The 72089-nt window shown below is 38.3% G+C and overlaps 1 protein-coding gene across 1 annotated transcript; it reads right to left on the bottom strand.

Moving 5' to 3' along the window:
- Positions 1 to 277: 277 nt before the first annotated feature.
- LOC140244635 (uncharacterized) lies at positions 278 to 44698 on the bottom strand. The gene is made up of 9 exons (XM_072324255.1): positions 44594 to 44698; positions 43419 to 43669; positions 33390 to 33655; positions 31148 to 32813; positions 29317 to 29611; positions 17098 to 17191; positions 16079 to 16303; positions 2097 to 2339; positions 278 to 324 (listed from the first exon to the last, which is right to left on the bottom strand). The coding sequence occupies exons 1-9, from the start codon at positions 44696 to 44698 to the stop codon at positions 278 to 280; spliced, it is 3192 nt and encodes a 1063-aa protein (XP_072180356.1).
- Positions 44699 to 72089: the final 27391 nt, after the last annotated feature.

The following is a 72089-nucleotide window of genomic DNA, read 5'->3' on the forward strand; positions in this document are numbered from 1 at the left end:
GGCATGGTTATGTATGGTTCAGTCCATTTTGTAGTCCTTTAACATGAAGTGAAAAGTCAAAATAGCACAAAATCCATGTACACTAGTGCTGGAGCTAGCTCCCCTTTCTCCAAGGCAAAAATTGTTAGAAATTCACTTGCGCAGATCCTTCAACAGGCACACACCGCTGAAATCAACATTTGAGCTTTGCGACAAAGTAGTACGACTCTGTCCTACCCTCCTCCTAGTGATCCTTCTCCAGTTCCGAAGCATATTACTTCTGGCTCCAGAAAGAGACTCACATCACGTGACAGCTGGACTTGTTCCAGTCGTAGAACTCACCGTCTGTGAAGACAAGGGGACAAAAAGAAAAGACAGAAAACATAAATCTTGTCAAACTACCGATGTTATCATTGCATATGGAAGTATCTATTACACTGAACCCAACTGTTCCAAATAATATGACAAGGCTTCATGTTTGAGGGTGGAGGTTTGCATGGTGGTGCCATTAACAACACCCGCTCCGGGCCCAATTCACCTGATACTTGGCCTGCCGCGCCCTTGACACGCGTCACTACTTCCCGCTACAACCTCTGCCAACTCACGCAACGCCCATGAACTACATTTGTACTCCTACCCTGTCTACACCAAGGTCCGCATCCCACACTACGACCCAGTTCACAACGACACCCCCTTCTACTGGCAACCATGCGCTACACCTACGTCCCCATCATGTCTACTTATACCCTAGCTGGCACTCCAAGCACCCCTTTACTCCTAAGGATGGACTCAGGCTGTCCGGAACGTTGAGCCTTCTCTCTCTGCTCTCCTTGCCCTCTTCTGATTCACAGTCCTTTTCAGGACTCACACATTTTCAAGAAAGAATACCTCTACATTCACTCACTCTCCATCTCACTTCTCCTTCTCACTTCTCCTTTTTCAATTATCTACTATCTCCTACTTCCAACAGTTCTTTTCAGGACTACCACATGGTGAATCGTGTCCTTTTTCAATTATCTACTATCTCCTACTTCCAACAGTTCTTTTCAGGACTACCACATGGTGAATCGTAAACCCAATCTTCATGATGACAAGGCTTGTCATAAATTGCCAAAAAAAAGTGCATAACTAAGCAATATTGCAATTGTATAGAAAGTTGGCATGTTTTCAGGTATTCACATTAAAAAAAATACATTAATATTATTGCCAAGATGCAAACTTATTATGTGATTTATTTTTGTAATGGGACTTTACACACATGTATGTATGTATGTATGTGTACATGCTGCTAACATGATAACAGTATTAATGCCTTTTAATTCATACTCAGGCAATGATTGAGTTGTTTTTAATCATCAGTAAACAGTTTTCTCATCTATATACACACACACAATCATACTTAATCCTTTGTTAACCCTCTGTACATATCACATATTTTGTGAGTATAAAATATTACATTTTAGGACTTGAAAGTCAATGCCATAAGTGGCTAAATTTGTGATTACTAGCCAGAGCAACAGAATGAAAATAAAGATCAGAATTATCCCTTTTCTTAACCCGTTGAGGACGAGTCGCGAGTATACTCAGGTAAGTGTCTGATGAGAAATGCGAGTTGTAGCAAAATCAGTCCGTCCTCAACGGGTCAACTTTGCATTTCATTTCATTGTGTGTCTCTCATAAGCACAACAATATTGTGTCAAGTTGTTAATGTTGGAAAGACCAGTCTACTTGCAAAATTTTATAAGATACAATCACTATGCAAAATATATGCCACTACATCATGTTCTTATAATGTATAAGCTAATATTTATCCAAGGGTTTCATTTTTGCGAATTTTGCAAATCACGGTAAGGCAGCAAGCTTAACACACAAAAATATTGTGAACGGCAGGCATTAGTGCACTTATGATAGCCTCAAAGTAAAAAAATCGTGAAAACAACATCTTGCGAAAATATCTGTGAACTCCTCATTCACGAAAATATATTGGTACACGAAAAGAACAGCTTGTACAGTACATCAAGGCTAGAAATTTTCTTATTCAAAATTAGAATGGATTCAACTGGGGATGGCAACTTTTAGTTCCAGTGATCCCTCACACACACCTAATTTCTCCTCACCGTCATCCCGAGACTTTTCAGGCGGTGTCTCGCGTTTCACCTCTCGCTCCTTCTTGGCTCTCTTCCGCTGCCGCTTCCTTTCCTTCTCCTCCTCGTCCGTGGTGGAGCCCTCGTCGGTGTGGTCCTCCATCTGGCCAAAGCGGATCCTGACCGGCGGCACTCCAGAGTACTCCGAGTAGTTGGACGACAGCGAGATGGTCTCGATCTGGACATTCATGTCCCCGTCGATGGCCATGCCCTGGCCTGTTGGAAGAAAGGGAAGAATAGAGAGAGAAAGCATGGTCAACTTCTGTGGTGTCCATAGTCTGTGGCTGCAGTCCTACCATACAATAGAAAATTTTATTGAGGGCCCTGGCCAGCAGAACCCCAAACTATATTTGAAACCAATTACTGTATATGCCGAATATTTTGTGAGGTTTTCATTTTTGCGAATTTTGTGAGTCAGGTGCTATTCGCAAAATTAAAGACACGCAAAAACATTGAATCTGATCGCGATGTGGATGTGACGTATGCGTGTACATTTCTTTGTTCAGTACAAGACTCCACGATCGCGAATTAAACCACTCGTGAAATTGTTGGGGAATTCCTGATTCACGAAAATTTAGACACTCGAAATATATGGTGTATACAGTAATTTGAGGAAACATGGCATCGCTATAACTTTAGTTTTTTTTTTGTTAAATTCAAACACTCAATCAAAGCTACAAGATACTAGATAGTCCTGGAATACTGCGACATTCCTTCACAATTTGCAGTCCATCAAAGTCGCCCAGTTGTATTAGCACAGACGTCACTTGTCACATCTCGCATTAACTTTGCTAATTCATGTAATTCTTCAGTAAAACCCGACTCTACCAACACGACCACTGTACAGTTAACCTTCAAGACATCAGCAGCGAGGATGAAATGCCCAGTGCACGCATTCATATGCATGCTACTGACAACATGCAATAAATGGATGGTGCTACTATGTCGTAAGACAATCATACAAACACACTTCATTTTTGTACATCACAAGTTGTAAAGATTCTGAACCTCATTATACCAGGATAGGAAAACCCTTGCCTTGGAAGCATTACGAGTAAAAAATGTCACCTGGTCTATCCCCACAATAACATGTTTTTTGCCATATTTCTGTATCAAGATGTTGCTTGTAAAATATGGGGGTGCAGGGAATAACAAATAGTAATTGCTGGGATTAGCACTTCTAGAAGCAACACAAGGTAAGGAGCATGCTGCTTGCATTACACAATGGCCCGAATTCACAGGCAAGGTGGTACAAATTAAACCATAGTTTAAACCATGGACAAAAACCATGGAGCGCCAAGTGTCGCATGGAATATTTTGTTACGAAATCAGTAATTTCGTCAATGAAATTATTATTTTGTAACAAAATGACAACATTTTGTAACTACATGAACATTTCGTTAACGAAACGGTCATTTTATCCATGAAATGACCAATTTCGTAACGAAATATTCTGTGCGACACTTGGTGCTCCATGTTTTTTTTGTCCATGGTTTAAACCATGGTTTCATTTGTACCACGTTCATGAATTTGGGCCAATGTGTCCTTCAGTGTTCCCACATTTGCATATTCAGTAGCTTAATATAGATAGTGTACAGGCTTCCATGTTCGTACAAAAGGAATACACCGTACCACATTAAAAGTTGCCACCACCATCACCAAAAAAAAAAAAAAAAAGAAGGAAAAATTGTTTTCACTGAAATCAATGTACTGGCAAGAACATCTCTGTGCCTGCTGGGGGATAGAATGCCAATGAATCACAGCATGTCTAAATTTGTGACAAGCTTTCTCTTAAATTGAACTATGATGTATTGCCTGTAGACTGGGCAATCTAAGACAAGGTTGTGTACTCACATTTTACCGAATTCATTCATCAAATAATAATTAATAATAATAATAATAATTGATATGATTTATATAGCGCCAAATCCACTCTGCAGAGTGCTCTAGGCGCGGAAGGAAGAGAAAGTGAAGGAGATAAAGGACATACAAATATCAAGTACATGTAATAAGTAGTCAAATTGAGGCTTTAAACAAGTGAGTTTTTAGACTGCTTTTAAAGGAGTCTGATGAAGAACAATTTCTTACGGCTGAAGGTAAGTTATTCCATAAGGTGGGAGCAGCATGGCCAAAGGCACGTGTGCCCCATATTGTAGTGAATCTTGGAATTATCAGAGAACCGGAGTTGGATGAGCGTAATGATCTAACAGGGATGTAATTATGGAGTAAGTCAATGTTATACTGAGGAGCAGCGCCCTGAATGCAATGAAAAGTCAAAAGTAAAATCTTAAAAATAATGCGATCTTTGACTGGTAACCAATGAAGTGATCTCAAAATAGGGGTGATGTGAGTGTGCTTCTTGGATAGTGTGATGATGCGTGCTGCCCCATTTTGAAGCCTCTGTAGCATGGAGAGCTGAGTTTGTGGTAAATTAAATAAGACAGAGTTTCCAAAATCGAGCCTAGAAGATATCAAGGCATGGACTAATTTTTCGGTAGAAGAGCGGTTCAAATATTTTCTAATGAAGCCGATATTACGAAGTTGGTATCTTACCGATCTACAAATGCTAGAAACTTGATGAGACATAGTCAAATGCTCAGTACAAATTGTTTGTTTTAAAGTAACTGTGATAATGTTTGATTGAGTACATCTTTTTCAGCAATGTCACATTCTACATATCTAAAACAATACTCCAGTGAAAATCTCACACCTCATGGAGAGGGAAATTCAGCTGTTTCTCACATTTTTTAAGAGATGCTAATATCATGGTTGAACCGATTGACCACTCACAATTACTGGTAGTAGTTGTTGTTTTTAATGGTGGTGAATAAATTCTTTCAGAGGCTTCAAGCCAATCTTTGCAGTAGAGTGAACTCCACGAGAAAACCAATCACATTGTAATTTTGAATTCATAATGCAGACTACTTTACAATGAAAGTAGCTCACAGCCACTGCAAGATTTTTTTTTTCACTCCGGTGAAAACAAAACCAAACCTGGCAACTGCTGCAGAGCAGACGATTAGTCTGACTAATCCATCATCATCTCCTTTGTTACAGATTTTAAAGAAAAATGGGGCGTATGCTCCATACGATATTCAAAGAAACAGACAAGCGGTTATGAGAGTACTTCTGCTCCCATTGTTGGGGTTTAATCACTCTACTGCAATTTTGTCCTTCTTCCAACTCCCCCTCTTTATTTAACCCGTTCCATGCGGGAACCTGATGGTCGGGGTGTATCAAGTCTATGGGGGTTTCAAAATTCAGTATGGAACGGGTTAAAAGAGGAAAAAAGATCCAGTTGAGTAGGCAGAGCTGGGTGATTTGTCACCCATCATTAGAGGATTTAAAGTGATCATGTCCCTCTTACAGGAAGTATGATCAGCTTTGAAAACATGTTGCGAGGGTGAGGTATTCTTCACTGCTCTCCGAATCACTCTACATCTGGCCACTGCTGGAGCTGCAAGGGGTGATTTTTTAACCTACACGGAACAAACGGAGACAAACGGAGGCATGCTTCCATCTTGGTAAAATTGAATTTTTAGTCATGTAAGCTGTAAAGTATACATGAAGTATGTGTTTAACAAATCTCTTTGTGCATTTTTTTTTTTCTCCAGCTGTCTTGTTCATGCATCAGAAAGTAATTTGGGAAGTACCAGAGCTTTGCATTGAGTGACTAATCTTTGGTGGCAACAGATTCTTATTAGCGGATTTCATCCTCCTCCACTCTGTATTCCATTTCTACAAGATACATGAGGCATTTTATATGGTGAGTATTCAGTTCACTTGTTAACCCGTTGAGGACAAGTCCCGAGTATACTCGGGCAACTGTCTATGGGAAATGCGTGTGTAGCATAATCAGTCTGTCCTAAACAGGTTAAAGGAGAATAAAATCCATATGTACATACTGTACATATTGAAGGGATGCAGCCAGTGGCGTACCGTGGGTCAAGACATTGGGGGGGCACCTCATGGCAGCAACATCAGAATTGCATAACGTAACAATTAAACGCGAGCGAGCAGAGCGAGCGAGCTTGAAAATTTTGACATTTGACAGTCCCCAAACTGCCGTTTGTAGCTATATGATAATATATCTATGTAGATATATATATATATATATATATATATATATTTGCTTTGGAAATAAAGGGGGTTGCACCGGGCGCAACTGCTGGCAGTTACTGGCAGTAACATCACGAAAATGGCATAACGATTAACTGCGAGCGAGCGAAGCGAGCGAGCTTGAAAATTTTGACATTTTACAGTCCCCAAACTGCCATTTATAGCTATATTTTTTCGCTTTGGAAATTCGGGGGGGGGGGGGGCGCACCGGGTGCAACTGCTGGCAATTACTGGCAGTAATATCAGGAGTATGGCATATAATGGTTAAATGCGAGCGAGCGAAGCGAGCGAGCTTGAAAATTTTGACATTTTATGTTCCCAAAACTGCCGTTTTTAGGTATATTTTTTCGCTTTGGAAATTAAGGGGAGGCGGCGCATCAGGTGCAACTGCTGGCAATTACTGACAGCAACATCAGGAGAATTGCATAGCGATTAAATGCGAGCGAGCGAAGCGAGCGAGCTTGAAAATTTTGACATTTTACAGTCTCAAAACTGCCGTTTGTAGCTATATTTTTTCGCTTTGGAAATTCAGGGGGGGGGGGGGGTGGGCGCACCGGGTGCAACTGCTGGCAATTACTGGCAGTAATATCAGGAGTATGGCATATAACGGTTAAATGCGAGCGAGCGAAGCTAGGAGCTTGAAAATTTTGACATTTTATGTTCCCAAAACTGCCGTTTTTAGGTACATTTTTTCGCTTTGGAAATTAAGGGGAGGGGACGCACCGGGCGCAACTGCTGGCAATTACTGACAGCAGCATCAGGAGAATTGCATAATGATTAAATGCGAGCGAGCGAAGCGAGCGAGCTTGAAAATTTTGACATTTTACAGTCCGCAAACTGCCATTTATAGCTATATTTTTTCGCTTTGGAAATTCAGGGGGGGGGGGGTCGGCGCACCTGGTGCAACTGCTGGCAATTACTGGCAGTAATATCAGGAGTAATGGCATATAACGGTTAATTGCGAGCGAGCGAAGCGAGTGAGCTTGAAAATTTTGACATTTTATGTTCCCAAAACTGCCGTTTTTAGGTGTATTTTTTCGCTTTGGAAATTAAGGGGAGGTGGCGCATCGGGTGCAACTGCTGGCAATTTAAATACTGACAGCAACATCAGGAGAATTGCATAAAGCGATTAAATGCGAGCGAGCGAAGCGAGCGAGCTTGAAAATTTTGACATTTTACAGTCTCAAAACTGCCGTTTGTAGCTATATTTTTATCGCTTTGGAAATTAAGGAGAGGGGGCCCACCGGGCGCAACTGCTGGCAATTACTGACAGCAACATCAGAAGAATTGCATAACGATTAAATGCAAGCGCGCGAAGCGAGCGAGCTTGAAAATTTTGACATTTTACACTCCCAAAACTGCCGTTTGTAGCTATATTTTTTTCGCTTTGGAAATTAAGGGGAGGGGGCGCACCGGGCGCAACTGCTGGCAATTACTTACAGCAACATCAGGAGAATTGCATAACGATTAAATGCGAGCGCGCGAAGCGAGCGAGCTTGAAAATTTTGACATTTTACACTCCCAAAACTGCCGTTTGTAGCTATATTTTTTTCGCTTTGGAAATTAAGGGGAGGGGGCGCACCGGGCGCAACTGCTGGCAATTACTTACAGCAACATCAGGAGAATTGCATAACGATTAAATGCGAGCGAGCGAGCTTGAAAATTTTGACATGTTGCAGTCCCCAAACTGCCGTTTGTAGCTTTATTTTTTTGCTTTGGAAATTAAGGGGAGGGGACGCACCGGGCGCAACTGCTGGCAATTACTGACAGCAGCATCAGGAGAATTGCATAACGATTAAATGCGAGCGAGCGAAGCGAGCTAGCTTGAAAATTTTGACATTTTACAGTCCAAAAACTGTCGTTTGTAGCTACATATATATTTTTTTTTTCGCTTTGGAGGGAGGGGGCGCCCAGTGCGCCCCCTGGATCCGCCAATGGTAGTCAAGGGTGTCGGTTTATGTTCATGATTGGGGGAGGTATGACCAGCGAGGGGGCGTCGAAGTGACCAAGCGGGAGAAGGATGTCCAAAATGTGCACTTTATATAGAGCATCCCCTAATTTGTTTGTGTTTGTGAGTGTGTGTGTTTCATATAGATGGAAAAGTTAGGAAATAGCCAAGGTCAGGTCAAGTCTTACTATTGCCAATGCAAGGCATTTTAATATAGACTAGTATGTAAAGCAACACTGCAAAATCAATGATCAAGCTTTGATAGCAAAATGTGTACAACCTATCAAACATCACATTGCGCAACATTGCAGCGACTCTTTTTGCCATTCCGATGTTCTGAGTACACTGCGCACATCCTGCTTGTATTCTAAATGCCAACCAGGAATCACACTGAATCACAATCTTTTGTCGTCTCCGGGCTTTTTGAACAATGTTTCACTATAGTACCTCTTTAATTACATGGTTAAAAGAAATCTTAGAAAAATATCTTTTTTCTTGATCATCCTTTCATGTCGATTTCAAAAGCAGTTTACTAACCCTTGAATTACCATTTTGGTAGGTTTTTTTTTTTTCTTTTTTTCTTCTTTTTTTTTTTCTTTTTTTGTTACCAGCGGATTGGGGGGGCACGTGCCCCCCATGCCCCCCCGTAGTTACGCCACTGGATGCAGCAATATCAGTAGAACACATCAGCGATATGTGAGGAAATTCGGCCAATCCTTTCAAGAGTTTTTAAGAAGTTACGGTGCAGAAGAAGTTTTGGTGCAGCCATTGCTGGATGAGAAGACTGCAACACTTTGTGACATCATGTATGGGCAATGATATAAAGAAGATAGAAAGAAAAATTCAACAATTTTCACTCATCCTCCACAAAAGAGCACTTGACTTTATACCTCTTTCATAAAGTAGGGGAAATAATATTATCAGTCACAAGTTGAGAAAATGTTTACTTTTCATAAAAAAATAAATTTGGTGGAATTCTCTTTTTTGTTTTTTCTTTTCTTTATGTTGTTATACATAAGTGATGTCAAAAACTACAGTGTAGTCTTCTCTTCCAGCGATGGCTGCACTGCAACTCCAAAAATTCATAGCTTTTCAATAGATTGTCCGATTTCCTCAAACTTGACTTTGTTCCACTTCTATTCCTGCATTCACTCAATCCACACGTATGTTTGAGTTTCTGTGTACCCATGTACAATGTATGTACACTATATGAATGCACACTGTATACGCTGAATATTTCACGAGGTTTTTATTTTTGCGAATTTTGTGAGTGAGGTGCTATTTGCGAATTTTGTGAGTCAGGTGCTATTTGCGAATTCAAAAAGGGGTATGCAAAAATATTAACTCTGATCCCGACATGAATGTGACGTGCACATACATGTATACAATTCTCCACTTATGAAATTGTCGGGAAACCCAATTCGTGAAAAAAAAAAAAATCCTACAATATGGCATATACAGTATATATCTATGCAGGTATGAAAATGTACATTGTACGTATTTGTGTATCTAATTCATGTATATAAAAATCTATTGATTTATTCATTATCTCTCTATCCATATGCCATAAATTTAGCAAGTCTAAATTTTCGGGAACAGGGACTTCCCGACAATTTCATGAGTCAGAGTGGTTGAATTCGCGATCATGCAGTACTGTACTGAACTGAGAAACGTCTACGCATGCGTCACATTCATATCGGGATCAGTCATATTTTTCGCCTGTCTTTAATTTCGTGAACAGCACCTGACTCGCGAAATTCACAAAACTAAAAACCTCGCGAAATATTTGGCGTATACAGTATTCAGTATATGCACAGTGCATAATAGAAGCCCAATGCACAGACTTACAGCGGGGTGTGGGCCACATGACAATGACTCTAATAGTGCCTTGTGGAACAATAGGAACTATTCACAATGGAGCACTTCCTGTATTGCCCTCTGCCAAAAAAATAAAACAGGTAGAGAGAATACCACTAATGGCTTGATGGGAAATAGAGCGTGTTCAGGACATCCCATTGATTCAAAGAGACAGGACACAGACTGTAGCACTGATTAATTGCATCTGGACGAGTCAAATCGCAGTAGGGGTGGTGACAGCCGGGAGTAGTTTGGCATGCACAGATAACATCCTTCCAGGGGGAACTAATTCAATTTACAGGGAGGGGAAGTCTTTAATTTCTCTCTGCTGTCTGAGCCTAATCATAGAACAAACTTTTTCTGGCATGTCACAACATGCATGACAAGTCCCTTTTCTCACTTTGAGATGCAGGTGATTTGTTGTTGTTAATTTTTTTTTTTTTTTTTCAGAGATACTGAGAAATATACAAAACAGATTTGTTATGCATAATATTGGCTTAACCTCAATGTTTACCAAATGAAAGTGCATCATTCGAAATGAGATGTCTATTTACATATCTGCATAAAAGTGGTGTTGTAGGGTCCATTTAACCCATTGAAGACGGATTGATTTTCCCATAACATGCATTTCCCATTTACCCCGGTCTGAGAATGCTTGGGACTACTCTTCAAGAGGTTAAGACTAACAGACAAATACGGCAAATCTTCCCGGAACTAACTTCAAATCCAAGAACACAAATGACCAGAATTTGACCTTCCATATTTTCCTTTTGTTGTTGTCGTATTTAAACAGAGCATTCTACAGGAAGAAAAACCTTGATATGTAGGATTGTCAACATATCAAAGAATAATAATAAAAAAAAAAAAAAACTAGCCAAAGTAAACAAAGCGTAAGAACCTGTCAACATGAGAGATGTGTGCAAATAGTAATGCTTTACTTTAGGCGTGAACTGATTTGCTTTGAGGCCTGCAACTACAATGGCATGATACACACTAGGCTGCTGTTCATTGGTGTTTGAAATAGATGAAAAAAAAAAACAACAACAAAACTCTTACCAAGTAGCATGAATATGTCCTTTGTTTTGATCTACTAATCTCACAGTTTCTCATTACAGTGTAGAGGTGCAAGAGAGGGAGCTGCAGTTTGAGTTTGAGTTTGAGTTTGAGTTTGGACTTATCCTAAATGACTACTGAGGAAACTATTCCTATTTGTGAACAACCATGGTCCTGCCACGAGAACATTCATGGAGATCTCAAGTCAGAAGGCTTGCTGTCTAAAAAACTACAAAGCCACAGGAGAACCAAAAGGTGTGAACTGTTGCAGAGTGATTGGTAAAAACTTTATACTGGGTGTATGGAAGCCACAAGATTGTACCAACAAAATATCGGTTTTAGCCTGACATTTAGCTAAGTACCACTCCACATTTGAGTTCGCTGTAAAATCAATCTAGCACTATGGTGTTTCTTAATATCATTAATTGTAAGTTTCATTAATATCACATCTGAAGAAAAAAAAAAACTATCAAGGAAATTGCAAGTTACCAAATGTTATGACAAAACTTAGATTTGTCGCATTCTACATCATGCAAATTGGATGGGGTAGTGATCTCTGAATCATTATCATCGTAGGCATAAATAAAAATGTTTGTGGGACTTAACAGCTTGCAGTGTTTACATCAAACAGTGGTGTTTGTTGCATTCACACAGGCATTTCAAATGAGGTGGCGAGTTCATTGCCTCTTTAGTCTCTTATCGACCAGCACACAAATTTCATCTAAATATCCATTTTGGAAGTTAAAATGAGTAAGAATAATATTCTGCATCCTCCGCATCTAGTTACTGCAGTGTTGTTACATATTAATCCAAGTTATGATGACACTCGACAGGGTAGGGGTTGTAAATGCTGAACTAGAAATGTCGCTTTGGCGACTGGTATGCCTCCGCCATAATGCATGATTTTCCCAATAGGTCTAGATAGTAATATGTACATGTGGACAATGTGTGATTACATTTTCCCAAAATTGGCAAAATATTGAAATGACAAGTTTGTCACAAATGTGTTGAATGTTCACCTTCCTTGACCTAGGTTTAATTGGATGAATAGGAGAGCATGTATCTAGGGATTTAAGGACTTTAACTCGACTTTGACCCATTCATACATTTAGGCATTGAGTAATTTTCAAGGTACAGGTGTGGAGAAAAAGTGCAATTTCTGAATTGAATAGTAAATTGTTACCATTTTCATCTGGCCCTTGACCCTAAAATTCATAAGATAATCACTTTCAGGTAGAACATGCATAATATGTACTAAGTTTCAAGATAACTTGAGCCACTTCCGAGATATGGAGGAAAAAGTTAGTTCAGCACTTTCACTTGATCTTTGACCTTTTGACCTTTGAGGCAAAAAAAAGAAGAAAAAAAAACTTTCCAGAGAATTTCTATTAGGTTACACATGTATGCATACACCAAGTGTAAAAAAAAATAACCCTGCTGGCATTGCATGATAGGAGGGAAATAGTAAATTACTTAATTGGGTAATACATGTATACACTAAGTTTCAAGAAAATATCTTCAGGTATTCAATAGATATGGTGGAAATAGTGAAATTTTATGTATTTGACCCCAACCTTTTGACCTTTGACCTTTGACCTCATGACCCAAACTTTCACCAGAGAATCTTAATTGGGTAATACATGTATACACTAAGTTTCAAGAAAATATCTTCAGGCATTCAATAGATATGGTGGAAATAGTGAAATTTTATGTATTTGACCTGACCTTTTGACCTTTGACCTTGAGCATGTGCACCCAAAAGTTGATAGGCACAACTTCACCCCCTAATACACATACATGCCACGTTTCATTAGGATACTTCAACAGGTTTGGATAGTTACCTTGTCCACAAAATTCATTACGGACGGACGGAAGGACGGACGGACAACCTGAAAACATAATGCCTCCGGCACCACTTCGTGGCGGAGGCATAACAAAAAGCACCCAAAACATGAGAATTAAAGCATCCTTATACGGTATGTGGGTATTGCCAGGTGATGGCATATATCTTTCCTCTAATCTGCAACAACACATTAAATGTGTTTGTGAGAACCTGTGATATGCTTCACAACTTCCAAACTTTAATATGTTTGATTTTAATGGACCTCCTTTCAATTCTGTTCGTATAATTCTTACTCTTCCAGCTGAGTCAGTCTGATTGATCTAGTGCAGTGACATTGCATTTTTTAGCTAATTGGCTTCAATAACAATTCACCGTCTCTGAGCCTTCAAAAGCATGGCAGTTAAAGGTGAATGAAACCCAACTACAGTGAAACCCCGTTATAACGAGGTCCGTGGGACCGGCGATATTACCTCGTTATAAGCGGTACCTCGTTATAACCGTACGCAAAAACAAAGAAAAACATAAGCACGACATCGGAATATACCCATCAATGAAAGAAACTTAAGAACATCCTTTGCGTTGTTATTACACAATTATGGATCATTATCATTGAGATAATAAAGGGAAATTATTTGTGAATTAGATGAAAAAGTAGGGGATGAAATGAGATACATGTAATTCTTTATTGTAATTCTTGTTTGTTAATTTTTCCTAACACCAGCGCAAATAGAGTAAAATACAGGCGTTGTTTACCATAACTTGCGAGGTATTTTTACGCTGTTGGTGCCCAGCGGGAATGCGATGATTTCATGAATCATTTCGGCTGTAATCTTGTACAATATTGATCGTTGCGCTCGAAGGGATTTAAAATGCGTTCTTTATTTTTCTTCCGAAAATCTCTTCGCGTTTTGTACATCCGTTCTTGAAAAATATGCGACAGGATTGAATGTGGAAGGTTACGTTGTGATCCTTTTTACGCAAATCTGTACCTCATAGATCATTCTGAAAGAAAGAAAAATCTTCATTGTGAAATGCAGTGTTAAAATTGTGATAATGAACAAACCCAGATCTATTCAAACTAATAAATACGTTTGTTTCTTTTTCTGATTTAGGTTAACATGCGTTATTCAACTATTTTTTACGCTACTGTCACCTGGCGAGATCGCGATAATTTCAGAGTAACATACATGCGTTGAGAGGTATTTTACGCTGTTTGAGCCCAGCGGGAATTCGATAATTTCATGAATCATTTCGGCTGTAATTTTATACAATGTATGATCGTTGCGTCCGACGGGATTAAAAATGTGTTCGTTATTTTCTTTCGAAAATCTCTTTGCGTTTTGTACATCCTTGAACTGTTAAATGCGTTTGTTTCTTTTTCCGAACACCGATTAAGTAGGTTAATATGCGTTATTCAACTATTTTTACGCTACTGTCCCCCGGCGAGATCGCGATGATTTCATTAATTATTTCGGCTTTAATCTTACACACTCATATTTAAATTATCATTTGTTAAATGATAATGAACAAATCCAGATCTATTCAAATTAATAAATACGCTTGTTTCTTTTTCTGAACACCGATTAAGGAGGTTAACACGCGTTATTCAACTATTTTTACGCTACTGTCACCCGACGAGATCGCGATGATTTCATTAATTATTTCGGCTTTAATCATACACACTCATATTTAAATTATCATTTGTTAAATGATAATGAACAAATCCAGATCTATTTAAATTAATAAATGCGTTTGTTTCTTTTTATGAACACCGATTAAGTAGGTTAACATGCGTTATTCAACTATTTTTACCCTACTGTCACCCGACGGGATCGCGATGATTTCATTAATTGTTTCGGCTTTAATCATCCACACTCATATTTGCTATGCAGCAAAAGAACTGGAAGTCGGAACTAAAAATGGAAAGGATATAATAATGAGTTGCACACGCATTCCAATTGTCCATTTTTGGCCACCAGTGTCGCTACATGAAAAAGTTTTTGAATGCGTTATCATTTTTTTCTTTCTCGTTGCGGTGTGGTCTGCCCTAATATTACGCACGCCTATCTCGCGGAAAAGAAAATCGAATGATTATGTTTAATGATTTAGTAGGAACATCGGAAGGCATTCCTGTGTCTTATCGCGTGATTTAGAAGAAAACATGGAAGGAACGGTTCTCTGCAAAACGGAAAAAGACGTGGATAGCTTGAATTCGGTTTTCAGTGTTTCGTTTGTCGCATGTTTGAAAGCGGCAATTTAGTCAAGAAATGGAACCTCGTTACATCCGATCAAATTGCTTATGTTTTTCTTTATCATGATGCACCGAAATTGTCCTCGTTATAACCGGAATCTCGTTATAACCGAACTCGTTATAACCGATTCGTTCTGCCATAGGTTTACACGCAAAGGAAAATGGGACCGACGCGATCACCTCGTTATAAGCAGTTCCTCGTTATAACCGAACTCGTTATAACGGGGTTTCACTGTATCATGTGGATTGAATGAATGCAGCAATATTAGCAGAACGCATTGACAAAAAATTAAAAAAGCTGTTGCAAAGTCACAAATTTCTAAAGTTATGGTGCAGCCATCGCTGGATGAGAAGACTGCTACAGTTTGTGAAGTCACATACTGTAAACATCAATATTTTTCCGTGATTAATTTCTTGCATTGAGCGGTTCAAAAAATAATTCACAGGTTGACTTCGGCACTGCCCCAATTGTTAACCCATTCTAAATGTGCAGAGAAAACTGTGAAGATATCTTCGTGAGTTTCAGAATTTGCACTCGCCAGAAGTAGCACAAAATACATCAAAAATAATGTACTGCATTTGTATGTAAAGTAGAAAGTAGAAAGTGAATTCCACATAATTTCATTTTTATGAAAAGTACACATTCCCTTGATACACCTGTACTAACATAGAGTTTATGTATTTGACATCACAAAGTATAGCAGTCTTCTTATATCCAGCAATGGCTGCACCAAAACTTTCAAAATTTGCAACTGTGGAACAGAGGAACAGAGCGTCTAATTTTCCTCAAACTTCGCTGATGTTTTCTTCTGCTATTGCTGCATTTCTTCAATTCACATGATTAAGGTTTGATTCTCCCTTAAAAAACAGCAGCTGAGTTCCACCTGTTTCAGGAATGGGGTCCCCCTCCGGTGAATCTCCCGGACCTGCACTCCTCCGGACTCCTGGGAGGTCATCCTCTCGGCCCACCGAAGCGTTGTCTGCCTCGTCCTGCCGCCGGCGGCTGGAGTCGGTCTGATCGCCACCATGCTGACCGGCTGGTTTCTCTTGCTTGCCCGAGGACACGGACGAAGAGCTGCTCTTGGAAGATGACCACGTTCTTCTCTTTCCTGAGGTGGACCACGTGGCCGGAAGATTGACAAGGTATCGTGTTAGGTGAAAAACTTTCAAAGACTTTTCCGCTATTAAAATCATTAAGAATCAATGTTCTTCACATTATCTCTGGCTGGCATCAACGACGAATATGTGTCTCATGACAAAATTAAACTGTCTTTGTTGAATAACTGAAACATTTATTAAATAGTAATGATAATCATAGCCATAATTATAACAATAAAAGTAATGATAATGATAACCATAGTGATAACACTATTGGCAATGATAACATTAATATCTAGACTATCATGAGAAAGTATAACAATTTGAAATTGTTCAAATTCATGAAATTCTTCCATCGAGATGTTTTCATTGCAACTAATTGACAAATTGTCCTACATCGACGTAAATAAGCACTGAATTGATCAGTGTTTAAGTAGTAGCCATGATGAAAAATCATGGGTGTACATACTCGAGCAGGATTCGAACCTACGACCTCCTGATCTCCGGACTGAGCTTCCGTCCGACAGCAAGCGTTGGTTCTAATCCTTATACTGTAGCATGCAGTGGGTACTGCATTTGAAATTATTTATACGTGGCACCCTTTCGCCACTAACATCGTCATGTTCAAAACCCTCAGAGATCCGCAAAGCTGTGGAGATGCTGCCAAATCAGTGCGATAAAAGTGCAAAGCAAAGGTGTGCCAAATCAATGCAATAATTGTATAGGATTCTTCACAGTATCTCACGCCACATGTAATCCTTGTGGACATGTGTGCCAACAAAACAATGGCAGAGTCTGTACTCACCTCCCGAAGAAGACGAGCTTGATGACACGGAGTCGTCCTCGTCACGATCTATCCAGCCGCTTATTTCACCCTGGTTTGATTTCTTGTCGGCTGCCTAATGAATCAAGTGAATTCAAGAACAGCTCTAAAGTACAGCTTAATCATATGTGCAAAAACAAAGCAAAACAATGCAATGCTAGGAGGTATAGGGAATGAGATTCCTGCACATAAACATTGCAGTTCCAGTTGCATGGAAAGGTCTTGCTAAAATGGCAAGAATTATATTTGCAGAATATCCTTTAATTATGGATCAAACATTGAGGTATAGCAACTATCCTAAATATCTGTCATAAAATTGGTGGCATGTCAGAGATTAGTGCAAAGTACTTTAATTTTTGCCCACATCCCCAAGTTATGGTGCAAATGTGCAACCTGCTAGAACACACGGGCAGAGAATGTATGCTGCGTTTACATCATGTTCCCGGCGGCCACGGCAGTCACGTTTCAGGCCACCATGGACAAAATGGGAAGGACATGAGACAACGTGGTGGGACGGGATAGGCAGACATGACGGGCAATGATTACCACGGATGCCGTGGATGCCATGGCAGTCCCCACGGTGCTAAATGAGAAATCTTGTTGGCCGTAATAAACAGAGTGAACAAAACAAAATGCAATAGCATGTAACAGGCCTTCAAAAAATTTGGAGGTGGTCAACAGTGGGATGTGATGGAAAATATTGTGTAGTCTAGCCTGACCAGGCGCCATATGAACAGCGTCTGATAGCTCTACATGCTCACTGGAGCTAGGACTGGAACAAATAAAACTACAATACAAAAGGAGGAAAAACTATGTTTTGAGCAAACAGGGCTGCCGTGGCTGCTAGGAACATAGTGTAAAATATGCAGCATTACAAGTGATGTTGGTTTATGTATGTACATATCATGATGTGGGATGTCACCTGGTGAATAAAAATCCTGCTTGAGTTTATGGGCTGCTAATGCCATGAGAGACTCAAAGAAATTGCAACTGATATACTTATAAGACAGCAGAGTCACTCACCCCATGACCGGTCAGTCATACATGCAACTCTCAATGAGCAGGAATGTGTTCGCAAGTAATATGGGTATAATACAAATAAGCCTGAAGAGCACATGGCTAAATGTGACCCGCTACCGCGAAAGGATCCGAAAGTCGTCGGAGGACAATTTTCTGAAAATGACATGACATTATTACCTTACTCTTCCACTTTGATTTAATACATGACACGACTCATAAAATTAGGTTACGGAGATATCCATGATTTTATTAGGGCACGTCGAGTGGTTTAGGAAATGAGTGTTTCAAGAAAACCGCCTTCAAAGTTTTCCTTTTGACGTGCTATCATGATCAAGTGGAGGCAAGACAGTTTTCACTGCTTGACAATAGAAGGTACGCTCCTAGCAACCTCCACAATGTTCATTCAAGCTTAGCGCCACTGGTCTATGCACAACCAATCAGTAACCAGGATGCCATGCACTGACCACTAAGATCACTCCCTCTTGCTAAGGGCGGAGTCTAGCTAAGGCACTAAATCCAATTCTTCAGACACGTTTCTGTTCTGTTAAAAGTCAGAAAATCATGGCCCAGAAAAACGCTAATTTTTTTGTCTTTCCTTTGATCATTTAGCTTCAAAATTTCGGAAGATGACAGACAATACATTAGACTACAAAATTATACCAAAAATAGAAATCCTATCATCTTGATCGATTTTGATGATCTCGTGTCAATCTTGATTTTCTCGGCTCAGCCCTCAGCAACTTTAGGATCTTTTGTTGTAGCAGGTCACAAATGAGACAATAGGAAGCTTTAGATTTTCGCGACGGGGACGTTAAGAGGAAAAAAACATGTTCTGCTCATGCGCAAAAACATGCATCAAGCCGATCTATTTTTAGCTCGCGTTGTGTAAGTTTTTCACTACGCGTTCTGGGCTATTTTTACGTCTGCTCAATTCATGACGTAGAGATATCCTGTTCAGCCGTTATGCTAATTAGATTGTGGCAGCCTTCTCGCAGACTTGGCTGTAACCTGTATCAGTATGCAGCAAGTCTGCGACAAAGATTCTTTCTGCAGCAACCTTGCCGCTTCCTTCCTGCTGCCTGAACTATTCTGTGGCAGATCTGCCACATACTGTTCCTGCCGCATACTAGTATGCGGCAGGTCTGCAGCAAAGTTTAGTTTTGCTGCATGCTCCGGCTTACTCTTGCTGCAGACTAAAGAGTCTGCAGCAGATCTGCGGGAAGTCTGCGGCAGATCTGCCGCATATTTTTCATTTTCTTATGGGGAGCTACTTCATGCATCAATCATATCATCGACCATTTATTTTTTATAGGTTGTGTCCCAGCGTAATCTAAAGTAACTTTTCTGCACGACGCAGGGGGAGAGGAGAACGTCCAACGCACTTGTCGTCGCAAACGTCTGCTCCACAAATCTAAAAGCTCCCTAGTGACTGTGAGGGTAACCCATACATTAAGACTGTGCTTTGTGTGCTGACTGGCAGGCATGCTGGATGGTATTGTTCTTGCAAATTGGCACAGATGTCTGGAAACTAATTGTCAATTATGGATAGAGATTACCTTATCCCCATAATCCCTATGATAGTTGATACCATGACATTAAAATAGACCTTAGGCACATTGGTACACCTGAGTAGCAGACCTACAATGCACCAGGTCTCACGCCCAGCTTGCATTTTCTCAAGGGCGCGGCAAGAAAAAACAAAAGACCGCAAAATACTGTAAAACGAGGAATGATTGCGTGAATTTTAATTTCGCAAATTTTGCGAAAGCCAAGTTTCGAGAACTCGCGAAAATTTCATGCTGCAAGTAAGGTCGTTGGTTCCCATTCGCGAAAATTTCATGCCGCGTAAATATCGTGTTTTACGGTGTAGGTAACATGTAATCCAGATATAAATTATACAATGTCCTGTTTGCATTTTATTCTCAGACAACCAGTTTATCAATAAAATCATAACACTGGGTGCACATCTGTAGTGCAATTTCATTAACCCGTTGAGGACGCACTAGTTTTGCTACAACACACATTTCACATATAGAGACCTGCCCAAGTATGCTCGGGACTTGTCTTCAACGGGTTAACAAAATTGCCTCACAGGCACGCACCAAATCTCATAATTTCATATCCCAAATTCAAAAATCTCCCTACCATGAGAGGGGGGTCCTGCCCCACTCCCACACCCTCCCCTATTGGGTCGCTTCACTCCATCACAGGGTCTCACTCCCAGCCATTTCACAAACCTGGCATCTCAGGAGTACGCATGATCATAGCTTTACAACTAGGTCATTGAGTGCTGATGAAAACCTTGGCTAAATTCCTGTAGTGTGGGGGTACAGTACCATAAAAAGATCTAATACAAGATTTAAGTTTTGCGAACATGTTCGAATTAATGAATTCTTTTGGCAGTTAGAAGGGACACGTAGCGGTGCAGGAATTTTGTCAAGTAGCAATCACAACACTCATCAAAAGATCAATTTAATGTAGAATGATTATTTTTGTTTGTTAGCAATGTCAGTCCTATTTTTGTATAGTGCTGACATGCTACTGAGTACTACCAAAAATTGAATTGTTAGCCTTCAAATTGATACATGTACCTGCTATGCACTATTTGTACAATTTTAAAAAAATCATATATTAAGCATTATAATCATGCAGATATGATTGTTTCCTGGTATTGGTCATGAATCTAGATACTTGTCAGGGGTGGATCAAGGAATTCCGTAAAGGGGGGGGGGGGAGGGTGTTTTTACAAAATTAAAGAGGGGGCACACATGCCCCTCCATTTTTTAGTTTTATTTCTTTTGTTTCAACAAAAAAATAAAGGGGGGTGCGCCCCTGGTGCACCCCCCTCATGGATCCGCCAGTGCTTGTAATACTGACGTGGAAGAATTACAAGTTAAAACTGGTGAACCAAAGATTAGAATTATAGGAGGCTTAAAGCTGGAGTGTGGAGTTACGATAGCCACATTCTGCATCAGAATGGTACCGTGATTACCACTCCCATCCTCATACACCATCCTCCAGGTTCGCCTTTTAGGGCTCACTGTCTGCGATTAGCTCATTGCAAAGACACACCTGATCAAAGAGCAAGTCAATCTTTTTGTTAGCACATTCAAGCTCCATCTTGCTATGCCTTTGAAAGGCCACATTGAAATGCAAACAGAGCTACTAGCTCCTGCTATGCTTTAATATAAGGCCACATTGAAATGCAAACAGAGCTCCTAACTCTTAACTAAGCACATGATGACTGCGATGAGAACCAAACGCAATCCCCAACCTCGATTCTCTGTTGGTCAACGGTGTAATCAAACACACGTCATTCATTTTTTCTCTTGAGAATAAGGAATTGAGTCAGCATTGATGCAGCTATTCATAGCAGGCTTGTATGCAGAGTACAGCATGCTCTCAACTACGTACCTTGCCATAAGTTCAATGGAAGTACAGGTGTGGCGGCATCTAACTTGCGGTACTGTACTGTGTGGCATGGTTTGGCTTCTTTCAGATTGCCTTCTCACATGGTAGGATGTCCGATTAACAAGGTGATCATTTCGTAGGTTGAGAATGATGATGAGGGCGTTAAGGTGCCTTGAACAATATGGCTTTAGTGGCAACGTAACGGCCTTATCATTGTCAATTGACAATTTGATCACTCTACGATACTTCCGATCTGGGTCCTGACACCTTGATTCTCTTTATAAAGCTTTAGATTCCTCTTTTGTTACAAGCGGGGTCTGGCACACATAGACCCTGTCACATTTATTCAATAATTAATGATTCCTGTGTCAAGTTCTTTTTATTTTTGTTTGACAAATCGCCCTTCATCAACGTTAATACACATCGACTATTCAGTGTTTTAGTGGTAGCCATGATGAAAATCATTTGCACACAAACTCAAATTGGACTTGAACTAACAACCTCCTGACTGCTAGACAGGCATCATTATATTCACTAGACTACCGAGCTTCCACCTGATAGCAGGAATGTCATGAATGCTGTGCTGGTGGGCGTGGACAGCGCAAGCTCTATTTGTACACGAATAACACGGAGTACTATTATCTATTTCCAAAACTATAGTTTTGTAGGTTTTCTTTGAGCTGCTACGTGTTGGGAAAATACATATTAACTGTAAGCTCCGAAAATGCATTTCTGTTGTGAAGTGATAATATCTCAGTCATGACAAAAAGGGGGAAATTAGGTACGATAACCACATCGATGCACTCTGCCCATGGCTGCTGCTCAGTAAATTCACATTTATACCGGAGGTGCATGAGTGAACCGCGAAAGTGTGAGTCCGCGTGTGGCGCACAGGTGAGTGAGATCTCCTCATTTATTTGCATGTAGTGTACAGCCAGTGTACAGACCTGACCACTAGCGACTAGTTGTGTGCATTTATATGCGATCCACTGAATTCTCCCTGCATGACGAGAAAGCCATTACATTATACATGGCTCCACCCCAAGACTGGTGATTCTGGCAGCCGACAACGTCATAATTTGTCTTAGAACTGAGATGAACATTCAGCCCTCTACAGACCTGTTCTTGATTCTGGTACTGGACATACCAGAGAACAGAGAGCATGTGCAGTTTGTTCAATTTGCATCCAATGCCTGAGCAGTCTGGTATGAGAACGTGCAAATCACATACAATGTACAAAATTGTACATCCTTATTAACAGACAAACACAATGACTGACTTATGTTTCATGAATCTCCTCCACATACTAAGCTTTGCTGCCAGATGCTAGCTAAAAGGACATTGCTTTCTATGGTCATGCTTCATGTATTTGTAATTTCTCAGCCTAATCAGTGTGCAATATTCAAACAGGATATGATGGAACAAACAGGTAATTTGTACTCACTGCACACAGTACTTGTACTTATTACTTGTGCTACTACCGGCACCAGTGCAAAAAGCTCTCGCACAACAATGCAGCAATTGTAACACAGATAGAGAGAGCGAGTGCAATTACGGAAATCTTAAGGCAGAGAATAAGGATATTTTGTGTCATTCTTCTGCAGAATATTACGTTATTACAATGGGAGGATGTTTAGCTCTAGGAGCCGAAATCTCATAATAAATATGCAGCTTTGATAATACAGATCTACGCTGACATGCATGCGTCAAGTTGGTACGAGATTGTAACAAACCGCTCACCACAGGCAATATCTCAATCTCAATATGACAAGTTTTGCCTTTACTATGGAACGCTAAACCAAATTGCTATTCAAAAATCTGATTAAGACTCTGAACAAGACATCATACGACTGCATGACTTGCTCACTTCTAGACAGTCTAGTCTGCCATTTCATGCATACACATAGGTCCTTGGCACAATCAATGTCAGGGGCGTGATTTGGCTCAGTCGGTGCCAAATGCAAAGCAAAAGCATTCCATTTTGTATAATGTTATTGATGGCAAAGGGGCAGTCAAATACATATCCACGTAGCTCGTGAGAAATTTCCAGCACAGACAGGAGGGCCACCGCTGGTAGGCTACAGGATGTCCCACAGATGTCCTACCGATCACCAGCCGGCCACCCAGCGATTTGTCAAAAATCCACCAGTGGCCGGTGGGAGATCGTCTAGTTCCCGGGGTGGGGTTAACATTCAGTGACTGCTTGGACTCTGCGCTGAGAAAATCCTCTTATTTTGGAAAGTTTTGATCTGCAATTGAGCGCTGACTGTCAGGAAATTGACAGGACATTGCTCAGGCATCGCTGGGGCTTTAAAGCTAACTTGACTTCTCCAAAAACCGTTGGGCGATGCCTAAATTCCAACGGCAACCGAGCAGGCAACAAATCGGCCGGACGCCACCCTGAGTTGTGACCATAGCCTAAGAGGCAAAAACCTGTAACTCAAAAGGGATATCACTCATGGCTCGCACATGTAAAAGAACCCACTTCATTCATTTATCACAAAAAGCAGGGTGCTAACCTGGTGAAATGATCCACCTACTTACACACACAAGAAAAGCAGGTGAATGATGGTGCCCCCTTGTTCTTTACGAGAGAAGTGAAAGGTTTTTTTTTTTTCTCTTCCGTGCATAGGGCACAGCTCTCTGCACATGGAACCGACGGCTTGAAATCTCCTCTGAAAGACTTAAGGCCGGGTCACACCATTCCGGGCAAGCTACGCGGGCTTGTGGCGAGGAGGTAGTTTCCAGCACGTAGAAGATTTTCAATGTTTGCAATTTTCATTCATGCCTTGTCATACCGTACGGGGGAACTTCTGCGGCTTGACTTGCGGGGAAACAAATTTACTCCCCGGAACTCTCCGCAGTTGGTCCGCACCTGACAGTATCTAGCGCGTAATTGCCCGGAGGTGCTCACGCAAGTCCGATTTAACCGCAGCCAAGTTTTGAGCATGACCAAAACTTTTTCCGGGTGAGTCGCGGGAATGCCCGTTGAGGTCCACGCAGAACGCCAGTAGGAGACCCTTAGCGGCAGTACTTCCCAGGCAATTCCCACGCAGGTACTTCGCAGTCCCGTATGCAGCCAAGATAATGAAATTCTGCGAGATTTCAGCCATTCCATTAGAGGAATTCCTTTACTGAGTTGTCAGCCCCCACATGACTGGTACAAAGGTCACACAGTATACTCGCAAGTATAACGCGTCCAGCAAGTAAGATACATGCGCTGACTCACACAAATCCTTTTCCGCCCTCAGGAATGTCCGGTATGCTAGAAAATCTCTACACGTAACAAGCCCGAGTAGCTTTCCTGGAAAGGTGTGACAGGGCCTAAACACGGTTGCGGGTAAAAAAATATGCGTGCGCACCTCCGGGCGACTACTTTTGAGATACATGCTAGGTACTGTCATGTGCGGATCATCTACGGGGACCTCCGGGTAGTCAAAATTGTTCTTTGCAAGTCGCACGCAAGGCTGGTGTGACATGGCCTTTAGCAATGAGGACAGACTGCCTTGCCAAAAGGGACTACTGACCGGCTGGGACTTGAACCTCTACGATGATAGCTCACAATCTTATCACCGTGGCCTCAACTGCATGGCCACGACAGCTCCTCTGTCTAGGGTAAATCAATGCTAGTAGCGACAGTAGTGGGTTGTTTGTTTTTTTTCTCTTCAAAATATCATTGTGGTATTGTTAAAAAGCATCGTTTGTTTAACGTGGCAATGAAGGGAGAACTGAAAACCTGTAAGCAAACAACCATGAGACAAAAGGTCTGTGAAGGTCTACGTAAATGAGAACCTTTTGATTGACAGTCTCTGGTCTCAACCACTAAGAAAATGGCAGCTTCAAGTATACATGATTATCAGCTGGCATGTTGTTTAGCCAGGAAACACATACCCAAACATCCCTATGCTAGTCCAGGAAAACCACAACGGCTGGACATCAACATGTTATCCACACGATGATATGTCCAAACCACTACATCGGTAACCGTGTTGTGCCTACGCAATCACATGGTGTACCGGTACATGGCAAACACCATGGGAGTCAGTAATGCTGTGTTTACACCATGTTCCCTTGGCCACGGCAGTCACGTTTCAGGCCATCTTGGACAAAAAACGTGATAGGCCGAGATAACGCGGTGAGACGGGATAGGCAAACGTGACATAGGCCGTGATTGCCGTGGATGCCGTGTCAGATTTTTAAACCATCAACAACAACAAAAGACTGCCATGGCAGTCCCGGTGCTAATGAGAAATCTTGTATGCTGTAATAAAACAAGGCGAACACAACAAGACATGACGGCACATAGTAGGCTGCAACAAAACTTGGGAGGCAGTCCATAGCATGACGCAACAGAAGATATTGACAGTCTAGCCTGACCAGACGTCATGAGAATGGGGTCTGATAGCTATGTGTTCACCCGAGCAAGGACTGGACCTAACAAGACTAGAATACGAAGGGGGGAAAACAGCAGACTGTCTCATTTACCCACGACACACTACGTTTCAGGCAAACGGGACTGTCGCGGCTGCCGGCAACATGGTGTAAATGCACCATTAGCAAGACTGTGTGGTAAATGTACAATGTAAGAATGTTTTTCCTCAGACATGCCTTAATTTGTGCATAATTATGCCCGGTTTTACTAAATCCTAGTGGAGCAAACTCAGAATTTGTTAAGGAAACTCAAATGAGCTGAAAGTGGATATTTTGGTGGACGAAAGAGGCTATCTTTATTTTTCTAGAACAGATAAAAAACCTATAAAATGTCCAAATATGACATTGGTGGTCTCTTTTACTGAGTTATATTGATGGAATCTTTCCAGCTGTTAGGTGATTTCTTTTCTTGCATGTCAGCCATGCCACACATTTCCAGTAAGATTCAATACTCAAATGAAATGAAAAGCAACTTTCTGGTACATGGCCACAATTTCTTTTGCTGTAGTATACTACACCAATCAATATTAGGCACCAAGTACAATGATCATCTTTAATTTTCACCTCATACAAGATAGGAGAGCTTCATATTATGCTCACTGTATATTTTATTCTTTCTTGAAATGTATTGCTGTTGGCAAAATATCAGGTCAAATTTACAGATATAGATACATGTGTTGATAGTGGTATCATATCCTACTGCATCATATGTATGTACACAGTAAGCAGACTCTGACAGCTAATACTACAGGTACATCTTAGATCAGACAGCAGTAGTCCCATATAATAATTTTTCTGTAAGTGCTACAGCAATGAGAGACATGTTTATCAGAGGGGTAATCCCCTAAAAAACACTCCCAACTATATGCTTTCATGGCGTAGCGCCATCTTGAGTTCATTTATTTCATTCCGTGCTTGCCTCAAGAAAACCAATGCTAGGGAGCCACCGCCATTCACATGCACAAAAGCAGGCTGAATGAATGCAGCAGGACACACCTCCGAAGGGGGCGGGGGAATCCAATTATCCTATTGGACCTCTGGGATTGGGGTGATGTCAGTGATAGGTCATAGTTGTATCTCTCCGCGCTATCACTCATCGGCCACCATCTGCCCGCGTGCAAAAAGGGAATTTTTGGCGCCGCCTGATGAAATAGCTCTTTTGTCACTGCATCATGATGTGGGATTTCCCAAGCATATATTTTTAGAATGGAACTTACGAGAAGCATGCGTTTCTTTTGTACACGTGTCACAAGCATGAACTGAAAACTATTAACCCGTTGACTGGCGCACGTATCTGCAACCTCCAATGCCGTATCCGCTGCCAATGAGGTTGACGCCACGCACTGCGTACAATATCTATACCACTCTTTGTATTTAGATGCAATGTATCTATACTGCACGCCAACTGCGTACATTCATCTACATGTAGTCCATGTTGGCATTACTGCTACCTTGTTTAAAGAACGGTATGCCTGTCTCAGCTAAATTTAAAGAATGTTAAGATTTCACAGACTTAGAATTAGACAATGTTTTCCTGATCCATATTTGTCAAGGACTGACAGAGACTACACTGTACTTCTATTCACATAATAAATCAAGCCATAATATATCTGATCAGAAATACTAGTCTTTGTGCTGTAGTGCACGTTCAGCAAAATAATTAGTAACCAATGCCACTCTGTGTAGGAAGTCATGCAAACAGTGATCTAACACAGTGCACTCTAACAACCCAATACAGTACTATATTAAATTACCCCCTTAATATGGCTACACATCAACACACTTCCTCTTGAAGAAATGGTGCTTAAAATTATGTTTTGTGGGAGCTGGATACAGTGAAAATGTCACTAGCATCTGGGTTGAATAGTGCCAAAATGCAATTTCAGGCCTCTGCAGGTATACATTAACCCATTGAGGACGAGTCCCGAGTATACTCGGGCAAGCGTCTATGAGAAATGTGTGTTGTAGTAAAATCAGACCGTCCTCAACGGGTTAAGTTGAAATTAGGGAGTGACCCTCCTAGACCAATGTTGATTCTCCAACACAGATTTCACATAAATATTCCATATCATATGGCACAAGACAGTCGTGGGAATGGCTCTGCAAGTTCATCGCAATATTATTATTATTATTTTTTTTTTTTTCAAGTCATGCAAAAAGAGCAAAAATATCAGTGATGCACAGATTTCAGTCTGGAAATGAAGAGCATATCTCACATGAAATAAATTGTGCTTACAGAACTGAAGCACAGCAAGTTTATTTCCCCCCTGATCTGGAATGACTGCAAAATATCTCATAGAGAAAAGAAGAGCAGAAAAGTCTTGACTTGAAGCTTTGAAAGGAGAATAATGAATTGAGCCTTTGTAGTCTGTATGTGCAAGTAGAGTTGCACTTGTGAGGTGCTACCATCAACCCTGTCATAACAAGAAAACACTAGCAAAAAAAAAAAAAAAATGGCATGCTAGAATAATGAAAGACAATATGGTGATCTATTATTCTTTAATGGAGAGGGATACCACATCAATCTATGGCTTATACAGGACCTGGGTGTGCAGGGTGCAAATTCTATCAGGAATTTACAACATCTTCGATGCAATGATTTAATCCTTTTTATACAACACATAATTAGAATGTAGCTATACGATTGGTTGATTGCCCATCCCACGCTGTGGCTGTCAGCCGTGCAATTTTGTTTGGGCAAAAATATATAACGCATGGCTGACATCACCCATTTCCATTGACTTCAGTGTTAAACTCACAATTGACTCCTAAGTTTTTGTGCTATCGCTCTGATGTCAAAATAAACAAGTATTTGCTGTGCAATTAACAATTACAAGCGCACTCACAAGCGCATACTTTTGCCACTCATCTTTGTAAACAACTTCTACCGATTGGCTTCGCATACATACATACACAGTGACTGTGACTGTGCGGCTACTTATTCGTCTTTCATAGAAAATGGTTGCCATTTCTGTGCTAAATTCAAGAATCTGTGTGGACCACATCTGTTGACGTTCGAGGTGGTGTATATAACAAATAGTGTATGGTCTTTACTCGTGCAATGGAACAAGATTTCGCACTCGGTGAAAGATGAGGCGCACTATTCATATTGGCCTAGCCTCGTTGAATAGAGCGCCTCTATCTTTCACCTCATGCGAAATCTTGTACCATCACACTCGTGACCAATCACTATTTGTATACTGTGCCAGGGACTCTGGACAGTGTGTACAATGCTATGGGATTTTCTGTGCCAATCAGTACTCAAAGCAGACGAAGGGTTAACACCTTGTTGGGAGATATCATAGCCCCGAGTGCTACGAATGCATACGATTTAGATACCTTGAATCTCTTGTGGTATCGGTGCAAGGCTTGGTTGTTGCCCTGGCTGACAAGCAGGCGTCTGAACTTCTCCTTCAGCAGGTCCCAGTCCGGACTGTGCGGCATGCCGCGACTCCATAGCGTCTCCTCCATCTCCAGCGCCTTGTCGAAGTAGGTGCGCGCGTCGCGGTACTTCTTGGACGCCAGATAGATGGACCCCACAAAGTAGAGGCTGCGAGCGGTGTTTGGGTGGACCCCGTGCAGCTTTTGCCGCCCCTCCAGTGCACGCAGTGCCAGAGGTATGGCATCATCATACCTAGATGATGGTGCAAATTGACAAGGACAAAATTATATTGTTTGATCTAACTTTGCATCTTTATATAATAATGTTTATTATGTGATTAACATTATTATACACTTTAATTCCATGCAATTAAAAGCATGCAAAATTCATCTCATGCGGACGAGTGCAAAAAAAAAAAAAAATTACTCACATGAAAATTTCCCCTTGTATAGTAAATCATTGATTTGAGTGTATAGCAATGAAATCCAATTGCATCTTAAAGGTTATAGAAATCTGAATGAGTATAAGCTGTTTGCATCCTATCTATGTTGTACATCTAGGCTGTCTTTCTATTATTCATTTTTAATCTGGTGTGTTAAATGTACAGAAAAACAAGGCGAACATCAAGCGATGTCTCACTTGCAAAACACAGTTTATGAGTACCGGTTTAGTGCTTATTGAAGTATATCCTTTCTTATGATTTTATAAATCCTTTGTTTTTATGATCTTTTGACCTCTGACCTTTTCAAACTTCATCAATATTCAAAAGTGACCCACAGTTTTCGATGATGTACATGAAGTGTGAGTTTCGAAGTCATAGCTCAAAGCTGTGGAAAGTTATTAAGACCACAACACGCTATTGTACACAATGTGTTTATCGGGGAATGTTCCTTGACTTTTTGACCATTGACCTTGTACAACTTCACCCATATTTGTTCTTGACCAACATCTTCACATGATGAACCTGTGGTGTAAATTTGATAGTCATAGCTCAAAGCTTGTAGAAAGTTATTGAGAGCACTGCCACACCATGATACTATGTGTACACTGCATTTCAGGTAAATTTTATTGACCTTTTGACCTTTGATCTTGTTGGACCTCACTAATACCTACACTTGACTGGCATCTTTAGGTGATATACCTGTGGTGTGAATTTGAGGGTCATAACTCAAAGCTATGGAAAGTTATTGAGAGTTCACCATAACACTTTTGGGTCCAGAGCATATCAGGTAAGGTTCCTTGACCATTTGACCTTTGAACTTGGACTTTAAAACAGGTACCATATTCAAACTCGACAAGTATTTTTAGATTATGTACATGTGGTGTGAGTTTGGCGTCCATGGCTCAAACCTGTGGAAAGTTAGTGAGAGTACACCACAATACTGTGAGCACAATGCTTATAAGAGCAAGTTCATTGACCTTTTGACCTTGTCGGACTTCTCCCATATTCAAACTTGACTGGTATTTTTAGGATGTGTACCTGTAGTATGAAATCGGTGGATATTGCTAAAAACTGTTGAAAGTTATTGCGACTACAAATTCAGATTCTACCATGCTAGGAATACTACCTGCCAAGTTTGGTGAAAATTAATCTTAAAGGGTCTTCACAGAGAAGCTGAAACTGTAACGGATGATGCAAGATGAATGATCGCTATTGTTCATTTGGACCTTGGGCTACGGTAACCTAAAAACAGATGGGACACACACATCCAAAGTTACATATCTTCACATGAAATAAACATGGAAATAAGGAGTATATTTTGGCAGAGAAGAAGTACTGCTGCTTACTTTTCCTCCACAAAGTAGCTCATGGCCATATTCTTGAGAGTGACACAAGTTTCTGTTGTGCCATCCATGCCGAGCTGAGTTTCAAGGTCCAGGGACCTCTTGAAGTATTCGATTGCTTGCTTGTAGCGAGACATCTCATGCAAACAAGCCCCGATGTTCAGCAAGAAGGTGGGGATGTCCACATGCTTTTCTGAGCCTGTGATTCTTGTGCACATGTCAACAGCTCTGCGGTAGTAGTCAATGGCTCGCAGCATGTCCTGGTGGATGTATCCCATGTTTTCCACATGGGCCGCAGAGTGCATTGCCTGGCCAAGGACGTTCAGGGTGCGAGCAGTCAGGAAGTTATCCCCAAGGATCTTCTTGCGAATCTTGAGAGCTTTTTCCAGTGGTTTCAGGGCATCTGTGGCCTTCAGACGACGTGCAAACAAATTTCCTCTGAAGTGGTAGAGGGTGGCGTAACTCAACTGCACCGAGTCTGAATCTTGATTTGGGAGTTCTGCCAGGATTTCCTCAGCTTCGTCAAAGAGTGGGAGGATGACCTGTACATCAAACCCCAGATCCAGCAGCTGCTGAGACTCGAAGCAGCAAAACTCTGCATAAATTGCCAGTTGCCCTTCTGCCTTTGCCCTCTGCTTGCACGTTCTGTAAAAAGACAGCCTCTCCTTTGGTACCATCATGAGTTCAACAGCAGTGTGAAGCCAGTCAGACTCTTTTTCTGTTGGCAGATGCTTGGTTTTGATGCAGTTCAGGAGATACATGAAGTTGGCCTTCTCGTTTTGTTTTGAGGCCAGAGCCTTGCGGAAATCCTTCTGGAAGGTCTTGGTGGTGCGCCTCATCTTCTTGCCGAAATGCTGGATGAAACCCTGTTCTCCCTTGGCATACTCTTTGGCCAAATCTTGAGTATCATTAGCACACATCTGCTGCAAGAAGGACCGCAGGAGAAGGTGGATACTGTAGCGGGGACTGTCTGAGCTGATCTTGCCTTCAGTTTCCTCAAGGCCACTTTCCAAGAGACTTCTGTACTTCAGAGCCTGAAGATCCAGTTTTAGCCCCACGGGGTCATTCTTTGGATACCCCAGGATCTCTTGAGCAGCCTTCATGTCAAATGACCCTGGCACAACCGACAGCCTGATAATGTTGCGCTGATGAACTATGGGCAACCTCTCCACTGTGCTCAACAGGCTCATGGTCAACTGATCAGCTTTAGCAAGGCCCAGATGGCTGAGACTACCTACCAACCGCTGGGCTTGGTCGTCATTTCTGTGTGACAAGTGCCGGATCATCTCATGTGGGGAAATAGTGCCATCCTGGAATCTACTTGAAACAACCTTCAAGGCCAGAGGGATCTTGCCACAAAGCTCCACCAATTTTACGGCCTCATCATCCTTCACTTCAGTCTTACCGGCATGGTACTTGACAATTTCCACGGCATCCTCTAGGTCCAGTTCATTCTCCCCTTCAAGCCTGAAGCACTGAAGATGGCGGCTGTTAATGTGAGTATGCTCAAGGCCGACCCTTGAGGTGATGACGAGCTTGACCTTGGAATTGGGCAAATTGAGAATGTTCTCAATCATACGCACAAAGTACCCATAAACATCATTTGGCTTTTCGTCAGTTCCAGGGTCAAGGGGCTTGTCCGCATTGTCCAAGATGATTACTGCACCAGCTGTGAAAGTGCAATAACAACATGACATATTACAGTCAACACCTACTTTTAGTACCAAGATGTCATCACAAACATCATACTCTACAGCTTTCGTTGATAAAGTATGTGATTTTCCATACAATTTTTTTTTTAAACCTTGTGTCACTGTATCTGAACTGAATTGGCTAACATGTACATGTTTCCTTGACTCAGGAACTTCACATGACTTCACATGGCCTCTATCTTTAACTATCCTCATTTCATGATTTGTAGAATATGCAATTTCCTGCTCTACATTGCATTAAAATCTACTGGTATTGATCTGTCATTGCAGGGTTGTCAAAATTTTTAAGACACAAGACATTTGTGCAAAATGCACAATAGGCAAAAACATATTCTGAAAGGAAAAGTCATATTTTGGTACAAGTTTGAGAAAAGTACTAATATTACACATGCTAAATAAAAAGAAAAAAAAAAATCACAATTTCAAAACCATATTTTCTTAGTCTGAATAATAATCCATCTCATATACTGTGACTGACACCACATTTCTCCCATGGTTTAGCAGAGTTGATGGGATTTCGGGTCCGCTCTTACCGTGCTTCTTCGGATCATAGAACCTGAAGGTGGAGTACAGCAAGTCCGGTTCAAAGTCCCGACACTCCTTCCCCAACCTGGACATAATGGAAAAGAAGATGTCCTCCACATGCTGCAACTCTCGGAGGTCAACAAAGATGACCTCTCCATACCGGAGCAGCCGATAGGTGGCCTCCTTCGCAAGTCTGGTCTTGCCCGAGCCTGGCATCCCACTGATGCCGATGCAGTGGATGTGGTCGTATGACTGGTCCAGAATACCCACAATCCTGTAAGAGCAATGACCATCAAAGACATGTATGTACCATATGAATTATCACATATCATGCTATTCATCTGCATCTGTCTATTCTATCTTTCCATCTACCTATCTATCAACCTATCAACACACAACCACATCTGTCTACAACGACCACTCAATGGAAAGTTAACATTGAATAATTATGGTCTTTGACCGTTTAACCCACTGAGGATGAGTCCTGAGTATACTCGGGCAGGTGTCTATGGGAAATGCGTGTTGTAGCAAAATCAAACCCTCCTTAACAGGTTAAGTAAAGCAGTTTGCTCGCTGATTGGCACTCACGCTGAGCTACTTTCTTTGTTGATTTGCACAGATTCTTGAAACTAATTATAGAAACTAATTATTGTTAATGAAAATAGATTTCTTAATCCCCTTAGTCCCTATGTCACTGAGTCACTATGGCCTTCCTGTTGGACTGAGGAACATTGCTACATCTGGGTGGGCTTGCCATTCATAAACTTTACAACTATATCTACCTACATGTGAGATGGTCATTTAGGCAAGTTAGAGTTTGGGCTAAAGCCTTCATGGTCTAAGGTCATAGGTCACTAAACCAAGTTACACTAGAAAGGTCACTATGGCGACTTCCATGCCTCCGCCATATTGCATGGTTCTCCCAATAGGTGTACAGTATAGTGCATCTTGACAATGTCAGAAACCACAAATGCGTTGAGTGTTTGCACTCCTTCAGGTTTCATTTAGATGGCTAAATTGTTTCTGAGAGCAAGTATTTGGGAATTTGATAATCTTCACTTAACCTTTGACCCCTGCCTTTAGACCCCATAGCCCACAACTCTCTTCAAATATTCCCTTCCTGGTAATACCCAATTTTCAAAACAATATTTAGAGCTATTTTCAAAATAATGGAAAATGCAACATTTTAACATTTTCACTTGACCTTTGACCCCATGGTCAAAACTTACGAAATCATTGTGCAATAATGCATGATGTACAATGTATATACCTAGATTAATTAAAGGTGTTTGCATTGAGCAACCTCCAAGGTGTAAAATAATATACTACTATTTAAGGATTAGATTATAGCAGAATTTTAGCATTTTAACTGACCTTTAACCCTTGACCCAATGACCGCTAAATTTCCAAGAGAATCATTGTCAGGCAATACATGTACTATATACTATGTACTAAGTTTCATGAAGATACCTTCATGTATTCCGAGATATGGAGAAAAAAAATGAAATTCTAGCATTTTTACTTGACATTTGACTTCTGACCCCATGGTTCAAAACTTTGTCTAAAGAATCTTTACCGCGTAATACATGTACTATACACTAAGATTAATGTAAATACCATTAGGTATTGCAGAGTTATGAGGAAATGGTGAAATTTCAAGGGTATTACCTTATCTTTGACCTTTGGCTTTTGGCCCTGAGTATGTGCACCCAAAAGGTGATACACACAACTTTGTCCACTCATACATGTACTGTAGCGGTATATGCCAAGTTTCAATTTGATACAGTACCTAAAACGGTTCTTAAGTTAGCCTTCCACAAAATTTATTACGGACTTTAAATATGGAAGGACAGACAGAGAGACAACTAGAAAAGAAGCGAAAGCTGTAAGTTATTCTACAAATATCAAGGTCAAAGTCCACTGTACTTTGTCCAAAATGTCACAAACAGCCAATACTCCAGCTAGGAATGTCCAACTGTGTTATATAATGATGGACGTGGTGGAAGATATATTTTAATTTTTAATATTACTTGTATGAACAAAACTGTGGTAAAATAGGTGAAAGGTCATCAAAATCTCATGTAAAAAATCTGGCTAATAATGTGATAATCTAGCCCAAAATGCCATCAGCAGTCATTACTTCAGCTAGAAATTTCCACTGGTGTACAAGACAGTGAACAGGGATGAGGAAAGTTGATATCATTCACATGAACATGAGAGTGGTTATAGATAAATGGTAAAGGTAAAAGGTCATCAAAATGCAGCTAAACATCTGGGTAATAACACGCTTGTCAAAAATGACATCATTAGTCATTACTCCAGCAAGGGATTTCCACTGGTGTTCAAAATGGTGGACAGGTAGGAGGAAATGCGATACTATTTACATGAACATGATAGCGGTTATAGGTGAATAGTAAAGGTAAAGGGTCATCAGAATAAAAAAAAAAAAAAAAAAAAAAAAAATCTGGCTAAAATGTCATATTCTGGGCAGTTTTCCACCATGTAAGTCAACTCATACTGTAATATGAATATGGATAGATAATAATGTAAACAACTTGGGAATAATTTCCTTCATACAAAGGGGGTTAAAGGTCAATCCTAGGTCAGAGGTCAAGATCAGTGAGGTTCATCAAAATGTAAATAAAGGACCATGAAGTTATGGCTGATGTAGTGATTATTTAAGAAAGCAGAGGCACCCTACAGATCTGTGTACTATTGTCATAATATTGCTCTAGCTCTGTGTATGTTCTCTTGCAGGCCAGTCACCATCCATGCATTTCTAATGGATACTGGTACATGTGGCTGTGGTAGAGAAATGGGTACTACACATGTGTACCCACCTATTCAAAATTCAAGACAACCTGATTATGTGATATGCAGGTTAGATTCTTGTGTGCATAAGCTTGACAAAATCTCCTTCATACTTGGTACTGCTCTGCGGTTAAATGGTAAAATCTGAGATAATTTGTCTATAGAGGTCAATTTCATGAAACTAAAAATGCTTCCTCTGTCCTGGCAGTTGGTAGGCCACTACTCCCTTAGGCCATCCCACTCTGTTTGCTTCATGACTCACTGCCATTAAAATTCACATAGATGAGATGTACAATAGATGACTTCCTTATTGCATTACACTCTTGTCTGCCAAGTTTACATAAGCACCATCACTGAGTTATCACCTGTTGTTGCGTGATACATGTACAAAGTTGTAGCCTGTAGTCTAAAGGTATATTCTGTAATGTGGTTCATGCAAATCTTGTTCTAGACATTTGTTGCTTTTTTTTTTATAGAATTCTCTCTGTGGGTAAAATCAGGACATCCTGTAATGAGCATGATTTTTACACCCATTATTCACACCCTTACCCTTCAAAAGGGAAAACAGTGCCCTGATTATTTTGCACGAATGACTGAGAAAGACATCAGTGGATTTAATATTAGGCAAATGCCACATTTCTGACTGCAAGTCTGCCTCACATTGAAGCTAAGCGAGTTTTCTCTTGTTAAGTTGGATCTAAGAATGAAAGTCAGAGGGTTAAAGAACTGTTCAAGAAGCTGGGAAAACCCATGGTATGGTGTGGCGTCACTTTGACCCACGGAAGGTCGGCATCCAGTTTTTCAACAGCACTAATTATGCTAAGGGGGGCTCTAGAGGTACTGTACACAACGCACTGCAAGGCAATGATACAGACTATGCACACACAAACTCTGTGTGTATGGGGAAACCGTGTGTATGTGTGTGTGAATGTGTACAATTATAATATCATATGACTGCGCAGTGCCTCAGTGCATGTGGCACAGAGAATGCAAGACGGGGATACAGCTAGACCAGTGGAAACTAGTTTATTGCATGCATCTAGCATGCCACTTTACTTCTTGGAGTTGGGTGGCACGCCCTGATTGGCGGAAACATACTTTATTCTTATCTAGTGGTTTAGGGATATAAAGTATAGAGGTTTTTTTAGCAAGAAGCACGTGATTGGAATTTTTCTGTCATGCTTTCTGTGTTAGAAAAGGTGATGGTGTGGTTTTCCCCAGATGTTTTTCTGGAATCGATGAGAAAATTTAACAGTATTTGCCATTGTTTGCCATCACATGTGTGCCTCAATGGAGGAAGAAGAAGCTGAAGAAGATGCTGACGGCAATACCAACCCCACATGTAGTAATACCTGGCTACATTAAATGATATATTGTGGAAAATATTGCAAAAAGTATGCCTATTAGTATACTTGTGACATTTACGACCACTGAAGTAATTGGGCTTCCTGTAATTCATTGTCTATCTCATGAACTCGATGCAGCAATACTGGCTGTAAGCAGAAGCTTTCCAGCTATTCTTGAGATTCGCATTATTTTTAGACACTGGGCCAAAACTATGGCACTGCGTAAAAGAGTTTTGGCATACAGTACACATCACACTGCAATCCTTATGAACTCTATCCCTCGTAAGTTTCAAAGGTGTCAGGGTGATGAGTTTTTGTTTTCTCCATTTAACTGCTCAGATGTAAAAGAAATGGAATAAGTACAGTTGCAACAGATATTTTTGTAGAGTTTTGAATTCATGTTCTGGTCTCATCTCTTTCTTGCTGCACGATCTTTCAGTTATCTGGTCTATAAAATTTACAAAGATGTTTTTGGAAAGAAAACATTCGAGCTGTCACAATTCCCTCCATTAAATATCAATGTAATAAGTTATTAAAACATACTGAAGCAAGTTGTATGTCTACCAGAGACAGGGATATATGCATAAACCTGAATAATCACTGACCACATCACTGACCGAGTGAACAAAAATTCTAAGCTCTCTCACAAACTGTCAATAAACTGTTAATCAGATACCATTACTACATGCATTTTTTTTTTCTTAAACATCATCCTGCAGAGCACTGGACCCTCCTTATGATCTCATATATCTCATGTAAACTGGTTCTAACCAGATTACTGTTCATTGCGACATCCCTCTCCTGTGACTCACTAGACTACCACAAAGTTTTCTTCAAAAGCACAAAAAACAAAAACAGAAGGTGCTATGCACCTTTTTTTTTTTCCATCACAGTGATATTATGATCCTGACTAAACTTGGCATTCTCTGATTGGCCATATTTCCAGAAAATCTGCAAATTAAAAAATGAACCAAAATATCCTTCCGCAATGCTAAAAAAAAAAAAAAAAAAAAAAAAAAATATGCAAATTCTGAAATGAACCAAAATATCCTTCCGCGATGCTAAAACAAAAAAATAGTTCTTTTGAATAATACCAAAAAAAAGGCACAAAAAAAGCATAACTTGCATAAGCTGCTCTAAACTAGATTCCAAAAGCAATTGGTGGTTTTCCCGTCGTTGGGCTCACCCTTACAAACAAGATGTACAGTCTCTCAAGTTTAAAGGATCAATGCTGGTAATGACATCAGCTGTCAGTTTATAGTAAAATTCCTGCATAGTGGTGTAGCACATCATGGCAGATACCTCTAAATATGTCATTAAGAAAATGTGTGGTTAGAATAGTTGTAAGGCCATCACTATTGTGATGCTTTCTACTTGGTATGTCAGACTGACTTCAGATGCACCCTATAGGCAATCATGTAATAAAACAGCAAACCAAACTCAGATGTTTATTGGTTTAACATGTGAACTCAGCATTAAAAAAAAAAATGTGTAGAAACCACAGCTGAAGATGATTAATACCCATCCCTGCCCATTAATATTCACCTGAAGACCATCGTGTACATAGATTTTCTACTGAACAGCTGAGAAAATCTACTGATCATTTGTTCTACAACATTTGTGCACTATTTTTGCCCATCGTTTACCATGATCACTATATCAATCGATTCTCTGCCAATCTTACTAATTGCATTTCTACAAACCAATTTCTATCAAACTGCCAACATAATTCGCTGACTTTCAAGTAAACCACCTTCAAGACTGGAAATGATTTGTCCTGCAAGCTTTTGGACCAGACGGACAGATCCACCACAATCTGCTGCTACATCGTACTTATCCCCTCTAAACTTTGCAGGGGTGTAAAACATACTTCAGAAGGCTATGAAGCTATATATTTTCAGCATGATGCGAACAACATTCATAACTAAGATTTCCTAACTACATTGCATATCTACGTTATCTCTCTGCACTCCATCAATGAGTTATTGGGTGTTGTATCATCATACCTTCATATATATACCTAACTACCTGACCTTTGACCTTCAAAACAAGCATCAATCTAGTTCTCTCCCAAAGCTGCTTGGTTGTGAATTTGTGTTTGGATTAAATTCAATGTGAGCATAATTACACACAAATTGAATCACCACTGAAGATTGCTTTATATAGTAATCGCATACATATACATTGTGATATTCATAGCCACAAAAAGACATTTAAGTTTGGTGAACTCTGAACTTGACCTCCAAAACCTGTCATTCCAAATAACTAATTCTGTATCAATTTCTATCCTTTTTATTATGTGATACTATCATTGATACTATCACTGAACATTCTAACTTGAAATTATAGCTAGAGAATGACATTTGAGGATGAGTTCTGAGTAAACTTGGGCAAGTGTCTACGGAAAATGCATAAATTTAGGGACATCGTCACCTCATGAAACCACCAGAATTCCTTTAATTGGGATAATGAGAACTGGGTGGAATGGACAGATGGACACTCAGGCAAATGAACTGAAGCCCGACAGCATAATGCTTTCTACACCCTCCAGGAATGCGGGTGTTAGAATTCACAGCTCCTGAAAGGATTGTATAATTTTCTACAAACTTTCAAGGCACATACAACTAATATTTGTGCTTCAATGATGGGAACGTTTCCCTTTTAAACAGCACAGTCGAAAATTTCTATTTTTAATCCTTAGTGACTGGCAGTGTCAGGGCCAATGCATGTAATGAAGGATATTGTTACCCTTTGGTATTCCAGGTAATTATTGACTTTGGGAACCCATACTATGTTGTGTCAAAGTTCCACACAGAAACTCTACGTGTCTGGGCACTTAGCTCTAATTGGCAGGCTTTTTCATCAGCAATCAGTAATCAGTCCAAACATGACCTTGTTGAAAGTAAGCAAGAAAACTCAGATACAGCGATTTTGAATAACCCAAGTAGTGATCGGGGGAGCCTCTCAGGCCCCCCTCCAGATTAATGCTGTCAACCGGTATACTAAAAATTAGCACACACATTGCCTGTGACGTAATCTAGAAAACTGTAAAGTTGATTTTCCCAAAAATTATCCATTTGTTAAACTATGCTTATTTATGCAAATGAAGCATGAATATCAGACTATTTGCTATAAATAGCACATTTTTTTTTGTTTTTCAGTATCCTCAACAAATGTAGATGAAGAAAAAAAAAATGTGTCATCAGAAATCTTTTTATAAGAGTGTTTATCATTTTTAATTCCTTATGTATTTCTTTGTTATTCGACTTTATGTTGTTCATTTTTATTGGATGAAATTTGTCCACATCATAGTTCCAAACATGAAAATATGTTATTAATTGATTTTGATTGATAAACCCCCCGCATAATCATGCTTTTGTGAAATTTGACTGTAAGTACAGTTTGCATTGAAATTGTACAAGAATTCATGTTTTTAGCCATTTTTTGCCTCACATGTATGTACATATTTATGTGCAACTTTAGAACTGCATGCCCAGGTTTCGAAAATTTGGTGTCAAAAGATGCAAGAGACTCGAAAGAAAAAGGGTGTGAAACATTATGGCGATAGCTTTTTGTAATGGCGATATATCGTGTGGAATGTTGAGGAAAAGGCGTCCAAACCACCGCCTTGTTAGGGTTAACACACATTAGCACTATTTATGTTTCCTCTAAGTAAATCACAGTATATGAAAATGTGTTTCCTCTAGATAAAACAGTCTACACTACCATTCAATGTGAAGCAACATCTTAGTTACACTATATCTGGTGTAACTTCCTTGTTTAGTTTCCTGTGTAAGGGAGGTTGGGTGTGTAGTACGTACAGGATCTCAATTACGCCACATACATGTGTGCACACACCATGCTGCATACTGCCCCAATTTTGGTTCTCTGCTGACAACACTACTAGCCATAAGCTGTACATAATGTATGTCTGTGAGACTAAGGGGTCTATAACAAAGAAATACATAAGGAATTAAAAATGATAAACACTCTTATAAAAAGATTTCTGATGACACATTTTTTTTTCTTCATCTACATTTGTTGAGGATACTGAAAAACAAAAAAAAATGTGCTATTTATAGCAAATAGTCTGATATTCATGCTTCATTTTGCATAAGTTCAACCATGCAACTTGGTCAGATGTGTGAAACTGTGCAACCATTGTGTGTACAGAAATAGGTCTGAAGTTGAAGACTACTGCGTACATGACCCTGCCCTACAAGCCTGCTGCTCTTCACCCTTCTATAGAAAAAAAAAAAAAAAAACACCACTGGATGTGCCAGGTCTATGCTGTGCATGGCATATCACTGCAGATGCAGTGTATTTATCCACGCATGTGTTACCAAGTGGCAACGCTATCACAGCAGGGAGCCCTGCATACCACACTGGTGGGATGGAAAGCTTGCAATTGACTATATGTCTTTCACATATGAAGTCTGGGTTAAAGCTTTTTGTTTTGTTTTGTTTTGTTTTGTTTTGTTTTGTTTTGTTTTGTTTTGATTTGTCTTTTGGGGGACTGGGAATGAAATGATTAAACTCTCAGCACTGGATTGGCCCTTTAATTCTTTCAGGTTGAAGTTCAGACCAACATAATTAAAAGCAGTCCGAGGAACAATAAAATTGCTGCACTGACATAACTATACATTCTACTTTGTTGAACACTAGCTATCAGAAAGTTCAAATTTCACCTGCATCTGTTTACACACCCTGGGGACTATTTGACAAGCGTCGATCTGCTATACTCCTGATGGATCTTCCATGTGTAATAACACAGATTTCAGTGAATTCTGTGTTGGAAAAGATCTGTGAGGGTGGGGGGGGGGGGGGAGCCAGAACACCATGTCTACCATCATGTGCTAATGACATTAGGGGCACAGTCAGAGAATTCAAACAGCAGTCACCCTGTGCTTTCTGTACAGCTTTGCAGCTGTGCATGTCTCCTTTACCCCCCCCCCCCCCCGACACACCCTAGGAACATGTGGCAATGAGAAATTTTTACTGTATATAGCACACAGATGAGTAAATTTGCTGAATTACGGTACCATACATTATAGTGTAAAACAGAGTATGCACTCTTTTTCCAACCTCTGTCTCATGTATTATGCCAACAGGAGCATTTTGCCATTAGCCAGCCAGTCTCTATCATGCTGTATAGAGCTGAGATACTACACACATGCATGAATGCATAGGGCTCTACTATGTTTACATAGAGCTGGGATACTACACATGCATGCATGATCATGCATGGGGTGGGGGGGGGGGGGGCACAAGCCAGGCCTTTGTTGCAAAACACTAGCTCTTTCTTTGAGTAAAAGGAGATCATAATAATCATTGGGCATACAATTCAATATATAGAGTTTGCAGATGTTTTGTCCAATATGTGCAGTCCCATTTGTACACAATTCTGTCTTCTTCTTTTTTTTTTGTCTTCAGCATCTACAATGAGGAACAGGATACAAGAAAAAAAAAAAAGAAACACTCAGTCCTGACACACTCATAAATACAAAGGACCTTATTGCTATACACACTTCTGAAAACCTATCCATTTATAGAGATATCCTGTGCTGATAGAGGGTTTTAAGATAACATTGCACAGTAGGGCCCATAGTCTGTTACAGGACTGTTGGGGATGAAAGAGGATGTGTGGTGAATGTAGTAGAGTAGAGAAGGTTTGCTTTGTTTAATCCATTGAGCTGAGAGCACTATTAATTATCTGTGACTCATCCATATTGATTTGTATGTATGTGAAAAATAAAAGGCTTGCATTACATAAATATGCCACCAGTGACAACAAAGAGGTTAGCCTACTTTCAAGCCATGGTCACACTTTTAATTCTGTGTTGTTGTTGTTGTTGTTGTTGTTGTTTTGGTCTTTTTTACCTATCCATGATTACTTTTCTCCCAAAGAAGGGGCCATCCCTCAATAAGGGGTTCCTGCTGAACTGACGGCAGACGACCTTGCGCTCCCTCTCGTAGCTCTCCACCTCTATGATCAGGTCATCACGGCTGGAATAGTGGAGAAGGGTCTTCAGGTATTCGGTGTCACCTTCATGGATAAGATTCTCCTCTTCCAGGGCGTCAAAGAATTTGAGCGGCTCATCAATCTTCTGGTATCGAGCACCAAGTCGATCCTGCACAGAGAGAAAAAAAAAAGGCCAAAGCAAAAAAAAAAAAAAAAGAAGAAGAAAAAAGATAATATGATTCAGAATCATCTGGACTAAGTCTCATGAACATTCACCAAAGGTTTTGCTCAAATCATGCATATTTTCTGGATATATGGACTGATGGATGAATGGACAATCTGAATATATGTCATGCCTGTTGGATCCTTCAGGCACAGAGGCTTAAAAATGAATAAAAAGGATATTCAAGTTTGCAGTGTAAACATCATGATATTTGCATTAAACTCTTTTTCCGCTGGTTTTGAGATTCATATGATTAACGACTCACATGGAGACTCATCTAGAGTCCAACCAATCATCAACTGGAACTCCATTTCCGTACAAAATGTGCATTCTTTAAGATTCATCTAAGAACTATTATATTATATTATATCATATTACATTATAATACTATTTTATATTATATTATATTATATTGCATTATATTATATCATAATATATTATAGTATCCATTATATATGATCTATCACTTTATCATAGTTTCTTATTTAGAGAGGTAGGGATTGAAGCCTTAATTGAATAATTATTTGTCACGCAAGACCCAAATGAATCAATACGCCTTGCAGTGACAGGTTTGAATATCTATGTAAAGACACTCATGAAATGTAGGCCTAAACAAATTTATACCTACCCCTTTCTTTATATATGTGTGATTGTTCATATGTACATGTTTCAATTTCAACAATTCTGTACTCCTGCTCTATCTTCCCACTGCATCCTCTCAAATCCTTTCAACTGTACAAAAGGGAAAACACAAAACAAAACAGAAAACGGTAACCAAACTTTAGTAATTACCTTGTGGGTCAACAAAGAGAGAACTATAGTTGGCAGATTTTTTTTTTTTGTTGTCCTTAACGAAAAAGGGTCACTAACCTTCACAAGACTCTTTGCTCGATCCAAATCTTCAGCTGTAAATTCTCCCGAGAGGTACACGATCAGCCAGCGAAATCTACTAATGGTTGTTGGATCATCAGCCATGGTGGACCAACCTTGTGAGTTTCCTGTGGTGTGAGCACATGGACATGCAATGATGGTCATATCATGGTGAAATGTCAGCACGCATCTTGTATAAAATACTAGCAGTTGATATTATTGTTTTTACAAGCTATAAATCTAATTATGGCACAACTCTCATTTAACAGGGTATACTCTAAGTGATGTCTTACCCATCGCACACAACATTTTGTGATTTGGTGTTTTTCAATGTCAGTCAATTGACCTCTTGACCTTTGACCAACTTGATAAATTTCTAAACTTCACTGGCATCTTTAGGTGATGTATCTATGGTGTGAGTTTTGTTGTAATAGCTTGAAACTTTGGAAAGCTACTGACAGCACACAATTACCTACTTAAATCAGGGAAATTACATTAACCATATGACCTAAGATCACTTTTAACCTTTTTGGACTTCACCCATATTCAAGCTTGACCCTCATCTTTAATTGATGCACCTGTGGTGTGAGTTTGCCGGTCATAGTTCAAAACTGTGGAAAGTTAGAGAGTGCACCACATCGCTGATGACGCCACCGCCGACCAGAAAAGTGACGCCTATGTCTCATTTCCGCTACGCAGGAGAGACTAAAGTGAATTTGATGAAATTTGTCATCCATTACAAAAATTTACAAACTTCTTATTTTTCCAAAAAAAAAAAGCAAAAATCTTATTTTTCAGCTTGATAAAATTATCTTTTGCTGTAGGACAAAAAAGTACAACTCTTAAAAGTTATCCATTTAAGCTTTGAATTACAATTTGATATGTATGTCTTTATGAGTATTGAACTTGATGTATTTATATTAATTATGTATTGTCATTATGTTGTGACAAATATTACATCAACTTACATAACAAATCTGGGTGCTAAAAATTATTTCTGATTTTGAGCAGATATAATGTATTTACCCAGTGCCATCTTACCTTTTTTTTTTCCAAAATAAATTATGCAGTGAAATCAAAGGACTGCTTCTCTCTGTACGCCCTTCACTTGAACACCCTCAGAAGCATCTGCATCTAAAAATTTGGGGTTCAGGGTAAAAATGTTAAAAGTACATTGCAGGGGTTATTGAAGTGATGGATGGGGGCTGCCCTCCCCCCCCCCCCCCTCATCCACCACTATTTTGGTGTCTTCAAATAAAAACAAAAACAAAAATGGGGTAAAATCGAAAAAAATACAACACCCATGAAATGGGGTAACCTTCACCTTGACCAAATCCTGTCCCAAGTAAATACTTGCTTGAATTCAGGTAAAGTCTTAGAAAGGAATGTAAATCATTTCTGTACCACAGAGGGAACAATACAGGTAATACTGCTAAATCAAACTGGACTATAACCCTGTCCATTGGGATGTGCATGAAGCTGTGCATAGTGTACAATATGTGTTTCACAGTCTTTCAGTTGTTATTTGAGGTTACCATACCTTTCAATTATGACAGCTTTCATATCAGCAATATTATGATGATCTTGGGTGAATATTATGACGATTGTTGTATTTTGACTGCATTGTCTGTGTCTGTATGCAGGGATCCCATCTCCCTGCTGTAAATGTAAGAATACACTTCTTGAAATATCTCTACATTGCTTTGCAGATGTCTAAAACGAAATGTGGTCTGTATGCCCAAGAAAAGGAAAGAAGACAAAAAAAAGAAAAAGAAAGAACATTGCTTTCATTAAGACTATATTGATCACCAGTATTCAACTCTGCTGAATACTAGCCTCAATCAGAAAATCATACATTGTATATAAACCAATGTACATACATAGGCATATACATGCACACACATAAACAGCTGGCTGACAGTACAAAGGACCATCATTTGTTCATGAGCATGCACAGCTCATGTACAACATTGTACACACATGTCATACACAAAGTGACAGGGGATTTCTTTCTTTTTCCCTAAATTACATCTGAGAGGCAATTGTGAGCACAGGTCATGATCTCGAGTTGGGGTGCAGAACAGACGCTGCACATTATGCATGAGCTTGTCCACAAACCCACACATTATACACACACACACACACACACACACAAATGCTCAAATGCCCCTGATTTGCTACACAGGACATACACAGTATGCTCAGTAGAAGCATACTGTGGGTGGTACCAGTACATTGTAGTGCCTTACAACTACAAGCACAATGGAATTTAATTTTTTTTTTCATAGTGCCTGCCTGTGTCTTTTTTTGTCTATGTATGTTTCTTCCTCTCTCTATCTCTCTTGGATCCTTTTTGTCTCTCTCTCTTCTTGATATGTTTGATATCAATAGTGTATATTAAAGTGTGAAGATTTCAATCTCAGTTCATTCTGGTGCACTATTCATCAATAAAATGAAATCAAATTGAAATATGTTTTCCTGGGTATTGTCAAAGCAGCTAGTGAGTCTGGTCCCAGCTATTGCACACACAGCCCCTAGAACAAGTGAGTTTACGCACCAGCGTGCACCACTGTGCTCCCATAACCACACATTAGCAATTCCACTTTTGTAGTACGGTAGGCAATGCAAACCAGGTGTCACAATGTATATTTCAAACTCTACTAAAGAAACCCCCATTGGATTACAACTTTATGCTTTCTCAGTAGCTACAAGTGAGGTCATCTGAATATCATTCGGGGGCAATATATTTTGTGTATATATTGCCTTCAGATACACTGTGACAAACACATTATTCAATGAGGATTAGGGTACAAGTATAAAGTGCAGACCCCTGCAACTTACAATCTATGCATTTTACACTCTCCATTTTCCCTCTAAGTCAATAATGAATGAATTTAATGTCACTGTAATCTTGATCATTGGTCCTTTGTTCCATGAGCAAAGCTTCTTAAGTCTTCACTGTTTTAATTAGCTTTGAAATTAATGACGATGACACACTGGTGGCTCAAAACACAGACATCTTCAAATCCCCTTACTAAGAGTAATCACTGGTAAACCAATTATCCAGTCATGAATTCACATTGTGCCGCTGACTACAAACACAAATACAGCATGAAGCATTTGTGCTTGATCACCCTACACTGTTTATTAGAAGGTCACAAACCATCCAGACATTTACATTACACACAGCCAGCATCAACAAAGAGCTCTAGGCAGATAATTGTAATTTGCATAGTCAATGCAGTTACCGCTTTGACAATGCATTTCATTTGCATGTCAATGGAATGCTGGGTTTGAGGATGGAGCGACCTGAATATTGTGGTATGATATCTCTTGCATGCAAGCATGAGGGCAAGGGTTTATAAATCCCAGTTAGAGTGCCTATTCAAATTGCTTAGTGTAAATATGTCCCCTAGGTCAGCGGAATGATCTTGGTACACAGGTTAAATACATATTGTTGTGAAGGAAAATGTATGGAATAAACCGAGTGTTGAATTATGAAATTTCACATAATCTGTACAAATATATTGAAGCCCCCCTCCTTTTAAGAACATCAACAACAAATTTCCCCAAACTTGCTGCTAATAATAGTACTCTGTGCAAGGACATATGAATACACATTTTACCAATGTATAGCTATGTACAATGTTTTGCAGTTAATATGCCTACACTATTCAAGCTTTCATAAAGAATTACATGTAGGTCATTTTTCTTGAATATGTTTGTACATAGGCTGAATTTGAGTTTCCACCAGATTCTAAAAGGAAGGGGAATTGCATCTGATGGATCGTATCTCAGAGTTGGCAATATAAACAAAAGAGAGACAATAAAATGCCATTTCAAGCATCAAGGAACATTCTTTGATTGTTCCCCATGACAATTATAAGTAAGGTCATTCTGTGTGTACAGCAGAACTTATAGTAATACAATGATAATAAAGATGATGAGATAATGAGAATAATGATGATGATGATGCTGATGATGATGATGATGATGATGATGATAATAATAATAATAATAATAATAATAATAATAATAATAATAATAATAATAATAATAATAATAATAATAATAATAATAATAATAATTATTATTATTATTATTATTATTATTATTATTATTATTATCATTATTATTATTATTATTATTATTGTTATCATCATTATTATTATTGAGTAGAAGTAGTTATTTTTTATCATAACTATCATTATAACCTCTGCCAACAGGAAGAGGTTACAATTTCTCTGGCATTTGTTTGTTTGTCAGTGCTCAATACAACTCAAAAAGTTGTGTATGGATTTGGATGAAACTTACAGGAAAGGTTGAAAAAGATTTCCAAGTAACAGATGATTAATTTTTAGTAGTGATCCAGCAATATTTGTGGATTTTATGAAGGATTTTCTACATTTTGGCAGATAGGGTCAATGAACTTTGGACTTCAAGCTGCACATTTTTTAGTTTTTCATATGCACACTAAAGTGCATGCTCTAGTTTCTGATAAGGTGAGGCATGCCCCGCAGCTAGAAGTTAATGACTTAACAAAAGGCTCCTAATATTGGGAAATTGGGCAATTTTCAGCATGCCTACAGCAGGGCTCCACACTAACTTTTATTTTCGGTGGCCCAAAGGCAAACATCCGACCTTTTTTGGTGGCCCGATCAGGCCACCAAATTCTTTATTTCTGAAATTTTGGTGGCCCCGGGCCACCGGGCCACCGTTAGTGTCGAGCCCTGCCTATAGATACATATGGTGGAAATCACTAATCTCTATGGAAGAACAAGCTCAGTCATGGAAATGAGCTGCTTGGCGGAGGTCTGCGCTCTAAAGGTGCCCTCTCCAGCTGTCATCATTGTTATTGTTATTATTATTGTTACTGTTATTATTTTTATTATTATTATCATTACATAACCATGTACATTGTGTCATAATTAGCAAATGTTATATCTCTGAGCATCATTATCACTAAATTATACTATCATTGTTTGATAATTTTTCATTTAATTAATGTTATATTCACTCTTGCTAAGTACAAGTTTTGTCTAGCTGTTTAATGGTTCATAATTATTATTCAAGTCAACCACTCTTTACTAAAAATACCTGTACTAACTACTATGCATTTTTTTTTTACAGCAGTGAGCAATATTCAATCAATCTGTACATTAATATAAAACGGTTATTAAATTACAGTGCACGTACTGAAATATAGAAATGTCAATTGCATTTCTTCAGCATCACTAAAGGAATAGTTGGTTAAACTCTGCAATTCAGACACCTTTCCCAGTGACAGAGAACTTTTGTTGACGCTATTGTCTTGGGAAAATATGGCTTTGATGTACTCTGTAGTCCAATTTGGTGTAATGTCAGTTGCCCTACAACTTTCTAATAAAGCTGTCGTCTTTTTCTTCTTTTTTTTTTGTTCGAAACGATACTCAACATAGAAGTCCAAGTTCACTGACTGCAAAATATAAGACCTAAAAATTCTCACATTACCCCTAGCCTTTACTAGCTAACTGAAGCTTTAAAGGGACTGTACAGTACTGGTTGAGGTGGGGATTCATGTTTTGAACATTCCTAAGTGAGATAATGAAAAGTCTCTTATGAAATAATAATGAAAGAGCATGTAATTTTAAGAAGGATTGAACGTTTATTTGATGAAAATTGGTTTTCAAATGGCTGAGATATCCAAAAAACTGCTAATAATAAAAGGCGACATGCCACAACTTTATTAGGATCTCTTTGTTTCACCTTGTTTTTGGATATCTCGGCCATTTCAAAACCAATTTTCATCGAATAAACTTTTGATACCCCTTAGAACTGCATGCTCTTTGACATCTCATAGAGTGGTTTCTGAATATCTCGCAAAACGTTAAAAGCTAAATCCTCACCTGGACCAGAACTGTACACACCCTTTAATCCTTGAAATGCTACCTCACATATTATGGATACACTCTGAAAAGTAGCATGTATAATAGTCCAGACAGGATTGAGTAAAACAGCAGTTCATTCAACCAAATGGTTGGAATTCATGATCAAATAGAAAAGAACTCTGAGAGTGCAGACCTATGCCAAGCAGCTCATTTCCACCACTAAACTTGTTCTTCCATAGAGATCAGTGATTTCCACCCATAGGTATGCATGCTGAAAATCGTCCGGTTATCCAATATATAGAAGCCTTTTGTTACATCATCGACTTCCAGCTGCGCAGCACTTCATCCTAGCAGAAACTAAGAGCATGTGCTTTGTATGCAGACCTCAAAAATGTGCAGTTTGAACTTCCAAGTTCATTGATTCCACCTGCCAAAATAGTTAAAATCCTTCGAAAATCCACAAAAATTTGTGGATCATAACCAAAATTTAATCATCTGTTCTTTGTTCAGTCAACCTTGCCCAAGTCGAATCAATTTGGACTGAACAAATAGCTTTGACTTTGAGAAAATTCCACTTATGAAGGATTAAAATCAATCTCATGAGGACGAGATTACAACTAATATGATTATTAGACTTATGCGAGGTTGACTTAAGCATGGGATTCTCAAACTTTCCTGTAAGTTTAATCAAATCCGATCAGAACTTTTTTGAATTATTTTGTACAGGTATACAAACAACACACCAACAAACAAATAAACAAACAAAAAAATGTGGATGAAAACATAACCTCATTCCTTGGTGGAGGTAAAAGGGCATTTAATTTGATTGTGTATGATTCATCGACCCACTTTAACTTGACAGGATATTAAAAAAACAACAACAACTGAATTAGGGCAATCATATAGTATCTAATGCACAATGCTTTTGGAAAAGATCAATGTTAGATTCCCCAGTGGGTCAAGGAATGTTGCCCATGAAGATACGAGCATAGGTTATACGCTTTGCTGGATTACCAAAAATGGTTCACTTTGTTCATCTTTGCATTTAATTGTTTTATGATCCTACATATTTGTACAGCAAACGTCCTACAAGGTAAACCTACAAGAACTGACCAAAAGAAAAGGACTCCTGACATTATGTGGCAATTATACATGACTATGAAGAGTAGCAAATTTAAAGATTACTGGTCACATAAAGAAAAATATTCTTGTGGAAACAAATATTCAATCTCATATGTCAGCGTACGAAGTAACTGTTTTATGATCCTAAGTATTCCAATACAATAACTGGGAAAATGGCTGACTTAAAGGTCCTGTTTACCTTTGGGAGCAATGATTTAAAAAATGTTTAAGATATCACATTTGATGCATATGACTGTTTAAGTCTGTTGTATCACAAAACATTCTACCATATAAAATTTTCACAATAAAGCCTATAAAAATATAAGGATATATCAGCATTTTTTCCCAGTAAACCATAACTGTAGACGGTTTAGTCTGGAAACATTTAAATAAGTATTGTTCACATTTTGTGTATTTCACAATATAATATAATTGATTATATGGATTTAAATTTTTACAGTGGTTGTTTCTATCCCTAACTTACATTTTAGAACTATTTTAAAGCACTAATGTTGGTTTTTTGTTTCATTTGCAAATGGTAAAATATGACATGACTATGAACAGTTGTATAATAATGTAGGGCCCAGTTGCCAGTTTCATTGGGCACTGATCTACAAGGTGTACATGTACTACAGCTGAAGCACGAGCTTGAATATTTGTCTGCACTAATATTGCTCATTGTGTAATTTTCATCTTTAAATTTTCATACCACTACCAGAAGTGTGTTGTCCTATGGTCAGATTACAAGGAGCTAGAGCAAGTATTAGACACCTATAACACATTTTCATAGTACATCAATAGTGCACTATGAATATAGTCTATCATCTTCCTGTTTGCCTCAATCCGAATAACCATTTTTCTTTAATGTTATCAAATTTACATCAAGCTACAGCTAATGTAACACAAAGAATGACACATACACACATACACTGTACTAACACACACTTACACACTCTGTCTCACACACACACAGATGTTTTGTTACTACATGTAATGCACTGCACACATTATCACACAATTTAGAGTGTTTGTATCCAATCCTCTCTATATTTTCCACAAAGTGATATTGCAGTTGCAGAAAGCATAAGAGTAATTCCGCGGTTAGCAACATTACATTCAAGCAAATTTATGTATTTATTTTTACTACTAAATCACCAGCTATTCATTTCAAGTCAAAATCATGATAAAAATATGTTCATCCTTCCCAGGTCTATGATACAGAAAAGAATAGCAAACAATTCAACAAATATCCGAGTTGCCATAGCAACCTAAATGAATGGTTAGTGTTATAAATAAAAAAGGACATGACAAAAAAAGTCAATGTCTTGTGACAAAAAGTGTGCAAAATTGCAAGTTACTACACAGTGTTGCATTGTAGTATCATGACAAATGCTCCCGCACATATTTCTAGCAGTTCGACCAATAATTTTTTAACTAGACCCAAAAAAAGCATGGTTACTATATAGCAACATTACAGTTAGTAATGTTTCATTTACGGTCACTTCACCCTTCTGTAATTGATAAAATATCACATGACCTCTGGAATACTTAAATGCAATCTTTTTTTCCCTTTAGCAGAACAAGGAGGGAAAAAAATATCAAATTAACTTAAATTTGCATTTAAGTGAATTCTATTGTCTCCAGTCCCACATGTACATTTTGAATGATGGCTTTAAAATCTTGAAAAATAAATGAAAAGGAAAAATGAAATCTATTGAACTTTAAAACCTTTATGATTTTGGAGATCCATAACATTAGTTGATACTTGAATTAAAAATTAAGATAGATAAAGTAGCACATTTGTTTAATCGGTGTCATGTCCTCCGAATCTACGGAATTGCCAAGAAACACAATTAAGCACACATTCTTTGGGGTTGGTCATTCGTGTGTGTGTTATGTGGCGAAAAATTACTTGGCATGATTTATGTTTTTTTTTATATTAAGTGTTAGTTGGATTCCTGCAATGTTACACTAACACACTTTTAAGTTAACAAGTGTTGTTTTACATGTCAAAAATGCAGCATATATTTATTGCATTCTATGGCATACCGGTACATTTGTAAATGAGCATCCGTTCAATTATTGTAGTTTATTACCCATGAAGACATTACAAATTTAACATTTTTGTTTTGTCTATCTTATAATGCCCACTACTTGATATAATTAGAAGACAAAAGTATTCAGCTAGATCTTCTTTCTTCTGTGAATCAAGCTTAAAAATATACTTTAATATAGAAAATTATTTTGTATACCAGCCAGAATGTTAAACATTCAGTCAATTAATTACAAAGTATACCTACTGAAGAGTTATCAAATCCCTACATGTTTCTTTGTATCACTCACAAGCCAGAAACACAAATTGATACTTTGACGCACAATTATATGTTTGAAGTGATTTGTTGTATTTATTTAACCCTATAGGGAACATCAGAGGGTTTATTTAGTCATGTTTGATATTACTGGTAGTTATGACAATTGCTAACTGAGACTCATGTTAGTCATTTGTGTGTGTGTGTGTGTGTGTGTGTGTGTGCGTGTATGTGTGTGTTATTTTGAATTTCTGATACAACTTTTGTTTGTAGTATTATATTACTATTTTGTAAATTCAAAATTGGGGGCTGAGAAGGGTTGAAGTAGTTTAATACATGGTATATACAGGGTTATAAAGAATTTATATATTAATGTATAATTGTGTAATAGATTTGTAGGGTGTTGTTTGGTGTTCATTGTGCTTAACAAAGACGTAATTACTGTATGTAATTGTGATGTAAAATGTGTTTGTATTGTCATGATCATTTTGTTGCAATGTAATGCCAATGGAAGCCAAATTTCTATGTCTGACATAGACGAATAAAGAAATGAATGAATCAATGAATCAATGAACTTTATCATGTCACCACTATTTTCATTCATACACTTAACTGTTGCTGAGTTTCCTTTTATGGAAATATACACAGCAGTTCAATATGTCATTCATGTAGATCAACAACAAATACAACCTATGTACAATTCAATTAAAGTTTTTAGTACATAGAAAACAGAAAAAGAAAACTTCTGCTCTGACAATACTCTCAATCCATCCAATCACCTTGGTAAAGTATTGTCTAGAATCAAATTTCTTAATTTTGTACTTGTTCTGACAAGTTCACACGTTGAGGCATAAAACATTTTGTAGGTTTTTTTTTTTTTTCTGTAACACCATATAATTATATCATGATTTTATTTATGCCCCCCCCCCCACTTATTTTGCCATGCCACTTTTTGCCAATGCTTCCCTATATATGTTAGCTTATGCATGGATGCACGCTGTCAAGCTGTCCCCATCACTTGTCAAATGTGTGTGCAAGCGTGCATCCATGCAAAAGCTTATAGGGTAAGGGCAGTATGGCAGATTTTTGTTTGTTTGTTTGTTGTTGTTTTATTTGGGGGGGGGGGCATCACAAAGTCTTGCCTTTTGCTGAAAACATGCTATCAAGACATTCATGGGACATTGGCAAGTTATGTATCATATGGGTACAGAAATACTGCTGTTCTGAATGCACATTTAACTCAAAATGATGGCCACAAATGGAAACAAACACCTGATTTTAATTTAAAGCAGTGACTACTGAGTGAGAGCTCCTGAGCATAAATCATATTAAAAGCACAAAAGCTGAATTAGTAAATAAAAGAACACTCTTTTTAAGCTAAATAAAAGACAGGTCATAACTTAAGAAAGATTAACCTTAGGTTTAACAACAGGTAAAGACTATAGTATCAGTTATGCAGTATACATGGTATAGCCAGCGCCAGTATGTCTCAGAGACTGTAACTTACAAATCCATGGCCATTTTGTTATTAGATAAAGGGATCTAGAGTCTTGAGGTGTCTAAGCCTCTAGATCTAGACGTCTACGGTCTAGACTAGTAACAGCAGTACTGCAGCTGTTTATAGACCCGTGTCGTACAAAGGTGTAGCAGATCGAAACAATCACGTCACATTCAGTAAGAAGTATGTACACACAGGGCCAGTGCTACAGGACACTGCGACTGTGTGCCACTGAACTGCTTTAGACTGTCATAGCATAGTGTCATTCAAACTAGGGACCAGTTTTCTGCAAGTTTTGCCCAAACTTAAATAAAGGTAATTGCCCTACTTGTCATGCAGAGGGTAGAGGGCAATTTATCAACCGAATGTTCATTCGTCAGTCGTTTAGCACACACGGAACTGACTGATGACGTACGCTTAAATTCTGCTATTTATCTTCCTTTACTCGAGCCAAACCAAGCAGGTCAGCGGCGGGACAAGTGCGGGGACGACCCCGTACACCTGACCTGGCGATATGCTTTCTTACAATAGTGTTAAATTTACAGGTGCCTGTCGCATTGGTTACTGAACTGTGACATCACTTTCACTACTTTATCGTTGAAAGAAAAAGATGCCTTACATTCAAGTCTACATACCTGTTTTGTTAATCTCAATACAGAGGAAATATCCATTTAAATTTTCTGGAGAGCAGGAATAGTACCAATCAAGGTTGATCCACCATGTTTTTTGAGTAAACAAACGGAGCATGCTCAGTATAATGGTGGGTTTTAACTCTTATCTATTCCTCCACTAAGCTATAGCTAAACCTCAAGTAAAGCCGAAAATCATAGGTTTGCTGATTACGTAAATTACGTAAGACAATCAAACCGAGCCCTTCACTAGATAAAACTCTACTCTTGAATAGATTGCAGGCTGGTGCCTGCCTTTTTTTTTTTTTTTTTTTTTGATACATTAAAAAAAGCTCAAACACTTTTCAGAAGACATCCTTTAGAGTACACTGTAGTAAAGTCACATGGTACAGTTGTAAACATGACGCATTCGAAAGGGCGCCATCAGTTTTGGTTGTACTCTCAACGCGAAAATCAGAGAAAAATTGGGTGGCGTTCTTGGGAGTAATGAGTCAGTCTCTGTAACATGTAGGTTATTTAGTGCTTCAGGGTAGATGGCGATGCTGTGCAAAATGAGAAAAGCGTGCATCTTGTTGTTGTTGATGTTGTTGTTTTTTTTTCTCTCTCTCCCGATCTTCTCAGAAAAGGTTGACCTGCTCGACGTGGTGACAAAGGAGACGTGAAGACTGCATGAGCTTTAACATCTTTCCTTTGGCATCTTGTCAACAACAATATCTCATTAGTTCTTTTTTTTTTAAGATGACTTTGAAGTGCCGTCATTGAAGTACCTTCATGTCTTTCATGATATGTTGGGATTTTGTCCAAAATCTTGTATCATTACAATTTTTCTATGGCAAATCACCCACTGGCATACAAGATGTCGTCAGTCATTGCTGTCGAAGTTAACATCAAAAGTTGAGACCACACTGATTTCACACAGGCATGCACATGAGACCAAAACGGAGAAACTCCTGCTTGACAGCTGTCTCTTTTCATTAGTGCAGGGTTGCCGGCAGTCTTCGACGGCTCTTCCATACTGTAAGCAGTATAGATTCTAGCGTCTGCAGAAGTCGGCGATTCCTTTTCTAACTTTTCAAATTCATGTTTCGCGAAAACGACATTGCATTCTTCCTCTTCTTCATCAATGAAGCAATTTTCTTTCTGCAAAGCTGCGGAAAACAATTGGAAATTGGAGAAATAAGATCGTGAAGGATTGCTTTTTGTAATAGTAACGGATTTCATAAATATGTCTCACTCAAATATGCTTGACATCATGACATGCAACATACATACAAAGATATACAAGGGCAATAATTTACAACAATTTTGAAAATACTGGAAACTCTGAGATGAACAACAATCAAGAGGAAATATGACACAACGCAAGCACTTTACAGACGTACGTGCGCATACACACGCACGCGCACTCACACATGTATACACAAATGTGTACACATGACATATATTTGTGTATCCGTTTGTGATCATTTCGATCCAAACGTTTTTTATTTGATTTAGAGGAAGCTTATTAATGGTGACATTGCAATCCAATGAAAGCAGGGTAAAAACCTATCCGTCTGTACTGCAGCTTTGGAAGAAGCGATTTGATTTAAGCGTTCAAATTGTTCGTCAAGTGGCTTGTGTTCTGTGAAATATCACAAAGCAGAAATCTTAACATGCTACTTGAACTTTTCACTGTTTTTATGACTAAAAATTGAACTTGACAGGGCAATGTCATTACTGAAACGAACTCTATTTTACAGGTTATTATATGAAGTAAATGTCGAATTCGGGGAATAATAAAACATTATCTCCTGCCTGTAATGGCTTCTATCATCTGATACAGTTGTACATTGATAAGGATTTATAGAACGGCGAACGTTGTAAATATGGTAAAAGGCAATCGAATTCTGCCTCGAGTAGAAGAGATAGTACACTGTACAGCTGTATTATCTCCGTCCACATGTGATAAAGCTACCATAGGCCTACATACACTGTGCGCACAATTCACGAAAAACACCTCCATGTAGGTATATATATATATATATATATATATATATATATATATATATATATATAATGCATATACTAGCACGTATATCACATTTACACGCATTGTAAAAACTAACTGCAATTTTCACGTGAACAAATTCTTATATGTCATCTTCATTATTCCGCGAGGACAATTTTGGAATATCTGCCGTTGCTTTGTTCGTATTAAACAGAACAATATTTATCATATCTTCGAATTACTTCCTGCACACAATTACATTCTACATGAAATCGGCATGGACATAAAGAATGTAAATGTATGGTTTCGATATCCTTGAAAACATATTCCTCACCTCTTATCTCAACGATCCCGTGGTGTACATGGGGGTGATCAGACAGCTCTGTTCGTGCCGGCAAAGACGATATTTCGGCAAATTGCTTCAATTCACACAAGCTGGCATATTGAGGATTTTTCACGCCCATTGCTCTGTTCCGTGTGTTCGTCGCCATTGTCGTTGTCTGTTATACAGGGTCTCCTTTGTACTGCTCGATTGGAATAGGAAAGACAGTTAATGCATGCAGTGCACGCCCTACGTCATCGGCGTCGGGTTAAATTAGGGTCATGACGGGAAAGATTGCTTGCAACACGACGGGTCCGTTTGCTCAAACATAGTCATCACCCACTGACACAAAATATACATACTGTATATATATATATATATATATATATATATATATATATATATATAATATTTCTTTCTTTTTTTTTCTTCTGTGCACTGTTTGAGTGGGTTAGACATTTCATAGTTAGCTACGAATGAGTTGGAATATTGCTTGGAACTCTTGCAGAACCGCTCGCTTTACAAAACACGATATTGTGACTGATTATGAACGTATACCTGGGGCAAAAATGGAGGTGAGTGAAACGTCGAACAAAATTATTGTGTAGATTAAGCAGAGAGATCTTTATTGCAATTTGCTTTGAACAGGTGAGTATTTGCTTTATCTTGTTTTAGTGACTACAGATGTAAGTGGCACTTGAACAGTCCTACACTTTTCAGTTGAAAAGAAAATGAAAATAACATCTTCTTATTCATTCTTTCTCATGACTATAGGAAGTTGAAATCGATCAAGAAGCAGAACTCCACAATGTAAATATACGGGAAAGCAGTGCCTTTGTGGCTATAGTTTGATAGTCAAATGTACTTATTGGGTCACATGTATCCCAGAATTCAAAGATGCACCAGCATTCTGTCAATCATGTTATGTTCCCGCCCTGCATGAACTTATTTCTAAGGCACATCGGTGGTTTCACGTCATACAAAAGTGGAAGGCGATCTTCCTACCTTCACTTTTTTGAGATAGAGACTTATGTGTACATTGAACGTACGCGGACAAAAATAATGGCCGGTCGAAGAGAAATGAGGGAAATTAGCGTCACTTTTTGGACAAGGAAATATGACCCAACTGAGGGCAGAGAAGCGAGTGAATCTTCTGGTGAGAAAATCCGTTATCAATTATCCACGAAATAACGTTATCTACGGTTGTCGGACACCGGGATTTTTTTTTTCCAGTTATGTTCCAAGTCTGTAGACACTCTCCTAAAATTTCTCGCTTTGTAGCTTTTTTCTTTCTTAATAGTGATTCGTTTATCGATCCCAAGAATGTTCACGGCTACTTTTCATTTGTTTGAGCTTGCGTGTGTGTAGGTTCTATTTGTATGCTGTTCACATTAATGGAGTCGTTGTCACTTACCCTGTGTCCTTGTATGCAGCCTACTACATTGGGATAAAGAACCCTCTGTTACATGTTATATGAACAGTCATGTATTACATGTATGCATGACTGTCCCCTTAATTTATCCAGTTAAGTTTTATACCCACTACATATGATTCTGATTATCACACAATAATCAAGGAATATAGTTTCCATTGATATATTTGATTTCTTTTTTTGCGTATACATGACTAACTTTTCTGTGTTTGCTGCTGTTTACTCAAAAAACGTTAACGGTGTATTGTCCTTTTTGTCCCCTATTTTGAAATTTTATCTGATTTGAGACTAGCAATGTTCAGTTCTCATGTTACGACACGATTTGATACGTATGTATGTTGTCTTTCTGTCTTTCTTTCTCTGTCATCTTCCTTGTGTTTGTCCTCTCACACCTATCTTCCTTTTCAGAATTCTATGTTTATGTGTATTTGCCTACCCGCTGTACGATCCGCGAAACCGGAATTGTTTGTGCTTCACCTACATGTATGTCAAAATATCTCATACTTCAACCCCGGCAGTTGATATGCTTTCATCTTAGATTTTATGCTCCTTCTTAAGGCTATAGTCAACTCAATGCAGCGTTTGATTCCCTTAATGATGATGAACTCTATGATTTGTTTAGACGCTCCCCTACAGAATTAAGTCGGATAAATTCATGTTCTTCTGCTGTTTTTGATAACCTTGTTGCCAATAATGTTAATTTGTCTTCGAAAGATTTATATGATGATTACGATTTTGAATATGATTCCTCTCATATTTCTTCAAAGTATGTTACAGTTGATCAATTCACAGATCTTGTCAAAAGTTTTTCAGAAAGTACATTTTCTATGTTACATTTGAACATCAGGAGTATAAACAAGCATTTTGATGATTTACAGATATTATTAGGTAACCAAATGAAAAAACAAATTTCTGTAATAGGTTTAACTGAAACATGGTTATCTTCTGATATTAATTTACCATACGCATTAAATGGTTATGAGTTAATTGTTAATAATAGAGTGAATAGGACGGGTGGTGGGGTTGCTTTTTATTTATCACAGAAATTTGAGTTTACTGTTTGTGAGGAACTACAAATAATGAATGATATTATAGAGTCCTTGTTTGTAGAAATTTCCATTCCGCAAAATAAAACATTATTGTTGGTATTGTTTATAGACCCCAAGTTCTAATCCTAAAGATATAGCTAATATTTTTAATTTAATTCTTATTTTTCAATGATTGGGGAGAATTTGGCAAAAACTCACTCATTCAACTTACAACAAATAATTGGTATGAATTTATGTATTGCCCCCGATTACTTGAAAGATTTATCTCATGATATTAAATGGCTAACTTTTTCTTGTGAATCAAGGTATCCTGAAACTTAGTACATTTATGCATGTTCTACCTGACAGTGATTCCCTTGTTGATTATCGAAAAAATGTCAAGTCCTCCCCTCTCAAGTGTTTTCGTTTCCTCTTGATGAGTAGGAGGACATGGAATTCAGTGACATAGTGTAGTCATCACTGTCATTGCATTTAGTGTATGGGTGGCATGAAAGTTAATCTTGATGCACACAATAACCTCTGACATTGCTATCTTTTACATTTTTACCTGTGTATTTTTTTTTTAAATCTCTGACGTCTTTACACAAAACCAGTTAACATAATTTTTTTTTTTTTGGAAAAAGCTTCAAGATCATGTATGTCATGATCGTCTATACAGGTATTAGCTGGTATGTGGTGGAATATATATTAGGACCGCCAGGGAGTTGCATTATCCCAAGGAAAAACAATCACAACCAGGGAGAATATGACATTTACGATCCTCGCAAACAGTAGCATGTGGCGATCTGTTGACAAATCACATCCTAGTAATTGTAGAGGCCATCTAATATACTCATTTAAGGCTATGAGCATATAATTTTTGCTTTGATTTATTGTTGAAATTGACTGATTTTAAGACAGAGACTAAGATTATTTGACTTAAAGTATAAGATCTCCTATATTGTTCACATGACAATTGTTGCATACATTATTGCCTTGTCACAATGTTATTGTATATAAATTTCCTAGCACAGTTTCCATGCCATAGCAGCTCGTAGTATACTGAGGGCAGAGGGATTTTTTTTTTTTTTGGAAACATACTTTGTTTCTAACTCAAGCTTGTAATTTCTTAATGTGTGCAAATACCCTTGCATCCACATAGTTTGCACAAGTTTATAATCAGTTTGATGTAAAAAGCCTCTTATTCACTTGGTCGCATAAAAAATACAATGAAAATCAGAATTCACACTTTCACTATGATAGTGTTGTTCGTAATGATTTTCTGACCTTGAACTCATTTGTGTACTGTTTGAAGGAAAACAAAAAGTTCCTTTTGTAAGTAATATTGTTCTGATTTGCATGATATCAGTGCTATTCCTATGTAGGCCCGACTGTTATATTTGCATAATCATATTTAAAGAATGTCACTATTGATTGCTATTTTTCCCAACCTGCAAAGCATTTATGCAATGAGGGAAAATTTATAGTAAAAATGGTTTTAAAGATCAATATGTTTCGAAATTTTACGTCTTGTATAAGTATTTGCATAATCTATGCATAAACTGCTTAGGTTAATTAAATAATATGGAAACAATTCAAGCAACAGAAGAGTGTTGTTGCGAGAATACTGTCTTATTCTATTAGCTTTTTGGATATCAAGTTCAAAGCGATTGAAGACATTGTCAAATGATTGCTTTTTGTTTGTTCTGATTATCTATGTAAAGGTGGTATTGATATGCATATTATGCAAATAACAGGTTGTTTGCATAGAGACAGTTTGTCTCTTTAAATGAATCATTTGCTTTTGACCCAAGGAACATCAATAACAGGTTCAAACTTTGTACTACAAGATCCAGTGCTTAAAAGATTAGAAAATCTTTCAAAAATGCAGATTATTTTTTCACAATAACTTGCATAATTATTCAAATTTACTTAATTTACATATGTATGAAATGAATTTTTGCAGGAATTGTTTTCACATACTCTATAGAGTACTTCTACCTAACTAGTTATATCTGTTGAATGCACATATATTTTTCAATGATTTCATTTTTTTTTTCATTTCATGTATTTTGCATAAATTATGCAAATTAAGGCTTATTTGTATAGATATAGTTTGTCTCTTTAGACGATTTTATTTTTTCAATTGCCCTAGGGAACATCTGTGCCAAGTAGGACATTTGTACTAAAAAATGCAGCGTTTACCCCCTTAGCAAGTCTACTAAAAGCCCCCCTCCCACCATTCTTCCCTCTCTCGTGTTGGAAGGGTTGGGGATACAGAGACTATGAATTATGTAAACTTTGAGAATTGACAATTTTCAAAAATATAACACCGAAAGACTGCACCAGATCGTTGAATGACAATCATAAAAATGCAAAAACTCCCTCTTGTGGGAGGGGGTATCCACCCCCGGGGGCGTCGATCCTGGAGGGGTGGGGGGAAGGGGCGGCAAACATATTATTTTGCCCCCAATAATTCTCGAGATGTGAAGTTTTTCCCGCTTTTTTTGATAGAATATTATTCAAATATTTCACCCAAAGTGTGCAACAGATTGCTAAATTTCAATTTTGAAAATGAAAAATCTCTCTAGGAGGGGGGATAACCCCGAACCCCGAACCCCCACCCCTCTCCTCACACATTTCCCTAAATATTTTTTTTTTTTAAACAAAATCGAATATTGCACCGAAAGTGTGTACTAGATTTCTGAATTACAGATCACAAAAGGCAAATATCTCCCCTGTGTGTAAGGAGGTAACTTTTCCACTTCCCCCCCCCCCCATCTCCGCTCGGTCATTCCGCTCCCTTGAACATATCTTCCAAGTTTTGCTCCCCCATTCCATCATAAACACGGTTCGACGCCCCTGGAGATGGTTGTTTTAATTGACTGAATTCAAGAAATTTTATAAATCCGATAGAAACAAAGAACTATTTAGTATCTACTACATCTATCTACTACTATGGGGGGGGGGGGGGGGGAATGGTGCGCTGTGGCATAGTGGATAAACTCCCGACTCCCAATCCGAAGACCCGAGTTCCCACCCAAGGCCTACGTCCTTGGACAAGATGTTTTTTTTACCCACCATGTCCCTCTCGACCGATGTATAAATGCATAAACACTGAAGAGGCTACCCTAGATAAATAAGACATTATTATCATTATTATTATCATTATTATTATTATCATTATTATTATTAGTAGTAGTAGTAGTACGTAGTAGTAGTAGTAGTAGTAGTAGTAGCAGTAGTAGTAGTAGTAGTAGTAGTAGTAGTAAAATAGTATCATTATTATTATTATCATCATCGTTATTATTATCATTATTTGTAGTAGTAGTAGTAGTGGGTGCTGTTCGTTATTCCGAAGGTTCGATATTCCGAAGGTTCGTTATTCCGAAGGTTCGTTAATCCGAAGCAAGCAAAATCCCTATACCTAGAGGTTCGTTAATCCGAAAATGAAAAAGGGTTCGTTAATCCGAACATTTGTGGCGTTATTCCGAAGGTTAGTTATTCCGAAGATTTGTTCATCCGAAAATGAAATTCGGAAAAACGAACCTTCGGAATAAGGAATCTTCGGACTGAAGAGCCTTCGGAATAACGACCCTTCGGAATAACGAGCTGTAACCGTAGTAGTAGTAGTCAATACAGAAATAAATATCCATTTTGCCATTTTACTAAGTTTTGTACGTACACATCGCGCGTGCATTCGCATTATGGGCTTGTATTTGTGCCGACTGACAATCGCCGATCATCCCCCCCCCCCACCTCCCTACTCCATGGTACGGATTAACGCCACCGGTGGGATGGGTTGAAGAAAAGACAACTGAAACTTAAGTTACATTATGTGTTTGTGATCCGAAGAAACGATTTCTATTTCCTGCTCGTCTATACGCATTTCAGTGATGCTTAAAGTGTTTGGTAGATTGCACGGTAAGACGGTCTGGAAGGAAGAGACTCATGTCAAGTGTGCATGGTGCTAAAATTTGGATGTTTTGTATTTCTATGAAAAATCTTTAGCAATATTTACAAAACTGTTATTTGCTCTTGCTGTTGTTGTCGTTGTTGTTTTACACGATATTGTGCACTGAATGTCATTGTGTATATTTTCATACCGTCTTGTACACTGAATTATATAGGCCTATGATATTGTACTGTTAGTTCGACCCTGCACTTGTGAAATGTCAGAAAACAAATTTTCTGTATATTTTATTATTACATGACAGTAAATCATCTTAAGGCTTGGACTTTTAATATTCAAATTTTGAAATTGGTCATCAACTGATCATAGTGGTTTATGAATAATACCTCCAGCTAGGTGTAATAAAAATGAATCAAAAATTTTGTGGCTAACAGGTATCATACTTTTTGAGTGTTCCCCTCATTCACATTCTGTTAGGTTCCTGCCTAGAATTCTGAAATATTCTATGAACGAAAATGAATGCTAAAATGAGAACGAAAATGCTCATTTGCTGAACGCATGATACCAATACTCATTGTAAATTACTGCGGCATTTTGGCATGATTTCGTCTTCCATTGTAATTTGAATACGGTGCTGTTATATCATTATTGTATCATTTTCTGCGATACATTGCCAGTCTTATGAACTGAGTATTATGCGTATGTGGTCTAAAACAAGTCGATCAACTGCAATGATTGATAATCTAGTCTTATTCAAACAGTAAGTAAGTTTGACTTGGTCATGCACACATATTTTTTTTTTCAGAATTGTAAATATATATATATATATATATATATACATATATATATATATAATTATATGTTATATACTTCTTCTTTTTTTCAGAAAAGCCCTATTTTCTCCATGGGAGGCAAGACGAAGATGTAAGGGTCGCAGAAGGAAGCAAAATTTTCCTGAGATTTCGTGTTGGGGGATCGGGTTCTAAAACTATTCTGGTGCAACTCTATAGAGGACAAAAATGTATGACCGATGAGGAAGTGCTCCACGAAGCCCAGGAAACAGGGAATGAAGTGCACCGTTCGGTCAAGTTCACGGTCCCTAATGCACGCGAATGTCAAGATGATTCGACTTGGTACTTGAAGGCCTGGTACAGGGGAAACACTGAAAAAGCTACTGATAGTCGAAACGTTGAGATTTTCACACCGTGAGTTTTTATCTCAGTTGCTTTCATGTATTCAAAGAAAACCACCCCTTGATAGCTGGGCATTTGTTTTGTTTTGTTTGTTTGCATGTTTGTTGTTGTCGTTGTTATTGTCGTTGTCGTTATTCACATCGTTACTCCAACAAAACTCTCGATAAAATTAACAATGAAAGAAAGAATGTTTAAGCTTTAACATTTTGACACTTAGAAAAAAAAATCACTCAATGCTTTTTAGTAGTCATTTGAAACTATTACCCACACATGTCATAAAAAATGACAAGAATTTGCAACATGTTGAATCCACATAGTTTCTAGGGCTCCATATAGACGGTTATTCATCTGGCAAGTCTCGCATTAGAAAACCACAACAGTGAATTTATTGATATCACTGAATTCTAAATAAACTTAAACTCAAACCTTTTCTCTCAATATTTAGTTGAATGTGTACTCAGCTTTGATCTGTCCATGCCTGACGTTGAATTTTGGTATTCTTGTATGAAGAATCTGTGTCACACCTTCTCATCTGCTCATCGAACAATGTAGAAACAAGCATCTTATTGAAAAAAAAAGTGCTATTGAAATAATTAATCTCTCCCATAGGAATGACTTTTAAAAATAAATAGATAAATAATAGATGTCTGAATTGTATGTTTATCATGTCAGAATATTAATGTCCCTTTTATTCACAAATAACATTTTTCGAAACATGTTCCAAAGAAAACAAATCATTTGATTGATACCCCTCCCTCTCGATCAGCAGAGTGAATTATACCATTCTTCCGCGTAGGCCCTACTCGAAAATTTCGCTAAAATTCAATTATGGTTACATGACCTAAAGATTTCATGTTCAAGTTCAAGTTCAAGTTCAAGTGGAATGATTTGCTCCTTGAAATAAATCAGAGAGGTACATAATCATCTTAAGATCTTAAACGTAAGCTCAATTAATTTTTAACGAATGATTTCTCTGGCGTATTCGTAAAGGTATGAAATACAGGTGAATCAGATTCCATGTTCCAATAATTGTATATAGGCCAACTGTTTGAACCATACTCAATTACCATACTGTGCATTTTTTTTAAATGAAATTAATTCAATTCAATTCAATTCAATTCAAACTTTATTTCATTTTTCGAAAAGAACATAAATATTTCACTTTCATTGGTAACAGAGAATAAGGTTAAATAATCAAAACAAAGTAAAATTGAAAAGAGAACATAATTGTGGAACCTTGGGGTAACAAATAATGTTGTAATGAAAACTGACTGAAGTGATATAGTCGATATAACATTACACAAAATATCGAAAAATGGAGGGACCCACTAAAAAGGCAATGCTTGTAGAATGTGGGCCCCTCAGGTACAGAATGTCAATAGAAAATGAACTGATGCAAAAAGGGGAAAAAAGATCGGGAATAAAGTCAGATTTTAAAAAAAGGTCTGGAAGCCCAATAAGAAGACAGAGTAACGGACAGACACACATACACAGGCGAATGAACATTAAACGAGACTGATACGACAAAACTTATGAAAGCGGACTTCAATACAAGACAGAACGAGTCAAGGTTGACATAATAGGAAGACAATACAGCGGACAGAAAGGAAAAACAGATCCAGCGATCCTCGACAGAACTATGTCGAAAAAATATTGGGATGCGAGGAAGGGATACATAAATATGGAAAAATAGAGAGAAATAGATGCGGAGGTACTACAAGTAGAATTGAATCTACTCAGTAAGAGTCTCAGGACAACAGGGACGAGAAAATATGTGAGAGTATATTATTGGTAATCAAAATTCTTCGGAAAAAATTAAAATGAGCCAACAGGCTGATTCACTTCTGTAGGAACATAACATTGCAATAGAAACAACTTTAATCTCCTTTTAAATGAAAATGTAGAAGGTGAATTTCTTATGTCATTATTCAGAAAATTCCAATATGTTGGGCCAGTATAAATAAGTGTGTTCTTAGCAAGAATCGTTCGTAAGAGAGGTAAGTGAAATTCATTGGAACGAGTGGGATAGTCATTGAATGATTGATTTCTTTGAAACATAGAATCGAAAATGGAGGGGAGTGAGTTGTTGCTGTACGTATACATAAATTGCCCCAAATTAAATAAATACAAATCTTTAATTTTTAGCAGCTTATTTTCGGCAAAATTAATAACATATTTGAGTGGGAGGGTATGAAAGGATAACTGTTGACACGGAGAGCTTTCTTTTGTAGAAGGAACACTCTATCCAGTAGGTTCTGGTGAGTGTTGCCCCAAACTAAAACACCATAATTAAGATATGGCAATATCAGTGACGAATATAACATAAGTAATGATTTTTGTGGGATATACAATTTCATTCTATATATAACACCTATATTACGTGAGATTATGTTGGATATATAATCAATATGTAACTTCCAGGAAAGTTTGTCGTCAACAATAATTCCAAGGAATTTAAAATGTGAAACTTGTTCTAAATGAAAATCATTCAAAACTATAGCTGTACTCAAAATGTCAACAGTATTACTAAAAATCATATGTTTCGTTTTTTTTTGGTATTCAATGATAATTTATTGGCTCTTACCCAATTATTCACTTTTTGTAATTCAGTATTTACTTATTGAACAAGAAAATTAACATCATTGTGGGCAAAAAATACACTGGTATCGTCAGCAAAATGGATAAAGGATAGTACATCGGATGCCTGGCAAAAATCATTGATATAAACAATAAATAATAGTGGCCCTAATAAACTTCCTTGTGGAACGCCAAAATTCACTTCTCTTATTACTGAAAGATTGTCTTTAATTGTAACAAATTGTCTTCTATTTCCTAAATAACTCCTGAACCACTCCAAGGCCTTCCCACGTATTCCGTAATGTAATAACTTGTGGAGTAGAATATCATGATCAACTGTGTCGAAGGCCTTGGAGAAGTCCAAGAAAATAGTAATTAAATGAGAGTGATTATCAATTGCATGAGCCACTTGATCAACAAAGTATAAAAGAGCATGAGTTGTATCATGCTTCTCTCGAAAACCAAACTGAGAATTAGTCAAAATATTATGCAACTTCAAAAAATTAATAGTTCTCTTGTAAATGAGTTTCTCTAAAACTTTGGACAACGATGATAATAGTGAAATTGGACGATAATTACTGACTTTGTTTTTAATATTTTTTAATATTTTTAATATTTGTTTTGGTCAGTTTCAAATCGTCTCCGACCTCAATATTGATGCCAATAGTCCATATTACCTTGGAAACTTGTAATTCCTACAAGCTTAGATAGCCTACAAGCTTAGATAGCTTTTCGTAGGTTTGCTTCGTGTTGGTTTTTTTCTCTCTCTCTCTCCTCTTTTGCATCTGCAACATCGGAATGCATCTGCAACTGACATCAGAATAATTACTATTAAAGTACAATTGTTAGTGTATATTTTGTTGTGAGATCTGTTTTGTTGAATTTTATTATTTGTGTCACCACGAAGTATTGTTTATATGTTTTTGATAAAAATGAAAGTACACTGAAATTGAAGCTAAATGAATTCCGAATCTTCAGTCTTTCTATGTAAAGACGATGTGTATGACAAGGTTACGAAGGTTCGTTATTCCGAAGATTCGTTATTCCGAAGGTTCGTTAATCCAAAAATGAAATAAGATTCGTTATTCCGAAGGTTCGTTAATCCGAAAATGATACAAGGTTCGTTATTCCGAAGGTTCTTTAATCCGCAAATGAAATAAGGTCTGCTATTCCGAAGGTTCATTAATCCGAAAACGAAATAAGGTACGTTAATCCGAAAATGCAATAGGGTTCGTTATTCCGAAGGTTCATTAATCCGAAAATGAAACAAGGCTTGTTATTCCGAAGGTTCGTTGATCCGAAAATAAAAATAGGCTCGTTATTCCGAAGGTTCGTTAATCCGAGAATAAAATATGGCTCTTAAATTCCTCTCTTTTGACGCATAAACACATACGCACACACACACACACACACACACACACATGCAAACAGGCAATCACAAAAACACGCGATTCCATACAAACTTTTTTTCAACGATGTAGAATGCCGTCGTAATTTGTAATTTCATTTGTACATGTATACTGATGATGAAAATAGAGGTATTTTCTCCTCCGGAGAATGACTTCGTCCCCTTCAACTCCTTCTTCACTTCTTCGTCATTGTCATGAAAATACATTCATGATTTGAAATGATTACCATATTCTGCCATTCTAACATGTCTCAAGCAGGAAAAAAAAACACACACACACACACATGTGTGGTCTTAAGAATAAAGGCTATTAAACAAATAAACAATGCAATATACTCAACAAGCAGATTTCAAATGCTACATCGCTTTTAATAAGCTTCACTGTGAAGAGTGAAATGTAATCGAACTTGTCCTACCGATCAGTCAATAGGTAGGAAATTATATTTGCATGAATTCAATGAGAAGTTAGATGCAGTTCTTCACTTTTTTGTGTGTGACATGGTAACACATGGAATTCATGTCGTTATGGTAAATGACAAAATGTAAGCCAGTGTATGTATGATTTCTAGCTCTCGTAAAGTTAAGTAAATTGCGTTTTAGTACTTCATAATAATAGCCTTTGCCATGACAATATAGTCGTATTACATTCGCAGGATTCTGAAAAAAAGTTACATAGACATGTTTGCATTCGGTTCAAGCCCAGGATAATAATTGCAATCTACGCTCTTGTGTTATTATATCCATCAGAAACAGTGAATCTCCTGTAAAGAGTGGAATTAAACGTAGGCCCACATTGTATTTCAGCTTGTTCCCCGTCATTTCTTGCTACAGCAAGTGCATTTCTTTCATTTCTCATCTCTTTCAATTTCTATAAACCCTTGACTTTAGTAGCTCGACGTCTTTTACATGTGCGTTAAATTATTCATTTTCTACGAAGAAATGCATGTATATAGGCCTACATGTATGTCTATAACTTCATGTGTACGAAAAGAAACTACAACTTTTCTGTGTAAAACCCGATTTTGGACACATAGTTAGGTGTACGGTTTGGATATTCAAGTTAGGATACCAATTGTTAGAAGTATAATAAAAAAAAACAGAGCTGTCAGTTTGCGTGCATTTCACTTTCTTTAAACATGAGATTTTTTTTTTCTTTCTTTCTTGGTGCGGGGCGGGGGTGGCCGCGGTCACCATCTTAAAAAGGGAAGGCATTCAAAATTAAAGGAATCGTATAGTATTGGCTGAGATGGGGCTTCAAGTTTCCAACTTTCTTTTGTGAGATATTTGAGGCGAGACCCCAACTTCCATGAAGAAAGTGGGTGCTATACAGCGTTAAAGATTTTTCGTTTGGGAGTTGGTAGTCGAAGTACTTGTCCATTGCAAATAAACTTTCTGCTCCGGCGTGACAAACCTGGAGTCCAAGCCAGGGTTTGATGACTCCAGCAGCTGTCGTATTACGTGAGAGCATGATGAGGATATCTGCCTGTGGCACACCATTCAAAGTGAACTCAATTTTCTCTATCCTTTCTAAAGTGTGCAATTTTATATTCTATTGAGAAATTCTATGGTCATCCATTTTACATTTCGAACGAGAAAAATTGACCCGTAAATAACGAAAATACAGGAATAAGAAGGAGAGCATTGCCAGTTTGCCGGTGGTGAAAAAAGGGATGTGTTGAAAACCTCATGATGTCATATGTAAGTTTTATTTCTGCTTGTTACTATAAAGAATGAAGAAATTACCTTTATTTTCCCATTTAAGTCCCTCATAGTTCGTGCTACTGAGAACGCGCTCTTCTCCCCCCCCCCTCTCTCTCTCTCTCTCTCCTGCCAACATAATGAACAAGTTGTTCAAACTGTGTAAAAGCACCACATTCGGCTTAGAATATTCAAACAGATTTTGCTAATGAGCCTTTCTGAAATCTGGCGTCTTCTCCCGTTGCCATGGCAACATAAAAAAAATCACATGTTTCCATTGATATGATACCATTGTTCAAGAAAAGTGGCTCACTTCATAGTACTGGAATTACTTGTTCTATTGCAATAAACGTCCAAATTATTCCCTTATTTCTTCTCACGTTGCCATGGTAACACATTGTTTTTGAAAAAATACACCTTCACTCATTTTACAGTAGCAAAGGAGCCAAAAGTGACGAAAATTTTATGGACTTACAGCCAACTGTTCAAATGCAATCGAAATGGGGATGA

The sequence above is a fragment of the Diadema setosum genome, chromosome 21 (genome assembly GCF_964275005.1).
Source record: "Diadema setosum chromosome 21, eeDiaSeto1, whole genome shotgun sequence".
NCBI lineage: Eukaryota > Metazoa > Echinodermata > Echinoidea > Diadematoida > Diadematidae > Diadema > Diadema setosum.

Bases quoted from the DNA above. Each gene is read 5' to 3' on its own strand.
- LOC140244635 (XM_072324255.1), bottom strand. From the start codon at position 44,698: ATGGCTGATGATCCAACAACCATTAGTAGATTTCGCTGGCTGATCGTG. The intron at 29,612-31,147 runs GTAAGCAGCAGT...ACCATCATCTAG, and splicing joins AGCTACTTTGTGGAGGAAAA to GTATGATGATGCCATACCTC. The intron at 325-2,096 runs GTGAGGAGAAAT...TTGTCTTCACAG, and splicing joins TGAAAAGTCTCGGGATGACG to ACGGTGAGTTCTACGACTGG.